At 62.6% G+C, this 67,841-nt stretch overlaps 3 protein-coding genes across 6 annotated transcripts; 1 reads left to right on the top strand and 2 right to left on the bottom strand.

Moving 5' to 3' along the window:
- The first annotated feature begins 22,520 nt into the window (after positions 1-22,520).
- On the top strand, positions 22,521-43,333 carry LOC102460570 (E3 SUMO-protein ligase ZBED1-like). 4 transcript variants are annotated; one of them, XM_075919710.1, is made up of 5 exons: positions 22,521-22,594; positions 26,702-26,774; positions 31,253-31,354; positions 31,546-31,647; positions 33,717-35,897. In XM_075919710.1, the coding sequence occupies exons 2-5, from the start codon at positions 26,723-26,725 to the stop codon at positions 35,486-35,488; spliced, it is 2,028 nt and encodes a 675-aa protein (XP_075775825.1). In that variant the 5' UTR covers positions 22,521-22,594; positions 26,702-26,722; the 3' UTR covers positions 35,489-35,897. The 4 variants fall into 4 exon arrangements, with proteins under 4 accessions (XP_075775825.1, XP_075775823.1, XP_075775824.1 ...); XM_075919708.1 differs by lacking the exon at positions 22,521-22,594 and adding an exon at positions 25,358-25,573; XM_075919709.1 differs by lacking the exons at positions 22,521-22,594; positions 33,717-35,897 and adding exons at positions 25,580-25,803; positions 36,796-43,333.
- Positions 43,334-45,946: 2,613 nt separating this feature from the next.
- Positions 45,947-46,909, bottom strand: LOC106731657 (olfactory receptor 52B2-like). Its single transcript, XM_014571148.3, has one exon. It carries the CDS (start codon positions 46,895-46,897, stop codon positions 45,947-45,949), a length of 951 nt encoding a protein of 316 aa, XP_014426634.2. The 5' UTR covers positions 46,898-46,909.
- A 12,270-nt stretch (positions 46,910-59,179) lies between these two features.
- On the bottom strand, positions 59,180-60,127 carry LOC102444266 (olfactory receptor 52B2-like). Its single transcript, XM_075933485.1, has one exon. It carries the CDS (start codon positions 60,125-60,127, stop codon positions 59,180-59,182), a length of 948 nt encoding a protein of 315 aa, XP_075789600.1.
- Between the last annotated feature and the right edge of the window lie 7,714 nt (positions 60,128-67,841).

Raw genomic sequence — 67,841 nt, 5'->3', positions numbered from 1 at the left:
AGCTCCCCTCCCCTCCCCCAGCGCTAACCACTAGCCCCCCCTGCCCTGCACCGCTGGAGTCCCAGCTCCCCTCCCCTCCCCCAGCGCTAAACCACTAGCCCCCCTGCCCTGCACCGCTGGAGTCCCAGCTCCCCTCCCCTCCCCCAGCGCTAACCACTAGCCCCCCTGCCCTGCGCAGGCGGAGTCCCAGCTCCCCTCCCTTCCCCCAGCGCTAACCACTAGCCCCCCCTGCCCTGCACCGCTGGAGTCCCCAGCTCCCCTCCCCTCCCCTCCAGCGCTAACCACTAGCCCCCCCTGCCCTGCACCGCTGGAGTCCCAGCTCCCTTCCCCTCCCCCAGCGCTAACCACTAGCCCCCCTGCCCTGCACCGCTGGAGTCCCAGCTCCCCTCCCCTCCCCCAGCGCTAACCACTAGCCCCCCCTGCCCTGCACCGCTGGAGTCCCAGCTCCCCTCCCCTCCCCCAGCGCTAACCACTAGCCCCCCCTGCCCTGCACCGCTGGAGTCCCAGCTCCCCTCCCCTCCCCCAGCGCTAACCACTAGCCCCCCTGCCCTGCACCGCTGGAGTCCCCAGCTCCCCTCCCCTCCCCAGCGCTAACCACTAGCCCCCCCTGCCCTGCACCGCTGGAGTCCCCAGCTCCCCTCCCCTCCCCCAGCGCTAACCACTAGCCCCCCCTGCCCTGCACCGCTGGAGTCCCAGCTCCCTCCCCTCCCCCAGCGCTAACCACTAGCCCCCCCTGCCCTGCACCGCTGGAGTCCCAGCTCCCCTCCCCTCCGCCCAGCGCTAACCACTAGCCCCCCCTGCCCTGCACCGCTGGAGTCCCCAGCTCCCCTCCCCTCCGCCAGCGCTAACCACTAGCCCCCCCTGCCCTGCACCGCTGGAGCCCCAGCTCCCCTCCCCTCCGCCAGCGCTAACCACTAGCCCCCCCTGCCCTGCACCGCTGGAGCCCCAGCTCCCCTCCCCTCCGCCAGCGCTAACCACTAGCCCCCCCTGCCCTGCACCGCTGGAGCCCCAGCTCCCCTCCCCTCCGCCCAGCGCTAACCACTAGCCCCCCCTGCCCTGCACCGCTGGAGCCCCAGCTCCCCTCCCCTCCGCCAGCGCTAACCACTAGCCCCCCCTGCCCTGCACCGCTGGAGCCCCAGCTCCCCTCCCCTCCCCAGCGCTAACCACTAGCCCCCCCTGCCCTGCACCGCTGGAGCCCCAGCTCCCCTCCCCTCCGCCCAGCGCTAACCACTAGCCCCCCCTGCCCTGCACCGCTGGAGCCCAGCTCCCCTTCCCCTCCCCCAGCGCTAACCACTAGCCCCCCCTGCCCTGCACCGCTGGAGTCCCAGCTCCCCTCCCCTCCGCCAGCGCTAACCACTAGCCCCCCCTGCCCTGCACCGCTGGAGTCCCAGCTCCCCTCCCCTCCCCCAGCGCTAACCACTAGCCCCCCCTGCCCTGCACCGCTGGAGTCCCAGCTCCCCTCCCCTCCCCCAGCGCTAACCACTAGCCCCCCCTGCCCTGCACCGCTGGAGTCCCAGCTCCCCTCCCCTCCCCCAGCGCTAACCACTAGCCCCCCCTGCCCTGCACCGCTGGAGTCCCAGCTCCCCTTCCCCTCCCCCAGCGCTAACCACTAGCCCCCCCTGCCCTGCACCGCTGGAGTCCCAGCTCCCCTCCCCTCCCCCCAGCGCTAACCACTAGCCCCCCCTGCCCTGCACCGCTGGAGTCCCAGCTCCCCTCCCCTCCCCCAGCGCTAACCACTAGCCCCCCCTGCCCTGCACCGCTGGAGTCCCAGCTCCCCTCCCCTCCCCCAGCGCTAACCACTAGCCCCCCTGCCCTGCACCGCTGGAGTCCCAGCTCCCTTCCCCTCCCCCAGCGCTAACCACTAGCCCCCCCTGCCCTGCACCGCTGGAGTCCCAGCTCCCCTCCCCTCCCCCAGCGCTAACCACTAGCCCCCCCTGCCCTGCACCGCTGGAGTCCCAGCTCCCTTCCCCTCCCCCAGCGCTAACCACTAGCCCCCCCTGCCCTGCACCGCTGGAGTCCCAGCTCCCCTCCCCTCCCCCAGCGCTAACCACTAGCCCCCCCTGCCCTGCACCGCTGGAGTCCCAGCTCCCCTCCCCTCCCCCAGCGCTAACCACTAGCCCCCCCTGCCCTGCACCGCTGGAGTCCCCAGCTCCCCTCCCCTCCCCCAGCGCTAACCACTAGCCCCCCCTGCCCTGCACCGCTGGAGTCCCAGCTCCCTTCCCCTCCCCCAGCGCTAACCACTAGCCCCCCCTGCCCTGCACCGCTGGAGTCCCCAGCTCCCCTCCCCTCCCCCAGCGCTAACCACTAGCCCCCCCTGCCCTGCACCGCTGGAGTCCCAGCTCCCCTCCCCTCCCCCAGCGCTAACCACTAGCCCCCCTGCCCTGCACCGCTGGAGTCCCAGCTCCCCTCCCCTCCCCCAGCGCTAACCACTAGCCCCCCCTGCCCTGCACCGCTGGAGTCCCAGCTCCCCTCCCCTCCCCCAGCGCTAACCACTAGCCCCCCTGCCCTGCACCGCTGGAGTCCCAGCTCCCCTCCCCTCCCCCAGCGCTAACCACTAGCCCCCCCTGCCCTGCACCGCTGGAGTCCCAGCTCCCTTCCCCTCCCCCAGCGCTAACCACTAGCCCCCCCCTGCCCTGCACCGCTGGAGTCCCAGCTCCCTTCCCCTCCCCCAGCGCTAACCACTAGCCCCCCTGCCCTGCACCGCTGGAGTCCCAGCTCCCCTCCCCTCCCCCAGCGCTAACCACTAGCCCCCCTGCCCTGCACCGCTGGAGTCCCAGCTCCCCTCCCCTCCCCCAGCGCTAACCACTAGCCTCCCTGCCCTGCACCGCTGGAGTCCCAGCTCCCCTCCCCTCCCCCAGCGCTAACCACTAGCCCCCCCTGCCCTGCACCGCTGGAGTCCCAGCTCCCTCCCCTCCCCCAGCGCTAACCACTAGCCCCCCCTGCCCTGCACCGCTGGAGTCCCAGCTCCCTTCCCCTCCCCCAGCGCTAACCACTAGCCCCCCCTGCCTGCACCGCTGGAGTCCCAGCTCCCTTCCCCTCCCCCAGCGCTAACCACTAGCCCCCCCTGCCCTGCACCGCTGGAGTCCCAGCTCCCCTCCCCTCCCCCAGCGCTAACCACTAGCCCCCCCTGCCCTGCACCGCTGGAGTCCCAGCTCCCCTCCCCTCCCCCAGCGCTAACCACTAGCCCCCCCTGCCCTGCACCGCTGGAGTCCCAGCTCCCTTCCCCTCCCCCAGCGCTAACCACTAGCCCCCCCTGCCCTGCACCGCTGGAGTCCCAGCTCCCCTCCCCTCCCCCAGCGCTAACCACTAGCCCCCCTGCCCTGCACCGCTGGAGTCCCAGCTCCCTCCCCTCCCCAGCGCTAACCACTAGCCCCCCCTGCCCTGCACCGCTGGAGTCCCCAGCTCCCCTCCCCTCCCCAGCGCTAACCACTAGCCCCCCTGCCCTGCACCGCTGGAGTCCCAGCTCCCCTCCCCTCCCCCAGCGCTAACCACTAGCCCCCCCTGCCCTGCACCGCTGGAGTCCCAGCTCCCTTCCCCTCCCCCAGCGCTAACCACTAGCCCCCCCTGCCCTGCACCGCTGGAGTCCCAGCTCCCCTCCCCTCCGCCAGCGCTAACCACTAGCCCCCCGTGCCCTGCACCGCTGGAGTCCCAGCTCCCCTCCCCTCCGCCAGCGCTAACCACTAGCCCCCCTGCCCTGCACCGCTGGAGTCCCCAGCTCCCCTCCCCTCCGCCCAGCGCTAACCACTAGCCCCCCCTGCCCTGCACCGCTGGAGTCCCCAGCTCCCCTCCCCTCCGCCAGCGCTAACCACTAGCCCCCCCCTGCCCTGCACCGCTGGAGTCCCCAGCTCCCCTCCCCTCCCCCAGCGCTAACCACTAGCCCCCCCTGCCCTGCACCGCTGGAGCCCCAGCTCCCCTCCCCTCCCCCAGCGCTAACCACTAGCCCCCCCTGCCCTGCACCGCTGGAGCCCCAGCTCTCCTCCCCTCCGCCAGCGCTAACCACTAGCCCCCCCTGCCCTGCACCGCTGGAGCCCCAGCTCCCCTCCCCTCCGCCAGCGCTAACCACTAGCCCCCCCTGCCCTGCACCGCTGGAGCCCCAGCTCCCCTCCCCTCCGCCAGCGCTAACCACTAGCCCCCCCTGCCCTGCACCGCTGGAGTCCCAGCTCCCTTCCCCTCCCCCAGCGCTAACCACTAGCCCCCCCTGCCCTGCACCGCTGGAGTCCCAGCTCCCCTCCCCTCCGCCAGCGCTAACCACTAGCCCCCCCTGCCCTGCACCGCTGGAGTCCCAGCTCCCCTCCCCTCCCCCAGCGCTAACCACTAGCCCCCCCTGCCCTGCACCGCTGGAGTCCCAGCTCCCCTCCCCTCCCCCAGCGCTAACCACTAGCCCCCCTGCCCTGCACCGCTGGAGTCCCAGCTCCCTTCCCCTCCCCCAGCGCTAACCACTAGCCCCCCCTGCCCTGCACCGCTGGAGTCCCAGCTCCCCTCCCCTCCGCCAGCGCTAACCACTAGCCCCCCCTGCCCTGCACCGCTGGAGTCCCAGCTCCCCTCCCCTCCCCCAGCGCTAACCACTAGCCCCCCCGCCCTGCACCGCTGGAGTCCCAGCTCCCTTCCCCTCCCCAGCGCTAACCACTAGCCCCCCTGCCCTGCACCGCTGGAGCCCAGCTCCCCTCCCCTCCCCCAGCGCTAACCACTAGCCCCCCCCGCCCTGCACCGCTGGAGTCCCAGCTCCCTTCCCCTCCCCCAGCGCTAACCACTAGCCCCCCCTGCCCTGCACCGCTGGAGTCCCAGCTCCCTTCCCCTCCCCCAGCGCTAACCACTAGCCCCCCCTGCCCTGCACCGCTGGAGTCCCAGCTCCCCTCCCCTCCCCCAGCGCTAACCACTAGCCCCCCTGCCCTGCACCGCTGGAGTCCCAGCTCCCTTCCCCTCCCCCAGCGCTAACCACTAGCCCCCCCTGCCCTGCACCGCTGGAGTCCCAGCTCCCTTCCCCTCCCCCAGCGCTAACCACTAGCCCCCCCTGCCCTGCACCGCTGGAGTCCCAGCTCCCCTCCCCTCCGCCAGCGCTAACCACTAGCCCCCCTGCCCTGCGCCGCTGGAGTCCCAGCTCCCCTCCCCTCCGCCAGCGCTAACCACTAGCCCCCCCTGCCCTGCACCGCTGGAGCCCCAGCTCCCCTCCCCTCCCCCAGCGCTAACCACTAGCCCCCCCTGCCCTGCACCGCTGGAGTCCCAGCTCCCTTCCCCTCCGCCAGCGCTAACCACTAGCCCCCCGTGCCCTGCACCGCTGGAGTCCCAGCTCCCCTCCCCTCGCCAGCGCTAACCACTAGCCCCCCGTGCCCTGCACCGCTGGAGTCCCAGCTCCCTTCCCCTCCGCCAGCGCTAACCACTAGCCCCCCGTGCCCTGCACCGCTGGAGTCCCAGCTCCCTTCCCCTCCGCCAGCGCTAACCACTAGCCCCCCCTGCCCTGCACCGCTGGAGTCCCAGCTCCCCTCCCCTCCGCCAGCGCTAACCACTAGCCCCCCGTGCCCTGCACCGCTGGAGTCCCAGCTCCCCTCCCCTCCGCCAGCGCTAACCACTAGCCCCCCTGCCCTGCACCGCTGGAGCCCCAGCTCCCCTCCCCTCCGCCAGCGCTAACCACTAGCCCCCCCTGCCCTGCACCGCTGGAGCCCCAGCTCCCCTCCCCTCCGCCAGCGCTAACCACTAGCCCCCCCTGCCCTGCACCGCTGGAGCCCCAGCTCCCCTCCCCTCCCCCAGCGCTAACCACTAGCCCCCCCTGCCCTGCACCGCTGGAGCCCCAGCTCCCCTCCCCTCCCCCAGCACTAACCACTAGCCCCTCCTGCCCTGCACCGCTGGAGTCCCAGCTCCCCTCCCCTCCCCCAGCGCTAACCACTAGCCCCCCTGCCCTGCGCAGGCGGAGCCCCAGCTCCCCTCCCTTCCCCCAGCGCTAACCACTAGCCCCCCCCGCCCTGCACCGCTGGAGTCCCAGCTCCCTTCCCCTCCCCCAGCGCTAACCACTAGCCCCCCCCGCCCTGCACCGCTGGAGTCCCAGCTCCCTTCCCCTCCCCCAGCGCTAACCACTAGCCCCTCCTGCCCTGCACCGCTGGAGTCCCAGCTCCCTTCCCCTCCCCCAGCGCTAACCACTAGCCCCCCTGCCCTGCGCCGCTGGAGTCCCAGCTCCCCTCCCCTCCCCCAACGCTAACCACTAGCCCCCCTGCCCTGCGCCGCTGGAGTCCCAGCTCCCCTCCCCTCCCCCAGCGCTAACCACTAGCCCCCCTGCCCTGCACCGCTGGAGTCCCAGCTCCCCTCCCCTCCCCCAGCGCTAACCACTAGCCCCCCCTGCCCTGCACCGCTGGAGTCCCAGCTCCCCTCCCCTCCGCCAGCGCTAACCACTAGCCCCCCCTGCCCTGCACCGCTGGAGTCCCAGCTCCCCTCCCCTTCCCCAGCGCTAACCACTAGCCCCCCCTGCCCTGCACCGCTGGAGTCCCAGCTCCCCTCCCCTTCCCCAGCGCTAACCACTAGCCCCCCCTGCCCTGCACCGCTGGAGTCCCAGCTCCCCTCCCCTCCCCCAGCGCTAACCACTAGCCCCCCTGCCCTGCACCGCTGGAGTCCCAGCTCCCTTCCCCTCCCCCAGCGCTAACCACTAGCCCCCCCTGCCCTGCACCGCTGGAGTCCCAGCTCCCTTCCCCTCCCCCAGCGCTAACCACTAGCCCCCCCTGCCCTGCACCGCTGGAGTCCCAGCTCCCTTCCCCTCCCCCAGCGCTAACCACTAGCCCCCCTTGCCCTGCACCGCTGGAGTCCCAGCTCCCTTCCCCTCCCCCAGCGCTAACCACTAGCCCCCCCTGCCCTGCACCGCTGGAGTCCCAGCTCCCTTCCCCTCCCCCAGCGCTAACCACTAGCCCCCCCTGCCCTGCACCGCTGGAGTCCCAGCTCCCCTCCCCTCCCCCAGCGCTAACCACTAGCCCCCCTGCCCTGCACCGCTGGAGTCCCAGCTCCCTTCCCCTCCCCCAGCGCTAACCACTAGCCCCCCCTGCCCTGCACCGCTGGAGTCCCAGCTCCCCTCCCCTCCCCCAGCGCTAACCACTAGCCCCCCCCGCCCTGCACCGCTGGAGTCCCAGCTCCCTTCCCCTCCCCAAGCGCTAACCACTAGCCCCCCCTGCCCTGCACCGCTGGAGTCCCAGCTCCCTTCCCCTCCCCCAGCGCTAACCACTAGCCCCCCCTGCCCTGCACCGCTGGAGTCCCAGCTCCCCTCCCCTCCCCCAGCGCTAACCACTAGCCCCCCCTGCCCTGCACCGCTGGAGTCCCAGCTCCCCTCCCCTCCCCCAGCGCTAACCACTAGCCCCCCCTGCCCTGCACCGCTGGAGTCCCAGCTCCCTTCCCCTCCCCCAGCGCTAACCACTAGCCCCTCCTGCCCTGCACCGCTGGAGTCCCAGCTCCCTTCCCCTCCCCCCAGCGCTAACCACTAGCCCCCCCTGCCCTGCACCGCTGGAGTCCCAGCTCCCCTCCCCTCCCCCAGCGCTAACCACTAGCCCCCCCTGCCCTGCACCGCTGGAGTCCCAGCTCCCCTCCCCTCCCCCAGCGCTAACCACTAGCCCCCCTGCCCTGCACCGCTGGAGTCCCAGCTCCCTTCCCCTCCCCCAGCGCTAACCACTAGCCCCCCCTGCCCTGCACCGCTGGAGTCCCAGCTCCCCTCCCCTCCCCCAGCGCTAACCACTAGCCCCCCCCGCCCTGCACCGCTGGAGTCCCAGCTCCCTTCCCCTCCCCAAGCGCTAACCACTAGCCCCCCCTGCCCTGCACCGCTGGAGTCCCAGCTCCCTTCCCCTCCCCCAGCGCTAACCACTAGCCCCCCCTGCCCTGCACCGCTGGAGTCCCAGCTCCCTCCCCTCCCCCAGCGCTAACCACTAGCCCCCCCTGCCCTGCACCGCTGGAGTCCCAGCTCCCCTCCCCTCCCCCAGCGCTAACCACTAGCCCCCCCTGCCCTGCACCGCTGGAGTCCCAGCTCCCTTCCCCTCCCCCAGCGCTAACCACTAGCCCCTCCTGCCCTGCACCGCTGGAGTCCCAGCTCCCTTCCCCTCCCCCCAGCGCTAACCACTAGCCCCCCCTGCCCTGCACCGCTGGAGTCCCAGCTCCCCTCCCCTCCCCCAGCGCTAACCACTAGCCCCCCCTGCCCTGCACCGCTGGAGTCCCAGCTCCCTTCCCCTCCCCCAGCGCTAACCACTAGCCCCCCCTGCCCTGCACCGCTGGAGTCCCAGCTCCCCTCCCCTCCCCCAGCGCTAACCACTAGCCCCCCCTGCCCTGCACCGCTGGAGTCCCAGCTCCCTTCCCCTCCCCCAGCGCTAACCACTAGCCCCCCTGCCCTGCACCGCTGGAGTCCCAGCTCCCTTCCCCTCCCCCAGCGCTAACCACTAGCCCCCCCTGCCCTGCACCGCTGGAGTCCCAGCTCCCCTCCCCTCCCCCAGCGCTAACCACTAGCCCCCCTGCCCTGCGCAGGCGGAGCCCCAGCTCCCCTCCCTTCCCCCAGCGCTAACCACTAGCCCCCCCTGCCCTGCACCGCTGGAGTCCCAGCTCCCTTCCCCTCCCCCAGCGCTAACCACTAGCCCCCCCTGCCCTGCACCGCTGGAGTCCCAGCTCCCTTCCCCTCCCCCAGCGCTAACCACTAGCCCCCCCTGCCCTGCACCGCTGGAGTCCCAGCTCCCCTCCCCTCCCCCAGCGCTAACCACTAGCCCCCCCTGCCCTGCACCGCTGGAGCCCCAGCTCCCCTCCCCTCCCCCAGCGCTAACCACTAGCCCCCCCTGCCCTGGACCGCTGGAGTCCCAGCTCCCTTCCCCTCCCCCAGCGCTAACCACTAGCCCCCCCTGCCCTGCACCGCTGGAGCCCCAGCTCCCCTCCCCTCCCCCAGCGCTAACCACTAGCCTCCCTGCCCTGCACCGCTGGAGTCCCAGCTCCCCTCCCCTCCCCCAGCGCTAACCACTAGCCCCCCCTGCCCTGCACCGCTGGAGTCCCAGCTCCCCTCCCCTCCCCGAGCGCTAACCACTAGCCCCCCCTGCCCTGCACCGCTGGAGTCCCAGCTCCCCTCCCCTCCCCCAGCGCTAACCACTAGCCCCCCTGCCCTGCACCGCTGGAGTCCCAGCTCCCTTCCCCTCCCCCAGCGCTAACCACTAGCCCCCCCTGCCCTGCACCGCTGGAGTCCCAGCTCCCCTCCCCTCCCCCAGCGCTAACCACTAGCCCCCCTGCCCTGCACCGCTGGAGTCCCAGCTCCCTTCCCCTCCCCCAGCGCTAACCACTAGCCCCCCCTGCCCTGCACCGCTGGAGCCCCAGCTCCCTTCCCCTCCCCCAGCGCTAACCACTAGCCCCCCTGCCCTGCACCGCTGGAGTCCCAGCTCCCTTCCCCTCCCCCAGCGCTAACCACTAGCCTCCCTGCCCTGCACCGCTGGAGTCCCAGCTCCCTTCCCCTCCCCCAGCGCTAACCACTAGCCCCCCCTGCCCTGCACCGCTGGAGTCCCAGCTCCCTTCCCCTCCCCCAGCGCTAACCACTAGCCCCCCCTGCCCTGCGCCGCTGGAGTCCCAGCTCCCCTCCCCTCCCCCAGCGCTAACCACTAGCCCCCCCTGCCCTGCACCGCTGGAGTCCCAGCTCCCTTCCCCTCCCCCAGCGCTAACCACTAGCCTCCCTGCCCTGCACCGCTGGAGTCCCAGCTCCCCTCCCCTCCCCCAGCGCTAACCACTAGCCCCCCCTGCCCTGCACCGCTGGAGTCCCAGCTCCCCTCCCCTCCCCCAGCGCTAACCACTAGCCCCCCCTGCCCTGCACCGCTGGAGTCCCAGCTCCCTTCCCCTCCCCCAGCGCTAACCACTAGCCCCCCCTGCCCTGCACCGCTGGAGTCCCAGCTCCCGTCCCCTCCCCCAGCGCTAACCACTAGCCCCCCCTGCCCTGCACCGCTGGAGTCCCAGCTCCCTTCCCCTCCCCCAGCGCTAACCACTAGCCCCCCCTGCCCTGCACCGCTGGAGTCCCAGCTCCCTTCCCTCCCCCAGCGCTAACCACTAGCCCCCCCTGCCCTGCACCGCTGGAGTCCCAGCTCCCTTCCCCTCCCCCAGCGCTAACCACTAGCCCCCCCTGCCCTGCACCGCTGGAGTCCCAGCTCCCCTCCCCTCCCCCAGCGCTAACCACTAGCCCCCCTGCCCTGCACCGCTGGAGTCCCAGCTCCCCTCCCCTCCCCCAGCGCTAACCACTAGCCCCCCCTGCCCTGCACCGCTGGAGCCCCAGCTCCCCTCCCCTCCCCCAGCGCTAACCACTAGCCCCCCCTGCCCTGCACCGCTGGAGTCCCAGCTCCCTTCCCCTCCGCCAGCGCTAACCACTAGCCCCCCTGCCCTGCACCGCTGGAGCCCCAGCTCCCCTCCCCTCCGCCAGCGCTAACCACTAGCCCCCCCTGCCCTGCACCGCTGGAGTCCCAGCTCCCCTCCCCTCCCCCAGCGCTAACCACTAGCCCCCCCTGCCCTGCACCGCTGGAGTCCCAGCTCCCCTCCCCTCCGCCAGCGCTAACCACTAGCCCCCCTGCCCTGCACCGCTGGAGCCCCAGCTCCCCTCCCCTCCGCCAGCGCTAACCACTAGCCCCCCCTGCCCTGCACCGCTGGAGCCCCAGCTCCCCTCCCCTCCGCCAGCGCTAACCACTAGCCCCCCCTGCCCTGCACCGCTGGAGCCCCAGCTCCCCTCCCCTCCCCAGCGCTAACCACTAGCCCCCCCTGCCCTGCACCGCTGGAGCCCCAGCTCCCCTCCCCTCCCCCAGCGCTAACCACTAGCCCCCCCTGCCCTGCACCGCTGGAGCCCCAGCTCCCCTCCCCTCCGCCAGCGCTAACCACTAGCCCCCCCTGCCCTGCACCGCTGGAGCCCCAGCTCCCCTCCCCTCCGCCAGCGCTAACCACTAGCCCCCCCTGCCCTGCACCGCTGGAGCCCCAGCTCCCCTCCCCTCCCCCAGCGCTAACCACTAGCCCCCCCTGCCCTGCACCGCTGGAGTCCCAGCTCCCCTCCCCTCCCCCAGCGCTAACCACTAGCCCCCCTGCCCTGCACCGCTGGAGTCCCAGCTCCCTTCCCCTCCCCCAGCGCTAACCACTAGCCCCCCCTGCCCTGCACCGCTGGAGTCCCAGCTCCCCTCCCCTCCGCCAGCGCTAACCACTAGCCCCCCCTGCCCTGCACCGCTGGAGTCCCAGCTCCCCTCCCCTCCCCCAGCGCTAACCACTAGCCCCCCCCGCCCTGCACCGCTGGAGTCCCAGCTCCCTTCCCCTCCCCAGCGCTAACCACTAGCCCCCCTGCCCTGCACCGCTGGAGCCCCAGCTCCCCTCCCCTCCCCCAGCGCTAACCACTAGCCCCCCCCGCCCTGCACCGCTGGAGTCCCAGCTCCCTTCCCCTCCCCCAGCGCTAACCACTAGCCCCCCCTGCCCTGCACCGCTGGAGTCCCAGCTCCCTTCCCCTCCCCCAGCGCTAACCACTAGCCCCCCCTGCCCTGCACCGCTGGAGTCCCAGCTCCCCTCCCCTCCCCCAGCGCTAACCACTAGCCCCCCTGCCCTGCACCGCTGGAGTCCCAGCTCCCTTCCCCTCCCCCAGCGCTAACCACTAGCCCCCCCTGCCCTGCACCGCTGGAGTCCCAGCTCCCTTCCCCTCCCCCAGCGCTAACCACTAGCCCCCCTGCCCTGCACCGCTGGAGTCCCAGCTCCCCTCCCCTCCGCCAGCGCTAACCACTAGCCCCCCTTAGCCCCACCTGCCCTGCGCCGCTGGAGTCCCAGCTCCCTCCCCTCCCGCCAGCGGCTAACCACTAGCCCCCCCTGCCCCTGCACCGCTGGAGTCCCAGCTCCCCTCCCCTCCGCCAGCGCTAACCACTAGCCCCCCCTGCCCTGCACGCTGGAGTCCCAGCTCCCTTCCCCTCCCGCAGCGCTAACCACTAGCCCCCCGTGCCCTGCACCGCTGGAGTCCCAGCTCCCTTCCCCTCCGCCCAGCGCTAACCACTAGCCCCCCGTGCCCTGCACCGCTGGAGTCCCAGCTCCCTTCCCCCTCGCCCAGCGCTAACCACTAGCCCCCCGTGCCCTGCACCGCTGGAGTCCCAGCTCCCTTCCCTCCGCCAGCGCTAACCACTAGCCCCCCTGCCCTGCACCGCTGGAGTCCCAGCTCCCCTCCCTCCGCCAGCGCTAACCACTAGCCCCCCGTGCCCTGCACCGCTGGAGTCCCAGCTCCCCTCCCCTCCGCCAGCGCTAACCACTAGCCCCCCTGCCCTGCACCGCTGGAGCCCCAGCTCCCCTCCCCTCCGCCAGCGCTAACCACTAGCCCCCCCTGCCCTGCACCGCTGGAGCCCAGCTCCCCTCCCCTCCGCCAGCGCTAACCACTAGCCCCCCCTGCCCTGCACCGCTGGAGCCCCAGCTCCCCTCCCCTCCCCAGCGCTAACCACTAGCCCCCCCTGCCCTGCACCGCTGGAGCCCCAGCTCCCCTCCCCTCCCCAGCCTAACACTAGCCCCTCCTGCCCTGCACCGCTGGAGTCCCAGCTCCCCTCCCCTCCCCCAGCGCTAACCACTAGCCCCCCTGCCCTGCGCAGCGGAGCCCCAGCTCCCCTCCCTTCCCCCAGCGCTAACCACTAGCCCCCCCGCCCTGCACCGCTGGAGTCCCAGCTCCCTTCCCCTCCCCAGCGCTAACCACTAGCCCCCCTGCCCTGCACCGCTGGAGTCCCAGCTCCCTCCCCTCCCCCAGCGCTAACCACTAGCCCCCCCCTGCCCTGCACCGCTGGAGTCCCAGCTCCCTTCCCCTCCCCCAGCGCTAACCACTAGCCCCCCTGCCCTGCACCGCTGGAGTCCCAGCTCCCTCCCCTCCCCCAGCGCTAACCACTAGCCCCCCTGCCCTGCGCCGCTGGAGTCCCCAGCTCCCCTCCCCTCCCCAGCGCTAACCACTAGCCCCCCTGCCCTGCACCGCTGGAGTCCCAGCTCCCTCCCCTCCCCCAGCGCTAACCACTAGCCCCCCTGCCCTGCACCGCTGGAGTCCCAGCTCCCCTCCCCTCCGCCCAGCGCTAACCACTAGCCCCCCCTGCCCTGCACCGCTGGAGTCCCAGCTCCCCTCCCCTCCGCCAGCGCTAACCACTAGCCCCCCCTGCCCTGCACCGCTGGAGTCCCAGCTCCCCTCCCCTTCCCCAGCGCTAACCACTAGCCCCCCTGCCCTGCACCGCTGGAGTCCCAGCTCCCCTCCCCTCCCCAGCGCTAACCACTAGCCCCCCTGCCCTGCACCGCTGGAGTCCCAGCTCCCCTCCCCTCCCCCAGCGCTAACACTAGCCCCCCTGCCCTGCACCGCTGGAGTCCCAGCTCCCTTCCCCTCCCCCAGCGCTAACCACTAGCCCCCCCTGCCCTGCACCGCTGGAGTCCCAGCTCCCTTCCCCTCCCCAGCGCTAACCACTAGCCCCCCTTGCCCTGCACCGCTGGAGTCCCAGCTCCCTTCCCCTCCCCCAGCGCTAACCACTAGCCCCCCTGCCCTGCACCGCTGGAGTCCCAGCTCCCTTCCCCTCCCCCAGCGCTAACCACTAGCCCCCCCTGCCCTGCACCGCTGGAGTCCCAGCTCCCCTTCCCTCCCCCAGCGCTAACCACTAGCCCCCCTGCCCTGCACCGCTGGAGTCCCCAGCTCCCTTCCCTCCCCAGCGCTAACCACTAGCCCCCCCTGCCCTGCACCGCTGGAGTCCCAGCTCCCCTCCCCTCCCCCAGCGCTAACCACTAGCCCCCCTGCCCTGCACCGCTGGAGTCCCAGCTCCCTTCCCCTCCCCAGCGCTAACCACTAGCCCCCCCTGCCCTGCACCGCTGGAGTCCCAGCTCCCCTCCCCTCCCCCAGCGCTAACCACTAGCCCCCCCTGCCCTGCACCGCTGGAGTCCCAGCTCCCTCCCCTCCCCAGCGCTAACCACTAGCCCCCCCTGCCCTGCACCGCTGGAGTCACCCCTCCCCTGGTCCCCTCCCCCCCCCAGCGCTAACCACTAGCCCCCCCTGCCCCTGCACCGCTGGAGTCCCCAGCTCCCTTCCCCTCCCCCAGCGCTAACCACTAGCCCCTCCTGCCCTGCACCGCTGGAGTCCCAGCTCCCCTTCCCCTCCCCCCAGCGCTAACCACTAGCCCCCCCTGCCCTGCACCGCTGGAGTCCCAGCTCCCCTCCCCTCCCCCAGCGCTAACCACTAGCCCCCCCTGCCCTGCACCGCTGGAGTCCCAGCTCCCCTCCCCTCCCCCAGCGCTAACCACTAGCCCCCCTGCCCTGCACCGCTGGAGTCCCAGCTCCCTTCCCCTCCCCCAGCGCTAACCACTAGCCCCCCCTGCCCTGCACCGCTGGAGTCCCAGCTCCCCTCCCCTCCCCCAGCGCTAACCACTAGCCCCCCCGCCCTGCACCGCTGGAGTCCCAGCTCCCTTCCCCTCCCCAAGCGCTAACCACTAGCCCCCCCTGCCCTGCACCGCTGGAGTCCCAGCTCCCTTCCCCTCCCCCAGCGCTAACCACTAGCCCCCCCTGCCCTGCACCGCTGGAGTCCCAGCTCCCTCCCCTCCCCAGCGCTAACCACTAGCCCCCCCTGCCCTGCACCGCTGGAGTCCCAGCTCCCCTCCCCTCCCCCAGCGCTAACCACTAGCCCCCCCTGCCCTGCACCGCTGGAGTCCCAGCTCCCCTTCCCCTCCCCCAGCGCTAACCACTAGCCCCTCCTGCCCTGCACCGCTGGAGTCCCAGCTCCCTTCCCCTCCCCCAGCGCTAACCACTAGCCCCCCCTGCCCTGCACCGCTGGAGTCCCAGCTCCCCTCCCCTCCCCCAGCGCTAACCACTAGCCCCCCCTGCCCTGCACCGCTGGAGTCCCAGCTCCCTTCCCCTCCCCCAGCGCTAACCACTAGCCCCCCCTGCCCTGCACCGCTGGAGTCCCAGCTCCCCTCCCCTCCCCCAGCGCTAACCACTAGCCCCCCCTGCCCTGCACCGCTGGAGTCCCAGCTCCCTTCCCCTCCCCCAGCGCTAACCACTAGCCCCCCTGCCCTGCACCGCTGGAGTCCCAGCTCCCTTCCCCTCCCCCAGCGCTAACCACTAGCCCCCCCTGCCCTGCACCGCTGGAGTCCCAGCTCCCCTCCCCTCCCCCAGCGCTAACCACTAGCCCCCCTGCCCTGCGCAGGCGGAGCCCCAGCTCCCCTCCCTTCCCCCAGCGCTAACCACTAGCCCCCCCTGCCCTGCACCGCTGGAGTCCCAGCTCCCTTCCCCTCCCCCAGCGCTAACCACTAGCCCCCCCTGCCCTGCACCGCTGGAGTCCCAGCTCCCTTCCCCTCCCCCAGCGCTAACCACTAGCCCCCCCTGCCCTGCACCGCTGGAGTCCCAGCTCCCCTCCCCTCCCCCAGCGCTAACCACTAGCCCCCCCTGCCCTGCACCGCTGGAGCCCCAGCTCCCCTCCCCTCCCCCAGCGCTAACCACTAGCCCCCCCTGCCCTGGACCGCTGGAGTCCCAGCTCCCTTCCCCTCCCCCAGCGCTAACCACTAGCCCCCCCTGCCCTGCACCGCTGGAGCCCCAGCTCCCCTCCCCTCCCCCAGCGCTAACCACTAGCCTCCCTGCCCTGCACCGCTGGAGTCCCAGCTCCCCTCCCCTCCCCCAGCGCTAACCACTAGCCCCCCTGCCCTGCACCGCTGGAGTCCCAGCTCCCCTCCCCTCCCCGAGCGCTAACCACTAGCCCCCCCTGCCCTGCACCGCTGGAGTCCCAGCTCCCCTCCCCTCCCCCAGCGCTAACCACTAGCCCCCCTGCCCTGCACCGCTGGAGTCCCAGCTCCCTTCCCCTCCCCCAGCGCTAACCACTAGCCCCCCTGCCCTGCACCGCTGGAGTCCCAGCTCCCCTCCCCTCCCCCAGCGCTAACCACTAGCCCCCCTGCCCTGCACCGCTGGAGTCCCAGCTCCCTTCCCCTCCCCCAGCGCTAACCACTAGCCCCCCCTGCCCTGCACCGCTGGAGCCCCAGCTCCCTTCCCCTCCCCCAGCGCTAACCACTAGCCCCCCTGCCCTGCACCGCTGGAGTCCCAGCTCCCTTCCCCTCCCCCAGCGCTAACCACTAGCCTCCCTGCCCTGCACCGCTGGAGTCCCAGCTCCCTTCCCCTCCCCCAGCGCTAACCACTAGCCCCCCCTGCCCTGCACCGCTGGAGTCCCAGCTCCCTTCCCCTCCCCCAGCGCTAACCACTAGCCCCCCCTGCCCTGCGCCGCTGGAGTCCCAGCTCCCCTCCCCTCCCCCAGCGCTAACCACTAGCCCCCCTGCCCTGCACCGCTGGAGTCCCAGCTCCCTTCCCCTCCCCCAGCGCTAACCACTAGCCTCCCTGCCCTGCACCGCTGGAGTCCCAGCTCCCCTCCCCTCCCCCAGCGCTAACCACTAGCCCCCCCTGCCCTGCACCGCTGGAGTCCCAGCTCCCCTCCCCTCCCCCAGCGCTAACCACTAGCCCCCCCTGCCCTGCACCGCTGGAGTCCCAGCTCCCTTCCCCTCCCCCAGCGCTAACCACTAGCCCCCCCTGCCCTGCACCGCTGGAGTCCCAGCTCCCGTCCCCTCCCCCAGCGCTAACCACTAGCCCCCCCTGCCCTGCACCGCTGGAGTCCCAGCTCCCTTCCCCTCCCCCAGCGCTAACCACTAGCCCCCCCTGCCCTGCACCGCTGGAGTCCCAGCTCCCTTCCCCTCCCCCAGCGCTAACCACTAGCCCCCCTGCCCTGCACCGCTGGAGTCCCAGCTCCCTTCCCCTCCCCCAGCGCTAACCACTAGCCCCCCCTGCCCTGCACCGCTGGAGTCCCAGCTCCCCTCCCCTCCCCCAGCGCTAACCACTAGCCCCCCTGCCCTGCACCGCTGGAGTCCCAGCTCCCCTCCCCTCCCCCAGCGCTAACCACTAGCCCCCCCTGCCCTGCACCGCTGGAGCCCCAGCTCCCCTCCCCTCCCCCAGCGCTAACCACTAGCCCCCCCTGCCCTGCACCGCTGGAGTCCCAGCTCCCTTCCCCTCCGCCAGCGCTAACCACTAGCCCCCCTGCCCTGCACCGCTGGAGCCCCAGCTCCCCTCCCCTCCGCCAGCGCTAACCACTAGCCCCCCCTGCCCTGCACCGCTGGAGTCCCAGCTCCCCTCCCCTCCCCCAGCGCTAACCACTAGCCCCCCCTGCCCTGCACCGCTGGAGTCCCAGCTCCCCTCCCCTCCGCCAGCGCTAACCACTAGCCCCCCCTGCCCTGCACCGCTGGAGCCCCAGCTCCCCTCCCCTCCGCCAGCGCTAACCACTAGCCCCCCCTGCCCTGCACCGCTGGAGCCCCAGCTCCCCTCCCCTCCGCCAGCGCTAACCACTAGCCCCCCCTGCCCTGCACCGCTGGAGCCCCAGCTCCCCTCCCCTCCCCCAGCGCTAACCACTAGCCCCCCCTGCCCTGCACCGCTGGAGCCCCAGCTCCCCTCCCCTCCCCCAGCGCTAACCACTAGCCCCCCCTGCCCTGCACCGCTGGAGCCCCAGCTCCCCTCCCCTCCGCCAGCGCTAACCACTAGCCCCCCCTGCCCTGCACCGCTGGAGCCCCAGCTCCCCTCCCCTCCGCCAGCGCTAACCACTAGCCCCCCCTGCCCTGCACCGCTGGAGCCCCAGCTCCCCTCCCCTCCCCCAGCGCTAACCACTAGCCCCCCCTGCCCTGCACCGCTGGAGTCCCAGCTCCCTTCCCCTCCCCCAGCGCTAACCACTAGCCCCCCCTGCCCTGCACCGCTGGAGTCCCAGCTCCCCTCCCCTCCGCCAGCGCTAACCACTAGCCCCCCCTGCCCTGCACCGCTGGAGTCCCAGCTCCCCTCCCCTCCCCCAGCGCTAACCACTAGCCCCCCCTGCCCTGCACCGCTGGAGTCCCAGCTCCCCTCCCCTCCCCCAGCGCTAACCACTAGCCCCCCCTGCCCTGCACCGCTGGAGTCCCAGCTCCCCTCCCCTCCCCCAGCGCTAACCACTAGCCCCCCTGCCCTGCACCGCTGGAGTCCCAGCTCCCTTCCCCTCCCCCAGCGCTAACCACTAGCCCCCCCTGCCCTGCACCGCTGGAGTCCCAGCTCCCCTCCCCTCCGCCAGCGCTAACCACTAGCCCCCCCTGCCCTGCACCGCTGGAGTCCCAGCTCCCCTCCCCTCCCCCAGCGCTAACCACTAGCCCCCCCTGCCCTGCACCGCTGGAGTCCCAGCTCCCTTCCCCTCCCCCAGCGCTAACCACTAGCCCCCCTGCCCTGCACCGCTGGAGTCCCAGCTCCCTTCCCCTCCCCCAGCGCTAACCACTAGCCCCTCCTGCCCTGCACCGCTGGAGTCCCAGCTCCCTTCCCCTCCCCCAGCGCTAACCACTAGCCCCCCTGCCCTGCACCGCTGGAGTCCCAGCTCCCCTCCCCTCCCCCAGCGCTAACCACTAGCCCCCCTGCCCTGCACCGCTGGAGTCCCAGCTCCCCTCCCCTCCCCCAGCGCTAACCACTAGCCCCCCCTGCCCTGCACCGCTGGAGTCCCAGCTCCCCTCCCCTCCCCCAGCGCTAACCACTAGCCCCCCCTGCCCTGCACCGCTGGAGTCCCAGCTCCCCTCCCCTCCCCAGCGCTAACCACTAGCCCCCCCTGCCCTGCACCGCTGGAGTCCCAGCTCCCCTTCCCCTCCCCCAGCGCTAACCACTAGCCCCCCCTGCCCTGCACCGCTGGAGTCCCAGCTCCCCTCCCCTCCCCCAGCGCTAACCACTAGCCCCTCCTGCCCTGCACCGCTGGAGTCCCAGCTCCCCTCCCCTCCGCCAGCGCTAACCACTAGCCCCCCCTGCCCTGCACCGCTGGAGTCCCAGCTCCCTTCCCCTCCCCCAGCGCTAACCACTAGCCCCCCCCTGCCCTGCACCGCTGGAGTCCCAGCTCCCCTCCCCTCCCCCAGCGCTAACCACTAGCCCCCCTGCCCTGCACCGCTGGAGTCCCAGCTCCCCTCCCCTCCCCCAGCGCTAACCACTAGCCTCCCTGCCCTGCACCGCTGGAGTCCCAGCTCCCCTCCCCTCCCCCAGCGCTAACCACTAGCCCCCCTGCCCTGCACCGCTGGAGTCCCCGCTCCCCTCCCCTCCCCAGCGCTAACCACTAGCCCCCCTGCCCTGCACCGCTGGAGTCCCAGCTCCCCTCCCCTCCCCCAGCGCTAACCACTAGCCCCCCCTGCCCTGCACCGCTGGAGTCCCAGCTCCCCTCCCCTCCCCCAGCGCTAACCACTAGCCCCCTCCTGCCCTGCACCGCTGGAGTCCCAGCTCCCTTCCCTCCCCCAGCGCTAACCACTAGCCCCCCTGCCCTGCACCCGCTGGAGTCCCAGCTCCCCTCCCCTCCCCCAGCGCTAACCACTAGCCCCCCCTGCCCTGCACCGCTGGAGTCCCAGCTCCCCTCCCCTCCCCCAGCGCTAACCACTAGCCCCCCCTGCCCTGCACCGCTGGAGTCCCAGCTCCCTTCCCCTCCCCAGCGCTAACCACTAGCCCCCCCTGCCCTGCACCGCTGGAGTCCCAGCTCCCCTCCCCTCCCCAGCGCTAACCACTAGCCCCCCTGCCCTGCACCGCTGGAGTCCCAGCTCCCCTCCCCTCCCCCAGCGCTAACCACTAGCCCCCCTGCCCTGCACCGCTGGAGCCCCAGCTCCCCTCCCCTCCGCCAGCGCTAACCACTAGCCCCCCTGCCCTGCACCGCTGGAGCCCCAGCTCCCCTCCCCCTCCGCCAGCGCTAACCACTAGCCCCCCTGCCCTGCACCGCTGGAGCCCCAGCTCCCCTCCCCTCCGCCAGCGCTAACCACTAGCCCCCCCTGCCCTGCACCGCTGGAGCCCCAGCTCCCCTCCCCTCCCCCAGCGCTAACCACTAGCCCCCCCTGCCCTGCACCGCTGGAGCCCCAGCTCCCCTCCCCTCCGCCAGCGCTAACCACTAGCCCCCCCTGCCCTGCACCGCTGGAGCCCCAGCTCCCCTCCCCTCCGCCAGCGCTAACCACTAGCCCCCCCTGCCCTGCACCGCTGGAGCCCCAGCTCCCCTCCCCTCCGCCAGCGCTAACCACTAGCCCCCCCTGCCCTGCACCGCTGGAGCCCCAGCTCCCCTCCCCTCCCCCAGCGCTAACCACTAGCCCCCCCTGCCCTGCACCGCTGGAGTCCCAGCTCCCTTCCCCTCCCCCAGCGCTAACCACTAGCCCCCCCTGCCCTGCACCGCTGGAGTCCCAGCTCCCCTCCCCTCCGCCAGCGCTAACCACTAGCCCCCCCTGCCCTGCACCGCTGGAGTCCCAGCTCCCCTCCCCTCCCCCAGCGCTAACCACTAGCCCCCCCTGCCCTGCACCGCTGGAGTCCCAGCTCCCCTCCCCTCCCCCAGCGCTAACCACTAGCCCCCCCTGCCCTGCACCGCTGGAGTCCCAGCTCCCCTCCCCTCCCCAGCGCTAACCACTAGCCCCCCTGCCCTGCACCGCTGGAGTCCCAGCTCCCTTCCCCTCCCCCAGCGCTAACCACTAGCCCCCCCTGCCCTGCACCGCTGGAGCTCCCAGCTCCCCTCCCCTCCGCCAGCGCTAACCACTAGCCCCCCCTGCCCTGCACCGCTGGAGTCCCAGCTCCCCTCCCCTCCCCCAGCGCTAACCACTAGCCCCCCCCGCCCTGCACCGCTGGAGTCCCAGCTCCCTTCCCCTCCCCCAGCGCTAACCACTAGCCCCCCTGCCCTGCACCGCTGGAGTCCCAGGTCCCTTCCCCTCCCCCAGCGCTAACCACTAGCCCCTCCTGCCCTGCACCGCTGGAGTCCCAGCTCCCTTCCCCTCCCCCAGCGCTAACCACTAGCCCCCCTGCCCTGCGCCGCTGGAGTCCCAGCTCCCCTCCCCTCCCCCAGCGCTAACCACTAGCCCCCCCTGCCCTGCACCGCTGGAGTCCCAGCTCCCCTCCCCTCCCCCAGCGCTAACCACTAGCCCCCCCTGCCCTGCACCGCTGGAGTCCCAGCTCCCCTCCCCTCCCCCAGCGCTAACCACTAGCCCCCCCTGCCCTGCACCGCTGGAGTCCCAGCTCCCCTCCCCTCCGCCAGCGCTAACCACTAGCCCCCCCTGCCCTGCACCGCTGGAGTCCCAGCTCCCTTCCCCTCCCCCAGCGCTAACCACTAGCCCCTCCTGCCCTGCACCGCTGGAGTCCCAGCTCCCCTCCCCTCCCCCAGCGCTAACCACTAGCCCCCCCTGCCCTGCACCGCTGGAGTCCCAGCTCCCCTCCCCTCCGCCAGCGCTAACCACTAGCCCCCCCTGCCCTGCACCGCTGGAGTCCCAGCTCCCTTCCCCTCCCCCAGCGCTAACCACTAGCCCCCCCTGCCCTGCACCGCTGGAGTCCCAGCTCCCCTCCCCTCCCCCAGCGCTAACCACTAGCCCCCCTGCCCTGCACCGCTGGAGTCCCAGCTCCCCTCCCCTCCCCCAGCGCTAACCACTAGCCTCCCTGCCCTGCACCGCTGGAGTCCCAGCTCCCCTCCCCTCCCCCAGCGCTAACCACTAGCCCCCCTGCCCTGCACCGCTGGAGTCCCCGCTCCCCTCCCCTCCCCCAGCGCTAACCACTAGCCCCCCTGCCCTGCACCGCTGGAGTCCCAGCTCCCCTCCCCTCCCCCAGCGCTAACCACTAGCCCCCCCTGCCCTGAACCCCTGGAGTCCCAGCTCCCCTCCCCTCCCCCAGCGCTAACCACTAGCCCCTCCTGCCCTGCACCGCTGGAGTCCCAGCTCCCTTCCCCTCCCCCAGCGCTAACCACTAGCCCCCCTGCCCTGCACCGCTGGAGTCCCAGCTCCCCTCCCCTCCCCCAGCGCTAACCACTAGCCCCCCCTGCCCTGCACCGCTGGAGTCCCAGCTCCCCTCCCCTCCCCCAGCGCTAACCACTAGCCCCCCCTGCCCTGCACCGCTGGAGTCCCAGCTCCCCTTCCCCTCCCCCAGCGCTAACCACTAGCCCCCCCTGCCCTGCACCGCTGGAGTCCCAGCTCCCCTCCCCTCCCCCAGCGCTAACCACTAGCCCCCCTGCCCTGCACCGCTGGAGTCCCAGCTCCCCTCCCCTCCCCCAGCGCTAACCACTAGCCCCCCCTGCCCTGCACCGCTGGAGTCCCAGCTCCCCTCCCCTCCCCCAGCGCTAACCACTAGCCCCCCCTGCCCTGCACCGCTGGAGTCCCAGCTCCCCTCCCCTCCGCCAGCGCTAACCACTAGCCCCCCCTGCCCTGCACCGCTGGAGTCCCAGCTCCCCTCCCCTCCCCCAGCGCTAACCACTAGCCCCCCCTGCCCTGCACCGCTGGAGTCCCAGCTCCCCTCCCCTCCGCCAGCGCTAACCACTAGCCCCCCCTGCCCTGCACCGCTGGAGTCCCAGCTCCCCTCCCCTCCCCCAGCGCTAACCACTAGCCCCCCTGCCCTGCACCGCTGGAGTCCCAGCTCCCCTCCCCTCCCCCAGCGCTAACCACTACCCCCCCCCGCCCTGCGCAGGCGGAGCCCCAGCTCCCCTCCCCTCCCCCAGCGCTAACCACTACCCCCCCCCGCCCTGCGCAGGCGGAGCCCCCCGGGTGCAGGGAGCCAGGCCCGGGCCGGGGGCGGTGCTGCGCGGCCGCTCGCTCCAATCCGGGCGCTGCTGCCTGAGCCCGCCCGGCCCCGCGTCCCCCTCGCCCGCCGCCGCCCGCAGGTACCGCGCCGCCGGGGGGGGGGGGGTTCCCGGCTGCCCCCCCCCAAGCGCCGCCCGGCTGCGGCCCCCGGGAGCGGGGCGGGGCCCGGCCAGAGAGACCCGGGGCGGGGCGGGGCCAGCTGGGTCCTGCCGGGCCCGGGGCCTGCATGGAGCGCTCATGGCTGCAGCCCCCCCCCCCCGCCGTGCTGGCCCCCCCCCCGCTGCACGCCTGTGCTGGGGTCTGCCCCCCCCCGCTGCACGCCTGTGCTGGGGTCTGTCCCCCCCCCCCGCTGCACGCCTGTGCTGGGGTCTGTCCCCCCCCCGCTGCACGCCTGTGCTGGGGTCTGTCCCCCCCCCCCGCTGCACGCCTGTGCTGGGGTCTGTCCCCCCCCCGCTGCACGCCTGTGCTGGGGTCTGTCCCCCCCCCCCCGCTGCACGCCTGTGCTGGGGTCTGTCCCCCCCCCGCTGCACGCCTGTGCTGGGGTCTGTCCCCCCCCCCCCGCTGCACGCCTGTGCTGGGGTCTGTCCCCCCCCCCCCGCTGCACGCCTGTGCTGGGGTCTGTCCCCCCCCCGCTGCACGCCTGTGCTGGGGTCTGTCCCCCCCCCCCGCTGCACGCCTGTGCTGGGGTCTGGCCCCCCCCCCGCTGCACGCCTGTGCTGGGGTCTGTCCCCCCCCCCCGCTGCACGCCTGTGCTGGGGTCTGTCCCCCCCCCCCCCGCTGCACGCCTGTGCTGGGGTCTGGCCCCCCCCCCGCTGCACGCCTGTGCTGGGGTCTGGCCCCCCCCCCCCGCTGCACGCCTGTGCTGGGGTCTGTCCCCCCCCCGCTGCACGCCTGTGCTGGGGTCTGCCCCCCCCCCCGCTGCACGCCTGTGCTGGGGTCTGTCCCCCCCCCCGCTGCACGCCTGTGCTGGGGTCTGCCCCCCCCCCCGCTGCACGCCTGTGCTGGGGTCTGTCCCCCCCCCCGCTGCACGCCTGTGCTGGGGTCTGCCCCCCCCCGCTGCACGCCTGTGCTGGGGTCTGTCCCCCCCCCCCCCGCTGCACGCCTGTGCTGGGGTCTGTCCCCCCCCCCGCTGCACGCCTGTGCTGGGGTCTGCCCCCCCCCCCCGCTGCACGCCTGTGCTGGGGTCTGCCCCCCCCCCCGCTGCACGCCTGTGCTGGGGTCTGTCCCCCCCCCCGCTGCACGCCTGTGCTGGGGTCTGTCCCCCCCCCCCCGCTGCACGCCTGTGCTGGGGTCTGCCCCCCCCCCCCCCGCTGCACGCCTGTGCTGGGGTCTGGCCCCCCCCCCGCTGCACGCCTGTGCTGGGGTCTGTCCCCCCCCCCCGCTGCACGTCTGTGCTGGGGTCTGGCCCCCCCCCCCGCTGCACGCCTGTGCTGGGGTCTGTCCCCCCCCCCGCTGCACGCCTGTGCTGGGGTCTGTCCCCCCCCCCGCTGCACGCCTGTGCTGGGGTCTGTCCCCCCCCCCGCTGCACGTCTGTGCTGGGGTCTGGCCCCCCCCCCCGCTGCACGCCTGTGCTGGGGTCTGTCCCCCCCCCCCGCTGCATGCCTGTGCTGGGGTCTGCCCCCCCCCCGCTGCACGCCTGTGCTGGGGTCTGTCCCCCCCCCCGCTGCACGTCTGTGCTGGGGTCTGGCCCCCCCCCCCCGCTGCACGCCTGTGCTGGGGTCTGTCCCCCCCCCCCCGCTGCATGCCTGTGCTGGGGTCTGTCCCCCCCCCCCGCTGCACGTCTGTGCTGGGGTCTGGCCCCCCCCCCCCGCTGCACGCCTGTGCTGGGGTCTGGCCCCCCCCCCCCGCTGCACGCCTGTGCTGGGGTCTGTCCCCCCCCCCCCCGCTGCACGCCTGTGCTGGGGTCTGGCCCCCCCCCGCTGCACGCCTGTGCTGGGGTCTGGCCCCCCCCTCCGCTGTACGCCTGTGCTGGGGTCCGTTCCCCCCCCCCCGCTGCACGCCTGTGCTGGGGTCTGCCCCCCCCCCGCTGCACGCCTGTGCTGGGGTCTGGCCCCCCCCGCTGCACGCCTGTGCTGGGGTCTGTCCCCCCCCCCCCCGCTGCACGCCTGTGCTGGGGTCTGCCCCCCCCCCGCTGCACGCCTGTGCTGGGGTCTGTCCCCCCCCCCCCCCGCTGCACGCCTGTGCTGGGGTCTGCCCCCCCCCGCTGCACGCCTGTGCTGGGGTCTGGCCCCCCCCCGCTGCACGTCTGTGCTGGGGTCTGCCCCCCCCCGCTGCACGCCTGTGCTGGGGTCTGGCCCCCCCCCCGCTGCACGTCTGTGCTGGGGTCTGGCCCCCCCCCGCTGCACGTCTGTGCTGGGGTCTGGCCCCCCCCCGCTGCATGCCTGTGCTGGGGTCTGGCCCCCCCCCCGCTGCACGTCTGTGCTGGGGTCTGGCCCCCCCCCCCCCCCGCTGCACGCCTGTGCTGGGGTCTGGCCCCCCCCCCCCCACTGCACGCCTGTGCTGGGGTCTGCCCCCCCCCCCGCTGCACGCCTGTGCTGGGGTCTGGCCCCGCCCCGCTGCACGCCTGTGCTGGGGTCTGGCCCCCCCCTCGCTGCATGCCTGTGCTGGGGTCTGGCCCCCCCCCCGCTGCACGCCTGTGCTGGGGTCTGTCCCCCCCCCCCCCGCTGCACGCCTGTGCTGGGGTCTGTCCCCCCCCCCGCTGCACGCCTGTGCTGGGGTCTGTCCCCCCCCCGCTGCACGCCTGTGCTGGGGTCTGGCCCCCCCCCCGCTGCACGCCTGTGCTGGGGTCTGTCCCCCCCCCCGCTGCACGCCTGTGCTGGGGTCTGTCCCCCCCCCGCCGCACCTCGGTGCTGGGGTCTGTCCCCTCAGCATGGCCGTACAGGGGTCCTCCCCGCCCTGCTGGGTCTGTCCCCCCGCTCCCCGCGCTGCAGCCCGTCTCCCTAGGCAGTGCAGCGCCCGGTCCGTCCTCTGGAGGCCGGGGCTGCGGTTGCTGCTGCTTGAGATGGTTTTCATCCTATACAAGGGACACGGTGTCTGGCTGCCAGCTGCCCCCCACGCAGGTCGTCCCAGCAGCCTGATGGCATCCTGTGCCCCCCCATCCATGCTGTGTCCCACAGCCCTTGTCCCCACCCCCACGTCCCCTCTTGTCTCGCCCGCGCCGGGCACCCGCACCCGTGTCCCCGTCCTGCCCTATGTAGCTCGGTGGGTGGAACCCCCCCGGCAGAGACCCGCCCCCAGTCAGAGCGGCTCTTTCCGTGTCGTCCTGGGTGCACCGCTGGATCCCTGCTGGGTGGGTCCCAGAATTTTAGAGACCGGGCGGGAGAAGTGTGGATCTGCCGGACAGTAACACCGGCAACCTGGGCAGAGCCCCTGCATGGGTGGCGGATTGCAACAGTGTGTAACCCCCCCGGGGGCCCTAGGACCACGGGGTTACTACCGGGCCCCTTACTGACAGCATGTGCTGACTGCTCAGTGCGGCGCGCCGGGCACGAGGCGGGCATGCTGGCCGCCCTGCAGCAGAACTCTGGGTGGCTGCAAGCCGCTCTCCCCCCCCTACAGACGTGGGTCCAATAAACGTTATTCCCTCCTCCACCTGGCAGGGCTGGGAAGACGTGGCCCAGGGGCCGGATCCGGCCTGCCTGACCCTTTGATCCAGCCCACGGACGGCATCCGGCCGCTTTCTATTTACATCCCGCTGCCCGCGCCACCGAAGTTCCAGGCGGGGGCTCAGGCAGCAGGATCCTATTGAAATGGCTCCCAGCTCCTGGGCGCGGCGCTGACCAGGCTGAGGCCGGAGCTGCAGCGCCCCGGGCGGCTGCCAGGTGACGCGGTAGAGCCAGGAGCCTTCTGCTGCGTTTTTAATTCAACGCCTCCCAGGGGAGGCTAATCGCCAGCCCCTCCCCTTCCTCCGAAGACCCCTTCCCTTCCGGGGTGGAGTCGGCCTGTGGCCACATCCCACAATTGATTAAGTGGCCCCCTTGTGAAAATTATTGCCAACCCCTGTGGAGTCTCAGCCGCCGGCTGCTGGGCTGCTGGCCGGGGAGCGGCTGGTCAGCGGGGGGTGCGGAAGGAACTAGCAGGTCTCAGCCCATGACAGCGTCTCAGGGGGTAGCTTCTGCAGGCGTCAGCCTGATCCCTCCGCTGCGCCGAGGCGTTGCACCGCTTCTAATCCCTGCCTCCTTCCCCAGGGCAGAGGTGGAGAGGGGCTCATGGATTCTCCGGCCGCGGGAGGGGGAGATGCTGCAGCCAGCGCCCGCCCAGGTGAGCAATGGGAAGCCAGACGGCAGGGGGAGGAGGTGGCGGGGGCGGTCCGGTCGTGCTGACTCTCGGGGTTGCGGGACGCCGTTATTAGGTTGCCTTCTCGCTCTGGACTCTACCCCGGCTCCTCGGTGCACTCGCCCATCCCTGGATGCCATGGGCCAAAGGGGCCTGTCCAGTTTCTCCGTAGATTCATCCCTGTGCTTTCTCCAACGGACGTTCCTGCTCACATGAGCCACCAGCTCATGAATAACCTGCTCCCACCCAGAGACAATTCCTCTGCTCTAGTGACCGGAAAAGCAGCCAGGACTCCTGGCTTCTGTTCTTCGGCCTGCCTCGCAGTGTAACGAGCCAAGGGAAGTGAGCTAATATCTTTTATTGGACCACCTCGTCTTGCTCTTCTCCTGGCACCAAAATCGCTAAAACAGCATCGCAGTGCGACGAGTGTCGGCCGTGTCTCCCGGGCCTCGGTTTCTCCATTCCAGTGATCATAGGGCCATGGTGCAGTTTAACGACTATTTGTAATCAGAGGGTTGTCGAAATGTCGGGCTGGGACTCCAAGAGGTCGTCAGGTCCCGCCCCCTGCACAGAGGCAGCACCGAGTTACCCCGGGACCTTCCCTGATGGATGTTTGTCCAACTTAAGTTTCAGGGTTTCCAGTGGCAGAGGCACCACACCCCCTGTTCCAATGTTAATCGCACCGAGAGTCAAAACCACGTTTCCTCATATCGAACCGAAATCTGCCCGGCTGCAGGCTCAGCCCGTTGCTTCTTGTCCTGCTTCCTGTGGACGTGGAGAAGAGTTGATCCCCACCCCCCTAGAACGGCCCTCACAGTGCCGAATAGATCCCGTATCCCGCATACTACCTGGAATCGTACTGCAGGTTGGACCTCCCTGGTCCGGCAACTGACCAGTCCTGAACGAGGGGATTTGCCAGACCACGGGCGGTTCCTTCCCTCCTGGCTTCTGCTAAACCGCTGCTCCCCCGCTGTGCCCCCAGCTAGGCTCCAGCCCTCCCCGGGGCTGCCTGCTCACTGCCAGGGCCGGAGCTGCCTGTCATTTGCAGGAGCTCCCTAGCTGCTGCCGGAGCAATGCAGTCGGGGCTGGAGCTTCCTGGCTGCCACTGGAGCCAGAGATGCACGGCCACAGCCAGCCCCCTGCTACTGCCCAGCTCTTGGGGCCAGATTTCCCTGCTGTGCCGCCTGCCCTCCCACACGTGGGGCCCTGCGGCCAGGCCTCCCTACACGGGGGCTACGTCTACACCGGCATGATTTTCCGAAAATGCTTTTAACGGAAAACTTTTCCGTCAAAAGCATTTTCGGAAAAGCACGTCTAGATTGGCAGGATGCTTTTCCGCAAAAGCACTTTTTACGGAAAAGCGTCCGTGGCCAATCTAGACGTGGTTTTCCGCAAAAAAGCCCCGATCGCCATTTACGCGATCGGGGCTCTCTTTGCGGAAAACAAATCTCTGCTGTCTACACTGGCCCTTTTGTGCAAAAGTCTTTCGGAAAAAGACTTTTGCCCGAACGGGAGCAGCATAGTATTTCCGGAAAAGCACTGATGACTTTACATGAGATCGTCAGTGCTTTTCCGGAAATTCAAGCGGCCAGTGTAGACAGCTGGCAAGTTTTTCCGCAAAATCATCTGCTTTTGCGGAAAAACTTGCCAGTCTAGACACAGCCCTGGACTCTGTAGTCCCTGGAACCTCTGTGGTCCTGCTGGATTGGATGTTGCTGGACCCGGGTAAGGGAGGTCCAACCTGGAGCCTTTCTGCAGCTGCATAATGTTGCCGACTCCCGTTCAACTTGTGGTTCGCGAAAGCCCCCAGATCTCTTTCGGCAGAGGCACCGCCTGCTCTCTTGTTCGTCCTCAGTGAAGCACCTTGGGCTGGTCTTTGTAGAATTTTGTTTTATGGAATTCAGACCCATTCTCCAGTTGGTCAGAACCGTTCTGAAGTTTAAACCCGTGTGACGTAGTGGGGGTACCTGGCTGGTTTCTATGCTGCTGGCTCTGGGGTAACTCCCACTGGCTGCCGTGGGTACCACGACCCAGCAAAACAGGATGAGTCACTATGCAAACGAGTATGGCCAGCCACCCCCCATGGAGAGGAACAAAGGGAGGTGGAATGCTGCCCTGGCTGGGGGGCAGGGCTGGAAGAGGGTTAGTGAGTTCCTGTCTGGAAAGCAGGGGAGAAGGAGCTGGGGAGGGGGGCTGGGACTCCCCTATCTCAAGGGGGGCACTGAGGCCTCTTAGCCCCAGTTCCTGTAACCAGATTACATCTGTGCTGCGCTGTGCTGGAGGAGTAATAAACCACCCTCAATTCCACTGGCTGGTGGAGTCTGTTTGTGCCATTTCGGGGTGCAGGAGACGGGGGACCCCCAACGCGCCATCACAACCCGGCTGTGACAGAGCTCCGCCTCCCCGTCATGCTTTATGAAATGGACGCAGGGACATGACTATACACAGCTCAAAGGTGCTCTGAGGGAATGATTTCATGAAACCCATCAACCCTCTCATCACGATCCGCTGGGTCTGTTTCTCTTACTTTGATGTGCGTATCGTTTGGGTGTGTAAAATTAGACACGTGGAGAGGGGAATACTTTGTGGGTTTCAAATGTGTGAAACATCTGGAGTATTGTGTCCAGTTCTGGGCCCCCTACTACAAAAAGGATGTGGACGCATTGGAGAGGGTCCAGTGGAGGGCAACCAAAATGATTAGGGGGCTGAAGCACATGACCTATGAGGAGAGGCTGAGGGAGTTGGGTCTGTTTAGTCTGCAGAAGAGAAGAGTGAGGGGGGATTTGAGAGCAGCCTTCAACTTCCTGAAGGGAGGTTCCAAAAAGGATGGAGAGAGGCTGTTCTCAGTAGTGACGGATGGCAGAACAAGGAGCAATGGGCTCAAGTTGCAGTGGAAGAGGTCCAAGTTGGATATTAGGAAAAACTCTTTCCCTAGGAGAGTGGTGAAGCACTGGGATGGCTTCCCTAGGGAAGTAGTGGTCTCTCCATCCCTAGAGATTTTTAAGTCTCGGCTTGACAAAGCCCTGGCTGGGTTGATTTAGTTGGGATTGGTCCTGCCTAGAGCAGAGGGCTTGACTCGATGACCTTCTGAGGTCTCTTCCAGCTCTATGGTTCTATGATTCTATGAATGAGAGACATGGAGGTTGTTACCCTTGACTGATTTTAGTGAGCTGGATGCGCACGTATCATGGGTGTGACCAAGTTTCCTGTGGTCCCGTAAAGTGTGTTTACAGCCACCAGTTCTGGCTCTCAGTGGTCTGTGCTGTTATTTAGCTCTAATTTACTCCAAGGCTGTGTCTAGACTGGCAAGTTTTTCCGCAAAAGTGACTGCTTTTGCGGAAAATCTTGCCAGCTGTCTACACTGGCCGCTTGATTTTGCGCAAAAGCACTGACTTTCTACTGTCTGAAATCAGTGCTTCTTGCGGAAATACTATGCTGCTCCCGTTCGGGCAAAAGCCCTCTTGCGCAAATGCTTTTGCGCAAGAGGGCCAGTGTAGACAACGCAGTATTGTTTTGCGCAAAAAAGCCCCGATCGCGAAAATGGCAATCGGGGCTTTTTTGCGCAAAACCGCGTCTAGATTGGCACTGATGCTTTTCCGCAAAAAGTGCTTTTGCGGAAAAGTGTCCATGCCAATCTAGATGCTCTTTTCCACAAATGCTTTTAATGGAAAACTTTTCCGTTAAAAGCATTTGCGGAAAATCATGGCAGTCTAGACGTAGCCCAAGTGTCTTCTCAGAGCCCAGTAAACAGCATAAGTGTTGGTGATCCTCCTAGACAATATTGATCTCCTGTGGTCTGGCAAATTCTCTGATTCTGCCACCATCCAGTTCTGAGGGTGCCGGACTAGAGAAGTTCAACCTGCATTTCCCAGGTCCTCTGATCCCCCGTTTTCAAGCTAGGTACTGTTGGCTGTTCTCTAATCTTCTGGGACCTCCCCCATCCCCTACGGCAGGAGTGGCCAACCCATTCTGGACAAAGAGCCAAAATAGCAGTGGATACAGTGTGAAAAGTCAAGGCAAAGTTGTTGAGCAAAAAAGGAAGCCCCCTGGAGTTATTGAGCCAAAAAAAAAAAAAAAAAGAAGGGGAACTCCCCCTTTAAAGGCTTTTTGGCCACATCAGGCTCCCGCCATCCGGATGGCTCCCCTGTCCCGGAGAGCACTGGGAGCCGGGAGGCAGAGCCCATTTTCAGGGGCACAGGGGCGGTTTCACGAGACATGGGGGAGGCTTCGCGAGCTGCACTTTCGAAGGGGAATGAGCCACTTGCTGCTCATGAGCCGCGGGTTGGCCACCCCTGCTCTATGGGCTCTCAGAGATCGTTGTCAGTGGTCCAAGAGTATCAGAAGGCCTCAGTGACCTGTTGCCATAGTTACTCTGTGCTCTGACAGTATGGAAGTGGCAGCTTGGAGAGGTCAGAGAAAAGATGGACCGAGGGCCATAACTTCTTCTGCTCTCCCTTCCTCAGGGCCCCCTGCTCCCCGAGTAGACATCTCAGTCAAGGTGGAACGGGAGGATGAGCCCCAGTGCACGGATTCCCCAGACTTCGTGGTGGCGGTGAGGCCCCAGGGTGAGTAAGTGAAACCGCATCCCTCATCAAGGCCCCGGCAGCTCGCTGGCAAACCTCCCTCGCTTTACGCGTTGCTCTAGTGATTTCCAATCACACGCAAGTGCTTACTGCTGGTGGGCAGAGGCAGGATCCGTTATCCTGGCCCACAGGAGGGATTTTCTTAGTGACAATTATTTCTCCTCTGCCTGCAGGGTATCCTGGCGTCCCACGTGGCTTAGTCAAGACCGAAGCATGTGACCAGGTAGATGTCCTGGACTCTGCAGAGAGACCAGCGACCCACGGACACTCCACAGGTGAGGAAACAGTGTCCCATTTCTGGGCCACACCCATCGTGCGTCAGAGGCTCTGGCCACATGGATTGCGTTGCCTGGATGCAACTGCTTCTGGGGTGGAACGTAGCTGCTGCAGAGCTCTGCCTAGGTGGCAGGAATGTAGGGCCCAAAGAGACCTCCTGGGTCATGGACTGCAGCCCCTGTGTTGTAGACAGTGTCCCCCTCTTCCCAGCTCCGCAGGGAAGCGCCTTATGGCTGTTTGCCTAGAGGGCCTGTTCTGTCCTGAACAGCTCAGGATACAAGCTCATGTTGGGGCCCACACAAAGCCTAGTCATCCCTTAAGCTCTGATGTTACATGGGAGGTGAGTGGGGCAGAGAGATTCTTGTCCATCGGGAATACCCCGTCTCCCTTTTTATTTAACCCACATCCATCGCCTCGTGGCGACAGGTGTCTGTTGTGAACGTCCTCTCCAGTGGGGGATCCTCCCTTCAGCAGCCTGGCTCAGAGTCTGCCTCGGGCTGTCAATTAGTGGGCGTTAATGCCTGCGATGAGCGCAGGGCAGAATTAATGCAGTAAAACAATTAATGCACTTTAATCGCAGAGGGCGGCAAACCAGCCTGAGCTTCTCTGGAGACTCTCTGGTAAGGCACAGTAATGCAAACCGCCACCAGAGGGCACATGGAAAAAAAGAAGCCACGAGAAAGGGAAAAAACCAGGGTTGTCAAGCGATTACAAAATTTCATTGCAATTCATCGCGTGCGCCTCTCCTGTGAAACACCGCAGCGGTGTTTCAACGGGGCAGCGCTGCATGGAGCCCCGGATCAGCTGGAATCCCCAGCTGACCCTAGGCTCCATGCAACGCTGCCCCTTTGAAACGCTGTGGCAGCGTTTCCAAGAGGCAGCGCTTTAGGAGCCTGGGATCAGCTGGGGACTCCAGCTGATCCCCGGCTCCACGTTGCAAAGCCCCTTTGAAATGCCACTCCGGTGCTTCACAGGCACTTTGCAACAGCAGAGCTGGGGACTCCAGCTGATCCCAGGCTCCTGATGCGCTGCCCCTTTGAAATGCCACTCCGGCGCTTCACAGGCACTTTGCAACAGCAGAGCTGGGGACTCCAGCTGATCCCCAGCTCCACGTTGCAAAGCCCCTTTGAAATGCCACTCCGGTGCTTCACAGGCACTTTGCAACAGCAGAGCTGCGGACTCCAGCTGATCCCTGGCTCCACGTTGCAAAGCCCCTTTGAAATGCCACTCCGGCGCTTCACAGGCACTTTGCAACAGCAGAGCTGGGGACTCCAGCTGATCCCTGGCTCCACGTTGCAAAGCCCCTTTGAAATGCCACTCCGGTGCTTCACAGGCATTTTGCAACAGCAGAGCTGGGGGCTTCAGCTGATCCCAGGCTCCTGATGCGCTGCCCCTCTGAAACGTGGAAGCGGCACTTCAAAGGAGCAGCACAGCATTAGTGCCTGCGATTAACGCATTAAAAGGATTAACACGTTAATCCTGTCCTGCATTAATCGCAAGCGTTAACACAGGTCAATTGACAACCCTAAAAGAATCTTGCAGATATCCCAACTCCAAGGGAGAAGTAAACAAGAAGTAAAGGACAACCATCCCTCTCCCCTCCCAGGTGACCATATTTTTAAAAATAAAACAGCCGGGGTGGGCGGGGGAGGGGTGGGCTTGTGCTCACCCCCGCCCCCCCACAGGGCTTACCCAAGCCACTCTCTTTTTGCCTCCTGGGGCTGGGACTGACCCTCCCCCACATCTGATTCAGGGGCTGAGTCCCCCCTCCTGAACTCTGCGTTGCCCATGGTAGGGGTCTACCCCTCCAGCCTAGGGGCTGACACCTCCCCTGAGATTAGGGGCTGGCTCCCACCCCTGTGCCACCTGCAGTTGAGGGCTGAGCCCCCCCTGAACTCTGCTTTGCCCATGGCAGAGTCTACCTCCCTCTGTCCCTGTGCCTCCCACAGCTGGGAACTGAGCTAAAAAAGGACACGTAAATAGGACAGAAATATATCGATTCTATGGACGAATGTATTGAATTATTCCAGACATTGACACAGTTCTGCTGTGTTTTCATGATCTATAGGGATAACACATCAGACAAAGTTAATGGCGCAAAGCAGCAACAGTTCAGGTCTTTTGAATGGGAAGTTTACGTTTAAAATACTTCCGGATGGTTCTCTGTCTAAACGGACGGTTCTCTGTAGCTATTGCAAGGCTGAGTTCCAATACCATAGAAGCACTGCGAGTCTGAAGTACCACCTACGTGCTAAGCATGCTTTTGCCTCTGGATTGTCTGCTACGGATAACCCACCTCCACGACAGAGCACAGTTACTAAGTTTCAGGATCGCGACAAGCCCCTGGATCAAACAAAATACAACACCTTAACCAATGCTATTGCCAGGTGGATAGCTATAGACTGCAGACCACTCGACATTGTCAATGACAGAGGGCTAAGAGAGATTATTCAAATAGCATCTTCCGATCAGTCCTACACCTTGCCCTCCCGAGGAACCATTGCATCACGAATAAATGACCTGTATGACAATGAGAAGACTGCCAAATTGGAGCTTCTGAGAAATGCACCGGCTGTTGCTTTGACTGGTGATCACTGGTCATCCTCGAGCAATCAGAGCTATCTTGGTGTCACGGCACACCTGATTGATACTGCATGGACACTACAGTCGTTTGCCGTGACGGTAATTCCTATTGAAGAGAGACATTATGCCGAAGCATGTGCAGAACGTTTCATGGATGTTGCGGAAGAATGGAATATCCAAGAAAAGGTGACGACAGTTAGTACCGACAGTGCGTGTAATACGGTAGCAGCGACCAGTCGCTTGTCGTTTGAACACATGGCGTGTGTTGCTCACAGTCTGCAGCGATCCATTACCGTAGCCCTGACTGATGGTGGTTTTGAAAACGTGCTGGTAAAATGCAGAAAACTTGTAGGCCATTTCACGCACAGCCCAGCTAACGGTGCAGAGCTAGGAGTACAGCAAGCGGCAAATGGTCAGAAACAAGAACCTCTGGTACGAGATATGTCACCCAGATGGAATTCCACATTGGCTATGATTCAGAGCCTGCTTTGCAATAAAGCCGCTGTCACATCCGCGTTAGCTCTTCAGAAGCACCGTCTATCCATGCCAACAGATGAAGAGTTTGAAAAACTGCAAAAGCTAGAAACGTTACTTGAGCCCTGCAGGTTTGTGACTGAACTTCTTGGGGGGGAACTGTATGTTTCTTGCTCCGTGGTTTTACCCGCATTCTGCCATATAGTCCAAGTTATGGCAGTCTCTGATGATGACCCAGCATATGTTGTTAGATTTAAGACCACTTTCACAACAGATTTTACCAAACGCAAAGAAGGTACCAATCTGAGGTTCCTAAAAATAGCCACAGCACTAGACCCCAGGTTTAAGAATCTGAAGTGCCTTCCAAAATCTGAGCGGGACGAGGTGTGGAACATTTTGTCAGAAGTCTTAGAAGAGCAATCCCCCGATGCAGAAACTAGAGAAACCGAACCACCACCCAAAAAATTAAACCTGCTGCTGCTGGCATCTGATTCAGATGATGAAAATGAACATGGTTCAATCCGCACTGTTTTGGATCGTTATCGGGCAGAACCCGCCATCAGCACGAACGCGTGTCCTCTGGAATGGTGGTCGAAGCGTGAAGGGGCATACGAATCTTTAGCGCCTCTGGCACGTAAATATCTTGCTACGCCGGCTACAGCAGTTCCATGCGAACGTCTGTTTTCACTATCAGGTGACGTTGTAAACAAGAAGCGTGCAGCATTATCTCCCACAAATGTAAACAAGCTTGTTTGTCTTAGTGATTGGCTGAAAAATAAGTAGGACTGAGTGGTCTTGTGGGGTCTAACGTTTTACATGGTTTTATTGTTAAGTGGAGTTCTTCTTGTTTGTCTTAGTGATTGGCTGAAAAATAAGTAGGACTGAGTGGCCTTGTGGGGTTTAACGTTTTACATTGTTTTATTGTTAAGTGGAGTTCTTCTTGTTTGTCTTAGTGATTGGCTGAAAAATAAGTAGGACTGAGTGGACTTGTGGGGTCTAGCATTTTGCATTGTTTTATTAAGTGGAGTTATTCTTGTTTATATAATTCTACATTTGTAAGTTCAGCTTTCATGATAGAATTCGCACTATAATACTTCCGTGAGGTGAACTGACTTTTTTTTTTTTTACAGTGGAAATGTTTTGTAATAAAAAATAAATGTAAAGTGAGCACTATACACTTCGTAGTCGGTTGTAATTGAAATCAATATATTAGATGTAGAAAACAAGCAAAAATATTTAAATAGATCATATTCTTCTTATTTTTTTACAGTGCGATTAATTGCACGATTAATTTTTTTTAATCGCTTGACAGCCCTAATTCTACCCTGACTGACTCCTTTGTTGCCCTGCTGAAGTCAGAGAGTTCATGGAGGACAAGTCCATCGATGGCTTTTGGCCAAGGTGGTCATTGGACACAACCCCTTTTGCTCTTGAGTGCCATCCCTCCCCCCTTCGCACCCCAAAGGCTGGGCGACAGGACGGTTGGGGATTCCTTGTGCTCGTTCCTTTTGGGGCACCTTGCATTAGCCCTTGTCAGAGGACCAGAGGCTGAGTGAGGGGGACCCTGGCTGTGACCCGGTATAGGCTGGTCTCACGGTCTTGGGACTAGGAGGGTTCTGGAGGCTTGTGCCCGCCTGGGTGCCCTCACTGCTTTTGGCGGAGCTGCCCAGCTGCTGCTCAGGGTCGTAACTGCCGCCCCGAGTAAGCCCTATACTAGCATCTCTGTGGGAAGAGGCTCGCTGCCTGGTTCTGGTTTCTCCCTCCTGTGGCTCCGTTAGCTTTCCTGGGCTTCCTTCTGGTGCCGGGTGATGAGAATTGGGCCGGAATTTCTTCAGCCCCTGTGCCGACTCCGAGGGGCAGCCTCTTGCAGAGATGCCCTGGCTGTGGCCAGGAGAACTGAGCCCGGGGTCTCTGCACCAGGTAACAGGGAAAGCCAGAAAACGGCACCCTGGGCGAGCCGTGTGAGGAGACGGCTGTTCACACGGACACTCAGGGGCCGCTCCAGAGGGAAACGGCTCGGCCTGGTGGTGTTGCCGGCCTTAGCAGCCTCTAACTGTGTCCCTGGCTTCTCTTTCCCATGTCCCGCACAGGTACCTGGGCAGCGAAAGCCATTAAGGAACAAGGACCAGGAGAGGGTCACGCCAAGTCTGGGCCGACAGCGATGGCAGGGAAGTCCTACAGGAGTCCTCTGGTTCCGGGGAGCCAGCCAGGGAGCGGGCAGGAGACTCCCGCCGAGTGTCCTGGAGCCCTCGGGAAGCGCCATGCCAGCCCCCCCCAGCTAAGGAGCCCTCCAGGGGAACTGGCGCTGGCCTGCGCCGACTGCGGGTGGCGGTTCGGCGACGCGGCGTCCCTGGGCGCGCACGAGCGGAGCCATGCGGCGGAGCGCACCTTCATCTGCACCGACTGCGGCAAGAGCTTCGGGCGGCACGCCACCCTGGTGGAGCACCAGCGCAGCCACACGGCGGAGCGCGTCTTCGTCTGCCCCGACTGCGGCAAGAGCTTCACCCACAAGGCGGCGCTCACCGTGCACCAGCGCACCCACGGCCGCCTGCGCCCCGCCCGCCCTGCCCCGGGCGACGGCGCCTATAGCTCCCGCCCCACGCTGGCCGCCCAGCAGCAGGCCCACGCCATGGAGGAAGGGGCGGAGCCGGAGCCGGCCCCGCCCCGGCGGGCCCCCGAGGCCGAGAAGCCCTTCCCCTGTGTCGACTGCGGGGAGAGCTTCCGCTCGCACCCCGCCCTGCTGAGCCACCAGCGCATCCACGCCGAGGAGCGGCCCTACAAGTGCGCCAAGTGCGGCAAGAGCTTCTGCTTCCATGCCGAGCTGGCCTCGCACCAGCTGTGCCACCCCAAGGAGCGCTGGTTCCCCTGCGCCACCTGCCAGCGGCGCTTCAGCTCCCAGACCGACCTCATCCTGCACGAGCGCACCCACCCCGAGTCCCAGTGGTGCCTGTGCGCGGACTGCGGCAAGATCTTCGCCTGCCAGGCCGACCTCAGCCAGCACCAGGCCGGCCACGTTGCCAAGCTGCACGCCTGCCCCCAGTGTGGCAAGGCCTTCAGCTCCCTGACCGACCTCATCATGCACCAGCGCTCGCACGCCGAGAGGCTGGTCTCGTGCAACCAGTGTGGCAAGAGCTTCGGCTCCCGCACCGACCTCCTGGTTCACCAGCGCGTGCACGGCGAGAGCCAGTCCTTCACCTGCACCCAGTGCGGCAAGGCCTTCGGTTCCCGCACCGACCTCATCACGCACCAGCGCTCGCACGTCGAGCGGCTCGTGTACTGCAACAAGTGCGGCAAGAGCTTTGGCTCCCGCACCGACCTCCTGGTTCACCAGCGCATGCACGGCGAGAGCCGGTCCTTCACCTGCACCCAATGTAGCAAGGCCTTCGGCTCCCGCACCGACCTCATCATGCACCAGCGCAGCCACCGCGACCGCCATTCCTACTCGTGCGCCGAGTGCGGCCGCGTCTACAGCAACCAGTCCTACCTGGTGGCCCACCAGCGCATCCACACCGGGGAGAAGCCGTATAAGTGTGCCGAATGTGGGCGCAGCTTCAGCCACAAATACCACCTGGGCAGGCACCAGCGGACACACGCCGGGGGCACCCCACCCGTGTACTGAGCCTGGGGCCTGTGCCACCTCACCCGGGAGCAGGCGGGGAGGACGGAGTGTCTGAAATGCACAAGAATCCACGTTGCACCAGTGGCAGATGAAACCTCTGTTAAAATGGTGACTTCTCAGACCTGAAACTGGGGACTACCACGGCAGCCCCCACCCATCCAGTGCTTCCGGAAATGTCCTTGCAGAGAGGGAAGTCTCACCCACGAGGAAACCTGCTTTCTAAGACCTAGAAGAACTCGGAGGCTCCCAGTCATAGACACATAGCGCTGGAAGAGACCCCACAAGTTAATCAAGTCCAGCCCCTTAACCAAGGCAGGACCAATCCCAACTCAATCATCCCAGCCAGGGCTTTGTCAAGCCGGGACTTAACCTCCAGGGATGGAGAATCCACCCCCTCCTTAGGGAACCCATCCCAGCGCTTCCCCACCCGCCTAGTGAAATAGTTTTTCCTAATATCCAATCTAGACCGCCCCCACTGTAACTTGAGACCATTGCTCCTTGTTCTGCCATCTGTCACCCCTGTGAACAGCCTCTCTCCAGCCTCTTTGGAACCTCCCTTCAGGAAGTAGGACGCTGCCATCAAATCCCCCCTCACTCTTCTCTTCTGCAGATTAAACAAACCCAAATCGCTCAGTCTCTCCTCATAGGTCATGCGCTGGACCCTCTCCAATGCGTCTACATCCTTTCTATGGATGCAATACTCCAGATGTGGCCTCCCCAGAGCCGAATAAAGGGGAAATGCCTGTACCAACTTCATGGACGGGTGTGGCTAATCCCACACCCGGAACTGTGTGACTGTTAAATCAAGCGCTGCCTTCCAGTGAAGGGCAGAAAAACCCGTAAACGTGGCACCCAGGCCGCAGGTTCGAGGCCCTTCCAATACTGACGGAACAATGATCTGCGTTAGCTACGGCCCATGGGGCACATCCTCCCTTGGTGTAAATGGTATGGCTAGGCTGAAGCCAGGAGTGCAGGGCCAGCGTCTGTCAGCCGAGGGGCTGGCCCCAAGTGAAGGGGGAATGTGGTACATTCCAGAGTCTAAGGGAAAGCCAATGTAGCGCCATATGGGAGCCATCCTTCATGGCCTCCTCTGTCCTCTTAGCCAGGGCCTGTTTCGATCCCTTGTCTGTGTCCTAAGTGTGCACAACTGAACGTGCCTGGAGAGAAGAGTCCATCTGAAGGGGCTGAGGGTGGTACTCCCTCCCTCTGCACTGTGGGAGGCTGAGGACATGCGCTGTACCATAAATGTGTGGTCATGCTGTGACATAGTGTGGGGGGGAGTGTTAGCCACTCTTGTGGCCCTGAATTCACTCTGGTTTTCCTTCACCGGTTGCTGTGTTGTGCTGAGCGACCCCTACTGGTCTGCAGAGACTGTGTGTGTCTGTGGCACGTAGACAATGGCTCACACCTACCATGGGGAAGGTGCTGGCGGGGGGTGGAATGGTCTGGGGTTTGAACCCATCCCACTGCACCTCCCAGGCAATTGCCCTATCCCCTGTGTGGGATTGAACCTACCCCTCTACTCCTAGCAGGCAGATGCCCTTAACCCACCACACCATTGGGACGTCTCTTATCCTGCCTTCCTCGTGCCTGAGTCAGGTCCATCCCAGGGGTGACCGGTGCTGGCAGGGGGGCACGGAATTCGACTCTCCCACCCTTGAACCAAGGAAGGGGTGTGGCTGCCTGGCGGGAGCGAGTGACCGGTGCCTAGAAGAAGGAGCATTCTTGTCTAGGGGAAGCATGAAGAAAGCAGACTAAGTCCAGGACTGGCATTCAGAGGTCTGTAAACCCCTTCCCCCCAAGAGGACTAAGGTTGTCGGCCCCTAGCTCCTGCATCAACAGTGAGCCTGTGCTGGGCTGTATTTTGGAGAAGCAATAAACCCTGCTCTTCTACGGGCTGGCAGAGTCACGTCTGGCTGCGGATGAGGGTGCAGGGTCGGGGGTTCCCCGACATGTCGTGTCACTTGCCAGCAGCCTCTAGGAACCAGCCAACACAAGCAAAGTGAGATTGCCAGCCTCCAGCCTATGCCAGGGCTCCCCTTATCTCTGCCTCCCACGGGGTCCCTGGAAGCAAGTGAGCCCAGTTAAGAACAGAAGAACGGCCATACTGGGTCAGACCAAAGGTCCTTCTAGCCCAGTATCCTGTCTGCCGACAGTGGCCAGCACCAGGTGCCCCAGAGAGGGTGGACCGAAGACAATGATCAAGCGATTTGTCTCCTGCCATCTCTCTCCAGCCTCTGACAAACAGAGGCCAAAGACACCATTTATCCCCTGGCTAATAGCCTGTTATGGACCTAACCTCCATGAATTTATCCAGCTTCTCTTTAAACTCTATTATAGTCCTAGCCTTCACAGCCTCCTCTGGCAAGGAGTTCCACAGGTTGACTACACGCTGTGTGAAGAAGAACTTTCTTTTATTAGTTTTAAACCTGCTACCCAGTTCTGCTTGTTGGGAGTCCAAAGGGTTGCAGGCTGGGGCCTGTCTCCCCTCTGTTGGCATGACGAGGCTGGTTGTGGGCTGCACTGTAGAACTCTAGTTACACCCCCTCTCCCTCACCATTGAAATCTGGTGGGCTGAGGTGGAGGGAAATGCACCTTCATTGGGCACGTTGGGAAGGAATCACAAAGACGCTCAGCATGAGGCGAGAGAACCCAGCAGAGTTTGGCTCATGGAGTTGCCACTTCCACATAGGAGAAGGCAAATCTGCAGTGGGGCCAGGGGAACCCTCTCTTGTATCCTAGGGGAAAGACCCGGCTGTTAGTTGATTCTACACATGAGAACCCCCGAGGAGGCCTGTTCAGTGAAGCCTCGCACTTGCACCCGCTCCACGCACTTGGATTGCCTTCCCTCACTTCAGCCTGCCGAGGGCGTCAGCCTGTCACTGAGCTGTTGTGGACACCCCAAACCAGGCATTTGGGAGGGAAATTGCCTTGTTTGTTTGTGACTAGCAGAGAATTCCAGCTCTTCTAGGTCTGAAGCCCTTTGGACTGGCTGTGGCACCTGACACGCAGGTGGCGCTCGCTCTTGTTTGATTTCTGTACGTATTTCCTGTGCCAGCAACTGTCTTCCCGCCTTAGCTCAGAGACTAGCTCGGGCGTTGTTCCTTTGGGCTGGAGATCTCCCTGGGGATGGTGTAGCTGTGGGAGACTGCGGATTAAGACCGGGGAGATGCAAATTGTTTCATTCACAGGCATTTTTACAAAATGAAGTCTAATCTCCGGCTGTTCGCGCGTACGTACGATTGTGTGCCTAATACATCCTGTAAGAACGATCTGTGTCCGTGTGCCAGGGAAGGTCAAGTGGGGGGAGTTTATGTAACCCACACACCTGGGCTATGTCTACACGCATGGCTTCTTACATAAGAACATAAGAACGGCCGTACTGGGTCAGACCAAAGGTCCTTCTAGCCCAGTATCCTGTCTACCGAGAGTGGCCAGCACCAGGTGCCCCAGAGAGGGTGGACCGAAGACAATGATCAAGCGATTTGTCTCCTGCCATCCCTCTCCAGCCTCTGACAAACAGAGGCCAAGGACACCATTTTATCCCCTGGCTAATAGCCTTTTATGGACCTAACCTCCATGAAATTATCTAGCTTCTCTTTCAACTCTATTATAGTCCTAGCCTTCACAGCCTCCTCTGGCAAGGAGTTCCACAGGTTGACTACACGCTGTGTGAAGAAGAACTTCCTTTTATTAGTTTTAAACCTGCTCCCCATTAATTTCATTTGGTGTCCTCTAGTTCTTCTATTTAGGGAACTAATAAATAACTTTTCTTTATCGGCCCTCTCCACACCACTCATGATTTTAGAGACCTCTATCATATCCCCCCTCAGTGTCCTCTTCTCTAAACTGAAAAGTCCCAGTCTCTTTAGCCTCTCCTCATATGGGACCCGTTCCAAACCCCTAATCATTTCAGTTGCCCTTTTCTGAACCCTTTCCAAGGCCAAGAACATCTTGGGTTCTTGTGCGAGAAGTCTTGCGCAAGAAAACATCCACACTGCCATGTGCGCGCTGTGCTTTTGCGCAAGAGCTCCCATGGCAGTGTGGACGCTCTCTTGTGCCAAAAAAGTTCTGATGGCCATTTTAGCCATAGGGATTTCTTGTGCAAGAAATCCCTGCTGAGCGCCCACACTGCCCTCTTGCGCAAGAGCACCCGCGCAAGAGCACTTACACCTGATAAAGAACATAACTCTTGTGCAAAGCGCCCTCTCTTACCACGCCGTACTGTAAATTTCCTTGCGCAGGAGCGGGTGGGCAGTGTGGATGCTCTGCAGATTCTTGCGCAAGAAACTGCAAGTGTAGACATAGCCCTAGTGTGGTTCACTGTCCCAGGCAGTGGTATCTAGTCCACAGCAACAATTAAGACCAAGAGACCTCTACAGCATAGGCTGGGAACCAACTGGCTTTTAGCTCAGAGGGTAGAGGCTCCTATACTCTTCTCCAGAGGTCCCCGGTTCAAATCTGCCTGGTGGTGGTTACATTCTGCTGAAAGCCACCGTTTTGTGACTGTCGAGCACGACTTGGTGTCTCGTGACCCAGTTCAAAGGTGTCTTGGTGTTCACACTTCCATGCTCTGTTTTAATCCCAGCGATCACCCAGGGGCAGGAAGCACTACAGCAGAGGTCCCCAGACTGTGGAGTGTACCCCTAGGAGGGCCCGGAAGAATAAGGCAGGGCCTGGGCCACCCCTACTGAGGGCAGAAAGGGAGTACCACCCAGCTCTGCTCCACCCCCAGTTTTGCTCTGGCCCTGCCCCCATCTGGGACCCCGCCCCCAGCTCCGCTTCTGGACCTGCTCCCTAGCCTCAGCTCCATCTGGGCTCCCTCTTACCCCCAGGAGTCACACCCCGTCCCCTGGTTCCCGACTGTGACTCCCGGGGTGGAGGGACGGCCAGCACAAGGTAAGGTGTGGGCGTGACATGACGAGTTTGGGGACCCCTGCACTATGGGCTTTGCCTCCTACCTGTGCGTTTCTCTCCCTTAGGATGTTCAATAAAGTTGGTCCGTCTGATCCCACATTGCACGTGCGGTTTGTTCTCGCTGCACTCCCAGTCTGGCTGAGCGGTGGGGCAAAACCTGTTTTCTACGCTATGTATCTATCGCCGTGGCAGCCAGCGCTCCATGGCCCGTTCTGTTCGGCCCTGTACAGATGCTGCCCTTGCTAGGGAACTCCCAGCTCCTGTAGTTTGAGGGTCACGTCGTGCCGGTGAACAGGGTGGAGCTGGCAGGCCTGTAGAATGAGGGGGGTGGCGCTGCACGGTTTCTCCGGACAGGGCCCCTCACTCCCTGTACTGCGGGGGCGTGACGGATGGGAGGAGGGCTGTCCTTTTCTGGGCATCCCAGCATTTGGTGACTAACGGGTTAAACTCAGGCAGGTAGGAGATGTTGACAGGGAGCCAGGAGCTGGGAGAACACAAGTGTATGAGTAGATAGGGAATGTCCATGTAGACACAATCCGGTTATTTTCTTTGTTTTGTTGTTTAATGTGCCACCCTCCGAACACTGTAACTGCATCCTAGGGATGAAATTCTGTGTGTCTTAATTAGTTCTTTGTGTCACGTGCCGTGGTGGGAACCCCCTGCCGCCGCTGAGACCCTCCTGAGTGGCCCCCTCACCCAGCGAAGGCAGGGCCCTTTCCCTCTTCCTCACCGGACACTGAACATACACGTGTGTTCTCCTGTGTGAACACGCTGTTTGAAAGGAGCACGGGGGGGGGGGGGGGGTCACAGCCCTGCCCCCTCTGCTTGGGCCAGCTGCCCCCCTCCCTCCCATTTCCATCTGCCCAGGGACAGTGGGGCCAAACCGGAGCGGTGCTGGGCCCCCGTGCGCCAGGCGGCCTTGCCTCCCGCCTTAGCTGTGTGGGCTGGGGAAAGGTTTGCTGCTCCGGGGTGGGGCTGCAGGGACCAACATTTAGGCCTCAATTTTCAAACTTCGGTGCCTACAGTTGGGCCCCCAAAATCAAGGCAGCCTCTAATAGGGACCAGAGCTACTGGCCTGAGGCCACCTGGGGCGTCTGAGAGAGTCAGGCCCAGAGTCCCGAATTCCTCCCCCCTCCTGCACCCGGCCCAGCCCAGCCGGGGATGAGGAATCTCCGCCTGCGATCCGGCTGAGGGGCAGCAGGTGGGGGAATATGAATGTCGGACCAGGAGACCCAGGGGCCTGGCTGGGTGCCAGGCGTGAGGGGCACTGGGCTGTGTTATTAACAACCACAGGGAGCATGGAGCGCTGGGGGAAAATGTTTCAGGCCCCCGGAGGTGGGTCCATTTCTCGCTCACCCCCCAGAGTGTTCTGGGCCTTGTCGAATGTCGTGGAACCTTCCAGACTTTCTGAGAATTACGTTTTCCATCAGCCTCCTGGGACCGTGTCTGCCAGGCCCCCGGGGGTCCACGTGGGGCGGGGGATCGCCCGTCCCTCAGTGGGATGTGAGAGCAAAGTGATGTGGGGGCCCAGCAGCCATGTTGTGAACTTGGTTTTATTGTGCGACTGTGCTGGTCTGCGGATGCTGGGGGCCTGCAGGGTTGGCAGGAGCTACTGATAAAGCAGGTGCCACTTCACAGCTTGGCAATGCCTGGGGCCAGGCTTTGGGTCGGACGCTCTGCACCAGTGCGCACGGGCACAGGCGAGAATTGAGACCTCTTGAAGTGCAAGACTAGGATCAGCCTTGTGCGGCTGGCCCTGCCGTAACACCCTCCCGCCGGCCCACCCCACGCTGGGCGCACTTCCCTGTGTGTGGAGGGACAATTCGGTCCTTCTTCAAGTGAAATAGTCGAGGAAACAGGGTTTTTATTTCCTACCCTATGACACAGATCAACACAGCTCTACGGCTCCTCGTGCAAATTCACTTTTTTAATGGTGCACGCGAGTGCATCCAAGCAGGAGACAGGCTACAGAGGCAATACAAAGAGGGAGTTCAAAAGGGGGCAAATAAGGGGGGGGGCACCAAAGATGCTGCTTGCCTGGGTGCTGTTTGGTCACAGGTTGGGTCTGGTCATATTGACCGGGGCGGAGACGCGGGGATGTTTATACCCCTGGCGTGGGCATCTCCAAATAGGGCAGGGCTCAGCCCCCAGGGAGCCCCAGCGACAGGCTCGACCGCTGTCTCACTCTGGCCCCAATGGCTCCAATAAACAGGCCCAGCCCACCCAGGAGGTCAGTACTCCGTGCTTCAGAGAGACATCAGGCTCAACCTCACCAGAGAAAATGAACAGGACAGGGAATCATCAAATGATCCATCCTCTGCCATCCATTCGCATCTTCTGGCAGAGGCTGGGGACACCGTTCGTGCCCATTCCGGTTAATGACCATTAATAGACCTAACCTCCATGCATGTATCATCCTCTAGCAAGGAGTTCCACAGATCAACATCCTCTTGGTAAGAACCTTTACAATATGAGGAGACTTTTATCAGCTTGCCCCCCTCCCACCCACCCCAGTCTTCTCTCAAGAAGGGCCCACATACTTACATGCACCTGGACATGCAAGAAAACATTCAAGGAGCTAAAAAAGTCTGTTTTGCAACTGTGAGTTAGAGTGTTAACATCCATGTGTCAATGACAAGGGGCCCTCTTCTTGCAATGTGGAAGAAGCCTGCTAGTGAGTGGCATTGGTCTATGCTCAGCACCATTTAACAACAATTCCCCTTCCGAGACAACACACAACTCACTTGTTCCTGCAGCTGCTTGGTTTTCATCCCGTAAACAATGGGGTTCAGTGTGGGGGGGACGAGCACGTAGAGATCGGCCAGCAGGATGTGAATGTGTTTAGGGATGTTCTGACCAAAGCGGTGGCTTAGGAGAGTGAAAAAGGCTGGGACATAAAATAAGAGGATGATACAGACGTGGGAGCCACAGGTGCCGAGTGTTTTGTGTCGGGCATCTTTGGTGGGCAGCTTGAAGACAGCCCTGAGGATCAGCACATAAGAGACAGCAATAAACACAACGTCTAGTACAACGGTTAAAATAGGCACTGCGAAGCCATACCAGATATTTGGGGTTATGTCTGCACAGGCCAGCCTGGCCACCCCGATGTGCTCACAGTAGGAGTGCAGGATGATATTGCTTGCGCAGAAGGGCAGCCGTTTGAGCAGAAAAACAATGGGGACAACAATACAAAAGCTTCTGAGGACAATGGCCGTAGCTATTTTCCCGATCTTCTCATTCGTGAGGACAGTCGTGTATTTCAGGGGGTTGCAGACGGCGACGTACCGATCGAACCCCATGGCCAGCAGGACACCGGACTCAACAACACTTGCAAAGTGCACAAAGAACACCTGGGTGATGCAGGAATTGAGAGAAATTTCCCTGACCCTGAACCAGAAGATGGCCAGCGTGTTGGGCACGGTGCAGGTGGATAACAGCAAGTCGGCCACTGCCAGCATGGAGAGGAAAACGAACATGGGCTCGTGCAGCCTGCGCTGGGTGGCGATGAGCAGGAGGAGACCACAGTTCCCCAGAACAGCCGCCGTGTACATCAGCGCGAAGGGGATGGAGATCCAGGGGTGCCAGGGCTCCAGGCCCGGGATGCCGACCAGGACGAAGCTGAGGTGACTGAACGTTGTGCTGTTGGGCGCGGCCATGGGGCGCCGAGGGCTCCGCTTGGGCGCCGGGCCCGGCTGGAAGCAGAGATAAGGTCAGTTCTTGCTACAGAAGGGTGGTTTGTATTTAAGAAAGAAAAAGCAAAATAGAGAAAACACATTTGATAGATCATTACTTGGTTGCTCGGCGTTGTGAAGCAACACGGAGAATTGTTTCCCAGTGGTTCAAGTAGGAAAATGATAATGAAAGGGGGTAGTTGCATGTGCTCAGCACAGAGAAGACCAAGAACTCCACAAATAAAGAAAATTACCTGATCTCGTCTGACTAAACATTCCCTGTTCTCCTCACATAGCTGTAGTTTCTGGACTCGGTCTTTCCCTAGGCCTGGATGTCACAGGATTCAACATGCCTGCTTCCCCAGCTTCTCACCAGTTCTTCCAGGGGCTGTTCTGCTACTCAACAAGAGGAGCAGGAACGGCTCCTACTTCCAGTTTGAAAGCTCATGCTGTGTTTTCATTGATTCTCCTAGCGCACTGCCATCCCACTTCCTGTTTTCTTAGAACTCTTGAGGACACTTTAGGGCTCACTGTCTATTCTTTTAACCATTATCGTTGAGGAAATCAAGTTAGTAAGAAGAGACTTGAGCTAACTGAATGACTGAAACATCCAGAAAATTGAGTTACTCCCCTCCCCACATTCACCACATGGTCAAGCAGCTCTTCCCTGCGGCCCCCAGCTCCGGTCCTTTTCTTTTCAGGTGATTTGAACTATTTCTTTGGATCGGGAGGCAGAGGAGACACAAACTGAGGACATTGATTGTTTTCTATCCCCACCTTATCTAGGTTTTCCATAAGCCCGGAATCCTTTTTTCAGGCCCCCACCTCCTCCTAGAAAATTTCTGCCACCCAAGAGGGATGATAGTGTCGGGTGATCAGGTCACCTGACCCAATAGTATCTCATTGTCTGGCTTTTCCATTGTGGTACTTGAAATGTTACAGGTGGGTGTCACCCAAAGGAGCACAGCAGAACTACTGTAACATGGTCAAAATTCCTAGCTTGAGATACAGAAGTGAGACATGCATGGAAATAGGACTGTCACATTCAGTAAATCATAACTCATGGGAGGGATCACTGGAAAAGTGATCTCACATTAAGCATCTCTCAGCTATGTCATAAACACACAATATGGAGGGTCACGTCACAGGGAGATGGCTGGGTGAGGTGACTGAACGTTGTGCTGTTGGGCACGGCCATGGGGTGCTGAGGGCTCCGCTTGGGCGCCGGGCACGGCTGGAAGCAGAGACAAGGTCAGTGCCTGCTGGGCTCCCACCCCCTCACACTCACTTCTCACTTCCCGCTCACGCCCTGCACCCCTGGCTGAGAGCTGCACTCAGAGCTGGGCAGAGCTGGAGCCGGAGCCGGTGGCAGGGACCTGTCAGGAGCTCAGAGCTCAGTGGTGACCACTCGACAAACCAGCCACAGAGCAGGCAGGGCCGGGTGGAGAGTCTCAGAGAGCCCAGACCGTGAAGCCGGCCTCCCTCAGCTCTAGGACACACCTGGAAACAACAGGGGAACGTTCAGCTACTCGAGCTCCCTGCTTTGCCACTGAGAGACGCTGAACCCCCCGAGGAGCTGCAGAGCCCACGAACACAGCGGCCACTCAGAGGTGCCTCAGTGCAGAAAGGGGCACTAATGGATTCGGAGCCTGGGGACACAGGACTGGGCCCAGGATCCCAGCGGTGGCCGGTCCGGCCCCAGACACGGCGGGGATAGAATCTCCCTGCACCTACGGACAGTCCCCGGCCATAGAGCCACCCAAGCGTCTTTGGCCCCAGCTATGTGCTGGAGGCTCCTGTTCAGCTATTTATTCACCCGAACCCGAGTCCTGGTCACATCCATTGCCCCTGGAGTATCCCACAGTGCTGCTTGGCCGGCAGAGAGGAGAGAAGAGGAGCAGCCCCCTCTCCTGGTATAGCTGGGAACCTGAACCCCTTCTCCCCAGCCCATCCCAGGGCCATGGCTCCAGTGACGCCTGGGCATGTTCATGGCATTTCCAATTCTCACATTGTGGTAGTGTCAGCCCCGAGCAACACCGGGTCTCCTAGCGCCAGAGGGAGGCCACTCAAGATAGAAAACCTCCCACTGCCCACTGCAGTCGGTGGCTGGAAAGGCCTGTTGGCGGGAGCCGCACGTTGCTCTTTGCTGTTTTATCTCGCTGCCCCAGGCCAGCAGCTGGTCAGTGAAGGCTCCGTGGGACCACAGCCAGGCCCAGCTCGGAGACGCCCGGGAGACTCTCCAGGAGCGGAAATGGCCGAGTGCCCCAGGCAGGGACGTTCCGTTGCAAACCCTGCCTGGGCACCAGGCGCCTCCCTGCCACTCACCCCAGCTCTTCTCACGGCTTCAGTTGAGTGTCCCTTTCAGCCTTTCCCCAGGATCCCCGGCAGCCCTGACGCAGGGTTTCGGAGTGGGGACGTCGACTGCTCCATGAGAATTGCACCTTCCCTCCCAGCACAGAGTAACTACAGAGCGTCCGTCTGTCCCTGCCTGTCTGTCCATGCACCCGCCCTCTCTGCCACCTCCAGCCCTGCCCCCGTGTCTGTGTCCCGGACGTCCATTCGCATTTCATAGCAGAGTCACTAGGAGCTCAGGGTAGGAAATGCTGGTGCCTCTGCCCGGCTCTGCCCTGGGCTCTCGGGCAGGGAAACCAAGACTTTTCTCCCCCGCTGGCTGGGAGAGGAAGTGACCACCCTGAGCAGAGCTGAGCAGGGCCTGGACTGGGGAGGTGCAGGGGGTTTATCCCTGCAGGATGGGGCCAGATAGACGCCAGGCCATAGAAGGGGACGGGGAATGTCTCGGTGCCCTTCCCGGACTCACTGCCCCCAGCAGCCATGGGGGAGGGGACCAGTGCAGCTCATTGCAGGCAGGACTCAGGCTCTGTGCCCCTGGCAGGCCGCTCTGTGCTTCCCCTGCCTTTCCTTCCCCTGCGGGCGCCATCCTGCTCCCCTCGACCTGCCCCCGCTCCCAGGGACACCAGGGGCTGTGAGGGGTTCCCCTGGACTGGGTCCTTGGCGAGCTCAGGTCCCACTGATGACACACGAGGGCACCTTTCTCAGCAGGGGGGCAGCCGTGTGGGAACCCCCCCCAACACTCACCGGGCTCCTGCCCCAGCCGGGGATGAGGAGTCTCTGCCTGGGATCCAGGTGGGGAGCTGCAGAGGCAGGAACCGCACTGGCCAGGGCTCGGAGGCAGGGACATTTATCCTGCCTGCCTGGGAGTCCCAGCGGGGTCGGAGCCAGCAGGGAGCCCTGGGCACAGAGCAGTTTCCAGCTCAGCCGCAGGTAGGGGCAGGCTGGGGTCAGGGGATTTGTTTGTTTACAGGAGTGATGTTCCTGTTGACTAGGAATGGAAACGCCGCTGGAAATTCCCCCTTCAGCTCCAGCAGAGATGAATCTGAGTCAAATGGGGCTTGAGTGGGCTCCTATAGCAGGTACCATAGAAACTGGCTGGGATGATAATAATGAACAGAGCATGGTGGTACCGAGGTACGAAAGGGGGTATTGTCTACACTAAAAAGTTAATTTGAACTAACGAACATTAGTTCGAATTAACTTTTATAGGCGCTACACTAGCGCTCCGCTAGTTCGAACTTAATTCGAACTAGCTGAGCGCTTAGTTCGAACTAGGAAAACCTCATTGTACGAGGACTAAGCCTAGTTTGAACTTACTAGTTCGAATTAAGGGCTGTGTAGCCCCTTAATTCGAACTAGTGGGAGACTAGCCCTCCCCAGGTTTCCCTGGTGGCCACTCTGGCCAACACCAGGGAAACTCTTCTGCCTCCCTCCCGGCCCCAGAGACCTTAAAGGGGCACGGGCTGGCTATGGTGCCCGTGCCAGGTGCAGGCCTGCCAGCACCCAGCCAGCAGACCCTGCACCTGGCACGGCTCGAGCCAGCCACCCGCTGCCACCCAGCCCTCCCCCTCTTCCCGGGACCAGGCTGGCGGCTCCCGGGAGCTTGCCCGGGACCGCAAGAGACGGGCACCCACCTGGGTTAGTGCAGACATCGTGGACCTCGTCCACAACCTCCGCACTAGGCACAGGAAAGTGGCCGTCTAGGGCACGAGAGCTGCGAGCGTGGCCACCCAGGAGCAAGTGTGCAAGAAAATCAAGGTGGTCCACTGAGACCCCCGACCCTGAGCCCTGAGCTTACAATGGCCGTCCTGGGTCAGACCAAAGGTCCATCTAGCCCAGTAGCCTGTCTGCCAACAGCGGCCAACCCTAGGGACCTTGGAGGGGATGGACCGAAGACAGTGACCAAGCCATTTGTCTCGTGCCATCCCTCTCCAGCCTTCCACAAACTTTGGGCAGGGACACCACTCCTACCCCCTGGCTAATACCACTCCATGGACCCAACCTCCATGACTTGATCTCACTTCCCTTTAAACTCTGTTCTAGTTCTAGCCTTCACAGCCTCCTGCAGCAAGGAGTTCCACAGATTGACTATTTGCTTTGTGAAGAACAACTTTCTGTTACTAGTTTGAAGCCTGCTACCCATTCCTTTCCTTTGGTTTCCCTAGTCCTTCTATTATGGGAACTAATGAAGAACTTTTCTTGATGCACCCTCTCTACACCACTCTTGCTTTTATAGACCTCTATCATATCCCCCCTCCGTCTCCTCTTTTCTAAACTGAAAAGTCCCAGTCTCTTTAGCCTCTCTTTATATGGGACCTGTTCCAAACCTCTGATCATTTTAGTTGCCCTCCCCTCTCCCACCCTCTCTCTTCCCCTCTCCCACCTCCTTTTCCCAGTCTCCCCCAGTTTTGTTCAATAAAGAGAGATTCTATTTTTGAACACACGTGTCCTTTATTTTGTACATCAGGAAGGGGGGCTAGCGAAGGGTAAGTGGAAGGAGGTGAGGGAGGACTGGGGTACGAGCCCCCGATGGGGAGGACTGGGCTGGCTCTGCGGGCTTCTGGGGGTGGAACCTCTCCTGCAGCCCCCCAATTGCCCCCTCTCCCCAGATGGCAGCCTGCGGCAAGTGCAGCTGGTCTGATGGCCAAGTGCTGTGATGTGCCCAGTGTGGGCACTCCGGGCACTCCAAGCCAGGACTGCTTTGCAAGTGGGGCACCCCTGAGAACTGTCTGTCCGGGGTGGGGGTCGGGTCCCTTTAAGCACAGCCCTCAGCTAGCCTGAGACAGCAGCTCCATGCTCTAAGTCCTCCTCTGATGCCCTGCCGGCACTGCTTCTGGCCAGCCTTAACCCCGGTTCAGGGTCCACTCTGTGTGGACATGCTAGTTCGAATTAGCAAAACGCTAATTCCAACTAGTTTTTTAGTCTGGATGAGTTAGTTCGAATTAGCTTAGTTCGAATTAACTAATTTGAACTAAGTTAGTTCAAATTAGCGCTGTAGTGTAGACATACCCACAGAGAGCAGTGGCAGAGGACGCCCTAGTGGCAGGGGAGTGGAACTAGAAAGGACAGAAAACTGGTGCCGAGGTAACATGTGTAGACCCCATTAATGGCTGCGTCTTGGAGCAGCGAGTCTTGGAATGGGAGCTCGGTAGTGGGAGAATAAACACTGGCAAGATGTGAATAAGGGGGGATATGTTGGAAATCTATCAAAGCCTGGGTCACCCACACACCTAGTGTGGGTCACTGTCCCATGCAGTGGCACTTAGCCCACTGACAATGAGAGATAAGAACAAGGGAGCTCTGCAGCCTAAACCAAGAGCCAGCTGGCTTTATAGCTCGAGCACTATAGCCTCTTAGGCTGTGTGTTAGCAGGCCCAGGTTTGAATCTGCTGGGTGGTGTTTACACAGGTATGGTCTGGAAAACATAAATAAGGAAATGTTATTTACCCCTTGTCCTTACACAAGAATGGGAATCACCCAGTGTTGTTAAGTAGCAGCAGGGTTAAAGCAAATGAATGGAAGTATTTCTTCATGCAACAAGTGGAACTCCTTGCCAATTGACGTTGTGAAGGTCAAGACAATAACAGTGTTCAAATATAAGTACTACATAGGCCCATCAACAGCTATTAGCGATTTGTAAGACACTCTGCGTGTCTGTAAACATCACACTCTGACAAGCTGGGCCTAGACCACAGGGGACAGATGTGTTGATGACTCCCCAATCTGTTCATTCCCTTTTCACCATGAGGCACCCGGCCCGGCCCCCATTAGAAGACAGGACACTGGGCTAGGTTCACCTTTGCTTTGACCCAGTGTGATTGCTCCTATGTCCCCCTTGTGTTTCCCTTAGTCTAAAGTAAAGTCCCTTGGTATGGAAAGTTTCTGCCTCATTTTGCGATTGGTAAAACTGATGAGTTTTCCATTGAGATCGGAATGGAGGAGGGGAGGGGAGGAGCCAGAGAGGCAGAGGGAAGGCACCTGAGAGGATGCCCAGGCCATCAGGGCCCAGAAGAACCCCCCCCCGGCCCCGCGTTTTCCCACTTGTCATGCTGCCTGCATTTTCCATGGGCTGTCTCAGGGTCAGCATCGGGAGAGGGGCCCGATCGGTCATTGCCAGCAGGGCTCTGTGCCATGAGTGAGGGGTGGGGCGGGCGCTGCCTCCTCCCCTACCAGGTGTTTCTCTCCCCTCCCCCAGACTGGTCCTGGCTTCCCAGAAAAAATCAGGCAAGCAAGTAATGAGTCTGCCAGCAGTCAGTCCATTGGATGTGTCATGTCCTGTCTCTCATCCTAGGTCGTTAGCTCTATGATGACCTTCCTCTGATGGGCTAGGCGGGGCCAGAGTAACCGTCATGTTTTGTGTTTGTGTGCCAGTTCCAGACTTGAAATTTAGAATAGGGGTGTGACGTAGTGGGGGGTCCCTTGCTGGTTGCTATGCTGGGCAGTGGGTTGTGAGTGACCCTCACTGGCTGCTGGCTGCAGCACGGCCCAGCAGGGCAGGGGATGAGTCATTATTCAAGGGGGCTTCGAACCTGTCTGACCAGGTATCTCCCAGGTAGCGGAACAATGGGAAGAAGGGGAGTGGAGCCCTGGCTGGGGGCAGGGCTGGAAGTGAGGGCGTTAGGTTTCTGGCTGCTTTGATGGAGGAAGCAGCGTAGGCAACGGGCTGGGATTTAGGGGCCCAGGCTCCCCCATCTCAAGGGGGGGCTGAGGCATCCTAGGCCTGCTCTGTAACCAGATGACATCTGTGCTGTGCTGTATCCTGGAGAAGCAATAAACTCCCTCTAGTCTACTGGCTGGCGGAGTCTGTTCATGCCACTACGGGGGTGCAGGAGATGGGAAAACCCCAACGCATCGTTACAAGGGGTTCTTAACAGAATATCATAGCCTGCCTCAGAAAGTTTTACCCTACAGTCCCTCCTCTCAACCTCAGGGTTCACGAACCCGACAGGTTCAATGCAATAGCGTTAGTGTTTTCAGTTTGATTCAGAAGTGCCAGTACAGCGCCAATACCAATAGGAGGGTCAGGAGAGACACTCCCCATGGGACTTGGCAGAGTATTACCCACACCCGTCCCCATGGTATTCTGTCACCAGTAAAGGCGCTGCCCATAATCATTGTCTTGACTTCTACTGCCTGGCTGAGTGCCTCAGAGTTTTGGTTTTTGCTTGGTCCACAGTTCCCCCTATCTGTGTGTACCTCATAGGGCCAAGTCTGGTGTGTGGTTGGCCTCTGCCACCATCTCCTCGATTTTTGTCTGCAGGGCCACTAGACCCTCCTCTAGGTACTTACTTCCACCGTGCCATGCAGGATCCCAAGTCAGATTACCCGTCATTGCGGGAGTACGGTGGAGCCGCGTTCCGTCAAGGGTCAGGGTTGCTCTGGGAGGGACCATCGGGCACACGGATGGGTATGTGGAGGGGCAGGGCTTTCAGTGTTCCCATCTGGTTCTGTAACGTCTGGTACCTGACCCCAGCGAACGACCGGGCATTCGGCGGCTATGGAAATGGTGATGTTACTGGCTTCCCGGTCATCATGTTGTCTCGGCTCACAGGTCGTGCCCACAGCTGGCCCGTCGGCTCCTGGGCAAAAGCCCCCTCTCCAGTGTGGCAGCCCATTTTCGGGGATCCCACTCTTCTCCAGCGGCAGTGAGACAGCCCTTTCTCCGGGAGCCCATCCCAGCGCAGCCACCCTCTCTCAGGGTGCCCATTCTCATCGGGAGGGCCGTCCCTCTGCCTCCAGGATGGTGCCTCTCAGGGCCTTCAGAACTCTTGTCTCTGCCATGAGCCCCCTCGGGGGCGGGGGGTCCACTCCCTCTGGACCCCTAGAGCCTCCACTCCCAGAAGGAATGGTGCCCCCCGTTCTCCAGACCAGAGCAACTATCAGCCAGCACAGAACAGGAGGGTTTATTGAACTTTGAACACAGCAAAGGATCCCTCAGGTCAGTTGGCCTGGGCCCTCAGCCCTCACGCAGCCCGCTGAGTCCTGCCTGTTCTGCTGTCAGTCCCCCAAAAAACAGCCCCCAGTCTCCCAGCACAGCCTCCAATATCTCCAGCAACAGCCCCTCCCCAGTCCATTGTCTTCTCCCCAGGTAAAAGGGCTGCCTGGCCCCTCTCTTCTGCGCCTCCTCTCTTCCGTCCAACGTTCTCTCCTCACTGAGATCAGCTGGGGCAGTTGCCGGAGTCCCACTCTGCAGCCCATTCTCTGTCGTCTGGCCAGAACCGGCCGTGTGCTCTGAGCAGGGCCAGGGTCACCAGGGTCCTAGACACCACGGCTCCAACTCTGGGCTGTTCTCCGAAACAACAAACTCTCCACTTTGTCACATTAAACCAGTAACATCCGGGCACTGCAACATCTCCCTTCGAGCCCCCAAAACTCTCCACTTCCTCACACTTGCAGTTTTAGGGAACAAACCATGAAGATGGGAGATTTAGATCTCTGCCACCCTCCAACCAAATTCTGCTAAAAGAATCTCTCTCTTTCTTGCTTTGGCCTACACAGGCTTCATTCTTGTCTTCATCACAGACTCCCTGAGTGAGCTCAGGTGGGCCCCCAACGGTACATCCACACTGCAGCTGGAGGTGTAAGCTACAGCTCTAGGAGAGATACACACACCACCTTCCCCTGAGGGTAGGTCTGCACTACAGTTAAAAACTCGTGCCAGACCTTCCAGCCGTGCACACCCCTGCTGGCAGCACGAAGGGGAGCGGAAGATGCACCCGAGTGTCTGAGTGTAACACCGAGCTGGTTGACATTTTCTTTTAGGGCGGAGGAAGGGACTCTCTTCTGAAACAAAAGTCTCTCATCCCAAAGGGTGGACACGGTCAGAACGGTTCCTCCTGCAGCTCCCTTTAGTAGCTACTTGACAACGCCCGCCAAGCAGCTGGACTCTTGGCATGGGGAGGACCAGGGGAAGGGGAAGGGGCGGGATCAATCTCCGACCTGCGTGCCAATGAAAATCGGCTCACGTGCAATAGGTTGTCAACCCCTGGGCTGCACTGCACCCAAAGACTGGCTGGGCACAGATGTGTGTGTGTGGGGGGGGTCAGGTCGGACCTATCCCATCCCGTAGAGGGCCATGACACACGTCACACGTTACTGCGGCCTATTCCCTGCCCGGCTCCCCCCACTGTCACACTTCCCTCCTCCCAGCACGGCAGAGGGTACAAGCGACCAGCGGGTGTACAAAGCTCAGGCACTTTCGTCAGGGGGACCAGGGACCGTTGGGAACATCTGCCGGGCCAGAGAATTTCTGCATCTAGCCTAGAGCTGCTGAGTGCCAGCAGGTCTCTCCGCGAGACAGCCCGTCTGGAGAGAAACCCCTCAGCTGAGGGGAAATCCAGTGACCCTCTTGGTAAATAGTCTAGACACAGCCTGGGTGGAGGCTTTCAGAGAACGCTCCACAGTGACTCCAATGTGCATTACGTTGCATTGATCCACATTCCATTCCATGTGTGGGATAATGCGCCTGGAGGAAAGGGGGGTGGGGAGCCGGATGGGCGACTCCTCCGTGCCAGGGACACCGACCGGGGGAACGTTCCCCTGGGGTCTGCGATGGGCAGCGGCCACGGGGGCCTTTGGTCTGTTCAGTGTCCGGTGAGGAAGAGGGAAAGGACCCTGCCTTCGCCGGGTGAGGGGGCCACTCAGGAGGGTCTCAGCGGCGGCAGGGGGTTCCCACCACGGCGCGTGACACAGCGTGGGGATCGGTGTCGGTCTCTGCGGTGCCACAGGGCTCTGGGGGTTCTGGGAAAGTCGTTTTTGAAAGGGAAAAGCAGCCCTGGGGAGGGGGGATGAGGGGGATTCACAGCGCGCCGGGGGAGGAATTCCTGGCACTAGCGACGTCACTAGCAGCTTTGCCGGTCACCTCGGCAGAGCCAGGATCCCCTGCCCAGAGCGCGGGTCACAGCACCCTGCCCTTGCCCCGCCCGTCCCCGGAGGGGGCAGCATCCTAGGGGTCAGCGGTAGCTATGGAGACACACGTGTGTTCTCCTGTGTGAACACGCTGTTTGAAAGGAGCACGTGGGGGGGGGGGTCACAGCCCTGCCCCCCTCTGCTTGGGCCAGCTGCTCCTCTGTCTCCATCTGCCTAGGGACTGTGGGGCCAAACCGGAGCGGTGCTGGGCCCCCGTGCGCCAGGCGGCCTTGCCTCCCGCCTTAGCTGTTGGGACCAGTGGAAGGTTTGCTGCTCTGGGGTGGGTCAGCAGGGACCAACGTTTAGGCCCCGATTTTCAGACTTCGGTGCCTACAGTTGGGCCCCCCAAAATGAAGGCAGCCCCTAGTAGGGATTAAGAGCTCCTGGCCCGAGGCCACCTGGTGAGTCTGAGGAAGTCAAACGTTGCGGAATCTCCCAGAGTGTTCTGGGCCTTTGTCGAATGTTGCGGAACCTTCCAGACTGCGAGAACCACGATTTCCTAGAACCTCCTGCAAACTGAGACCTCTTGAAGTGCAAGTTTAGGATCAGCCTTGTGCGGCTGGCCCTGCCGTAACACTCTCCTGCCGGCCCACCCCGCGCTGGGCCACTTCCCTGAGTCTGATGGGACAGTTTGTTCCTTCATGAATTGAAATAGTTTCTAGAAGCATAGAGGAAACAGGGTTTTTATTTGCGGATACAGATCGACACAGCTCTACGGCTCCCCGTGCAAAGGCGCACTTTTAGTGGTGAATGCAAGTGCATCCAAGCACGAGACAGGCTACAGGGGCAATACAAAGAAGGGATTCAAAAGGGGAGCAAAGGAAGGGGGTGGGCACCGAAGATGCTACTTGCCCGGGTGCCATTTGGTCAGGGGTTGGGCCTGGTCACATTGACCGGGGTGGCGATGTGGGGATGTTTATACCCCTGGCGTGGGCATCCCCGATGGGGGAGGGGCTCAGCCCACGGGGAGCCCCAGCGACAGGCTCGGACGCTGTCTCACCCTGCCCCCAATGGCTTCACTGGCCAGGTTAAAACAAATCCAACACGGAGGCCTGGCCTTTGAGCTGTGAGGGAAGGCGAGCGCAGGAGAGGGCCTGGGTGGGGCACGGCCTAGGGACAAGCAAGGAGAAGGGATTCCTTTCCGTGGCGAGGGGCAAGAAACAGGCCCGGCCCCCTCAGCAGGTCAGTGCTCAGCGCTGCAGAGAGACGTCAGGCTCCAGGGGCCTCGCCGGGTCGTATCGTCCAGCCCCGGCGCTGAGGCAGGGCCAGTGAAACCGATCCCGTCAGCCCTGAGCCCAGCCCGGTCTCACATCTCTCCAGTGACGGGGGTTCCACAGCCTCCCTGGGCCCCGTATCGGTGTCAGCTACTCTGAGCGATGGAAAGGTTTTCCTAAGAGCTGCCCCTAGCTCCCTATCACAGTGCCCTGCTCTCAGTGGGCCAGGAGAACAATTGGAACATGCACAAGAACGGCCACGCAGGGTCAGAACAAAGGGCCACCTAGCCCGGTGTCCTCTAGTCTGACAGTGGCCAGTGTCAGCTACCCCAAAGGGAATGAACAGGACAGGGAATCATCAAATGATCCATCCCCTGCCACCCATTCGCATCTTCTGATAGAGGCTGGGGACACCGTTCCTGCCCAACCTGCCTAATAGCCATTGATGAACCTAACCCCCATGAATGTATCCAGCTCCTTTTTGAACCGTGTTGTATTCCTGGCCATCACAACGTCCTCTGCAAGGAGTTCCACAGATCAACATCCTCTTGGTAAGAACCTTTACAAATGTGGAAACTTTTATCAGCACTTCCTCGGTCCCTCGCCCACCCTCCCCAGCCTTCTCTCAAGAAAGGCCCATGTAGTTCCATGCACCTGGACATGCAACAAAACATCCAAGGAGCTGAAAAAGTCTGTTTTGCAACTGGGAGTTATGTCTCAGTGCCACAGGGACCTCTCCTTGCAGTGCGGAAGAAGCCTGCTGGTAAGTCACATGGCTGTGGACTCAGCACATTCACCAATTCCCCTTCCGAGAGAACACGCACCTCATTTGTTCTCGCAGCTGCTTGGTTTTCATCCCGTAAACAACGGGGTTTAGCATGGGGGGGATGAGCACGTAGAGATCGGCCAGCAGGATGTGAATGTGTTTAGGGATGTTATGGCCAAAGCGGTGGGTTAGGAGACTGAAAAATGCTGGGACATAAATTAAGATGATGATACAGACGTGGGAACCGCAGGTGCTGAGTGTTTTGCGCCGGGCATCTTTGGTGGGCAGCTTGAAGACAGCCCTGAGGATCAGCACGTAGGACACAGCAATAAACACAATGTCTAGTACAACGGTTAAAATAGGCACTGCAAAGCCGTACCAGATATTTGGGGTTATGTCTGAGCAGGCCAGCCTGGCCACCCCGATGTGCTCACAGAAAGAGTGTAGAATGACATTGCTTGCGCAGAAGGGCAGCCGTTTGAGGAGAAAAACAATGGGGACAACCATACAAAAGCTTCTGACGACAATGGCCGTGGCTATTTTCCCGATCTTCTCGTTGGTGAGGACAGTCGTGTACCTCAGAGGGTCGCAGATGGCGACGTACCGATCGAACCCCATGGCCAGCAGGATGCCTGACTCAGCAACTCCCACAAAGTGCACAAAGAACATCTGGGTGAGGCAGACACTGAAGGAAATGTCCTTGGGTCCAAACCAAAAGATGACCAGCGTGTTGGGCACGGTGCAGGTGGATAACAGTAAGTTGGCCACCACCAGCATGGAGAGGAAAATGAACATGGGCTCGTGCAGCCTGCGCTGGGTGGCGATGAGCAGGAGGAGACCACAGTTCCCCAGAACAGCCGCCGTGTACATCAGTGTGAAGGGGATGGAGATCCAGGGGTGCCAGGGCTCCAGGCCCGGGATACCGACCAGGACGAAGCTGAGGTGACTGAACGTTGTGCTGTTGGGTGCGTCCATGGGGCACCGAGGGCTCCGCTTGGGCGCCAGGCCCGGCTGGAAGCAGAGACAAGGTCAGTGCTTGCTGGGGTCAATGCTATTTCTCATTAACATCCCATATAGGGTGTGTCTAAACTACTTGGAGCCATGTAGATTAGGCTGATTGGCAAAGGGAAATGAAGGAATGATTTAAATAATTGCGGCTTCATTTAAATTTAAATGGCTGCTGGGCTGAGCTGACAAACAGCTGATCAGCTGTTTGTCGGCTCAGTGCGCTAGACTGGACACTCCTGCGCCGACCTGAAAGCCCTTTTTCGACCTCCCCGTTATGCCTCGTAGGATGAAGTTTACCGGGGCTGCCGACAAAGGGCTTTCATATCGGCAGGGGAGCGTCCAGACTAGTGCGCTGAGCCGACAAACAGCTCATCAGCTGTTTCTCGGCTCAGCGCGGCAGCCATTTAAATTTAAATGAAGCCGCGATTATTTTAATCACAGCTTCATTTCCCTTTGCAAACAAACAAATCTACATGGCTCCGTCAATGGAGCCATGTAGTTTAGACGTACCCTAACAGGCTAGAACAGGGGTCTCCACCCTTTTTAAGCACGAGATCACCTACTGAATTTAGTGCAATCCAGGACCTACCTCAGCCCCAAGCACCCATGTCCCATTTCCTTCCCAGTCCTTCTCCATCTGCCCCTGCTCACTGCATTCTCCCTCCTACCCCATCCTCACTTACATTGATCAGGCTGCGGGCAGAGGGCTGGAGTGCGGGGGAGGGGAATGCACACTGAAATTGGGCTAAAGGATTTGGAGTGTGGGAGGGGCTCTGATCTGAGCTTTGGGCAGGGAGTTGAGGTGCAGGGGCAGGTTTGGGGGCAGGCTCTGGAGGGTGTTTGGGTGCACAGGGACTCAGGGCGAGGGCCGGGGTTTGGGGTGCAGGAGGGTTTCAGGACTGGGGCCGGGGTTCAGAATGCAGGCTCCACCTGGGCACAGGTGGCTTCTGAGTGGTGGTGCAGGGAGCTAAGCCAGGCTCACCTTTCCCCCGGCCCTGCACCTCTCCCAAAAGCAACCAGCAAACTCCCTCCATCCCTGCCCCATCTCTGCTCTGTGGAGATGGGGTACAGGGTGAGGGGAGGGGCACCCTGACATCAGCACCCCCTCTTCTTATTATTCCCATGCCCTGCACAGCAAGCAGGACACTCCAAGGCAGAGGGCAGGAGCAGATGAATTGCCCCCTGGCCAAACCCATCAGGATCCCTTGTCAAAGGCTCCAAGATCTACCATTAGCTCCCCATCTCCTGGTAGGTGATCGCTGGACTAGAGCGTAATTCTGCCTCCTCCCCGCTCCTGTGCAGGGCCACAATGTCTCAAGGGGAAGGGGGATGGGCAGTGCTCTCCCGGCCTGTGCTCCGCACGGGGGGAATTCCATCCCGAACCAGGCACGTTTGAGGGGCTAATGGAAATAGCCAGAGACAGGGCCCTTGAAATGGGGTCTCTTTGCTGCACTGCCACCCTAAGTCCACGGGCTGCGTTTGTAGCTGTAAGCAACAGAACCGTACCCTGGGACAGTGGCCTGTCGGGGACCTGAGACGTGAACACCCGCAAACCCGGGAGAACAAACTAGAGCAAGAATGGCCAGGCAGATAACTCTCTAGGACTAGACCCAGAGAGACAGGTGGAGTTTAACTGTCCAGGCTCTGGAAGCCACGTTCCCTGAGCGCTGTTCCTTCTCGCTCCTTCCCCACGGAGTGATGCTGACCCCAACGGTAAGCAGCGGAGCAAGCAAATACACCGACCACTCCACATCTGGTCACATCAGAGAGGGTGACTCCCAGAGTCACAGATTCAAAAGCCAGAAATCACTCCTAGGACCATCACACCTCACTCCCTCCCTGCTCCGGCACTCTGAGTGCACAAGGCGAGGGTCCGCACAGCGCAAAAAGAAATGAAAAAACCACCCTTTGCCTCTCGAAGCACTGGTTACAAAAACTTCCCTCCAGAATCACAATCCAGGAACCACATTTGTAAGTGCGGAAGGGGCTGGACACCCCCGACTTACGTCCTCGGCCCGCATTTACGCTGGCGCATGGCGCTTACCGTAAATGTGCGTTTGAGTTACGATGCCCCCAACTTGCCACACTTCCACCAGAACGGATCCCGTCACAAGTCGGGGGCCTCCTGTCCACAGATTTACGGATATCACTGCCACCATCAAGTGATTGGGGGCTGGATTGATGACCTTCTGAGGTCTCTTCCAGCTCTATGGTTCTATGATTCTATGATTTGTATCCCTAAAAAATCAGGGGTGAACACTTAAACCCACCCCCATGGGTACCCCAAGCTCTTTGACCCTAAAAGAGCTTGCAAAAAGAAAAGAGGAAATCAAGCTGCAGTCTCTGGGGGTGTGTCTAGACTACATGCCTCCGTCGACGGAGGCATGTAGATTAGCCAGATCGGCAGAGGGAAATGAAGCCGCGATTAAAATAATCGCGGCTTCATTTAAATTTAAATGGCTGCCCCGCTCTGCCGATCAGCTGTTTGTCGGCAGATCGGGGCAGTCTGGACGCGACGCGCCGACAAAGAAGCCTTTCTTGATCGGCACAGGTATGCCTCGTGAAACCAGGTTTACCTGTGCCGATCAAGAAAGGCTTCTTTGTCGGCGCGTTGCGTCCAGACTGCCCCGATCTGGCTAATCTACATGCCTCCGTCGACGGAGGCATGTAGTCTAGACGTACCCCGGGAGCTCACTTCTCAGCTGCAGGCCTGCAGACACACACAGACAGACCTTCCAGAACACAAGAATCAAATCATCACCTTAAAAAAGTGATTTTTATTAGAAAACAAAAGATAAACTTGAGAAAGCAAACTTGGTTGCTAGGTGTTACAGAGCAACTAAGGCAAACGAATTAAAACACGGCGAAAAGTCTGGTCACAATGCTCAATGGTAAATGGGGAGGAGAGGCAGAGATTCACACAGAGCACTTCAAACCAAACCACAAAATAAAGAAAAATGACCCTGAACACGACTGGGTTCCCTTTTCATTTCACTTATTTCTAATTTTCTCTTTGTTCAGTCTATTCCCATGACCTGAATTCCTCGGAGGCCTGGCAGTCCTGTCTGGGTTTAAATCATTGTGTCTCTCAACCCCTGGTTTTTCACTCCCACACAAAGAAGTAGGCAGGGAACCTAGATCCAATTCACATTTCAACCCTCTATTTGGATTGGTTCTCCTGGTCCACTGGCCAACACCTTTGCTATCTACCTGAGTTTAACCCCTTAGTCACCAGATGCTGCTCAGCACTTCCCCTGTCCACTACACTGTACAATTCAGGCAGGAGGGCTTCTGTGAAATCAGCTTCTGTTTGAAGGGGGCAGCTCCTTATAAAACCCCTCCAATCTTGACGTAAAGATTGTCAAGGGTGGAGAATCCAGGCCAGCGTTTGGTCACTTGTCCTAAGGGCGAATCCCCCTCCTGGGTAAGAATTTGTGCCTTGTTTCTGAATGTCTTTGGCTTCCCCTTCCAACCGTTGAATTTAGTGAACAAGGCAGGCTAATGTAGGCGTTCAAAGTTGCAAATCAAGCCTGGGATTTAAATATCCCACACTTGATTTGCATCTTCCCGGCCGGACGCCATTTTTGAAATTTACAAGCCTGGACTAACTGCCCGCATCTACATGCAGCAGGGACCTGGTAGTTCGAATGGGTGACAGGGGAGGGATCATGTGACGATTACCTGTTGGGTTTCCTCCCTCTGGGGCTCCTGGTACTGGCCACTGTGGGCAGACAGGACACTGGGCTGGCTGACCTTTGGTCTGTCCCAGTCTGTCTGTTCCGTTCTTATATTCCCTGGAGCCCCTGGTGCTGCTCCCGGGCGCAGGGGACAGGCTGGTCAAACAGAACCCTGTTCTGACACAGGCTGGAAACGCCCGTTAGCGGGAGCTGCATTTTGCTGGTTGCTGCTTTTAATTTGCTGCCCCAGGCCAGCAGCTTGTCAGTAACACAGACCCGATCCCCAGGGGTGGAACCTGCCCGGCCCAGAAAGGCAGCAGAGCCAGGCAGGGGCCATGGGTGAGGCTCTGCCCTTTGCTCTCTGGGGGTCACCGACTGCCCTAGCGCAGGGAGGAAAACGCCGGAGCTGCGGCTGCCAAGCTGGGAGACTGTCTGGGGCCAGCGTGTGCTCCTCAGTCAGTGGGACACGGCACCCAGACAGCCCCACTGTGTGTCCCTGGGCAGCCTTTCCCCAGCCCCCCCAGGCCGGCCCAGCCCCCGGCAGCCCTGACGCAGGGTTTGGGAACAGAGACGTCGGCTGCTCCATGAGAATTGCACCTTCCCTCCCAGCACAGAGTAACTACAGAGCGTCCGTCTGTCCCTGCCCGTCTGTCCATGCACGCGCCCTCTCTGCCACCTCCAGCCCTGCCCCTGTGTCTGTGTCCCGGACGTTCATTCGCATTTCGTAGCGGAGTCACTGGGGGCTCAGGGTAGGAAATGCTGGTGCCTCTGCCCGGGCTGCTGCCTCTGCCCGGGCTGCTCTGGGCTCTCGGGCAGGGAAACCGAGACTTGTCTCCCCTCCTGGCTGGGAGAGGAGGGATCCGTAGTGACCGGCCTGGAGACGTGCAGCGGGTTTATCCCTGCAGGAGGGGGCCAGGGAGATGCCAGCCCATAAGAGGGGACGGGGAATGTCTCGGTGCCATTCTCGGACTCACTGCGCCCAGCAGCCATGGGGGAGGGGACCAGTGCGGCTCATTGCAGGCAGGACTCAGGCTCTGTGCCCCTGGCAGCCTCTCTGTGCTTCCCCTGCCTTTCCTTCCCCTGCGGGCGCCATCCTGCTCCCCCCGACCTGCCCCCGCTCCCAGGGACACCAGGGGCTGTGGAGGGTTCCCCTGGGCTGGGTCCTTGGTGAGCTCAGGTCTCACTGATGACACGCGAGGGCACCTTTCTCAGCAGGGGGGCAGCCATGCGGGAGCCCCCCCCCCCAAACACTCACCGGGCTCCTGCCCCAGCCGGGGATGAGGAGTCTCTGCCTGGGATCCAGGTGGGGAGCTGCAGGGGCAGGAACCGCACTGGCCGGGGCTCGGAGGCAGGGACATTTATCCTGCCTGCCTGGGAGTCCCAGCGGGGTCGGAGCCAGCAGGGAGCCCTGGGCACAGAGCAGTTTCCAGCTCAGCCACAGGTAGGGGTAGGCTGGGACCAGGGGATTTGTGTGTTTACAGGAGTGATGTTCCTGGTGTCTAGGAACAGAAACGCCGCTGGAAATTCCCCCTCCAGCTCCAGCAGAGATGAAGCTGAGTCAAATGGGGCCTGAGTGGGCTCCTATAGCAGGTACCATAGAAACTGGCTGGGACGATAATAATGAACAGAGCATGGTGGTACCGAGGTGTGAAACAGAGAGCAGTGGCAGAGGACGCCCTAGTGGCAGGGGAGTGGAACTAGAAAGGACAGAAAACAGGTGCCGAGCTAACACGTGTAGACCCCATTAATGGCTGCGTCTTGGAGCAGCGAGTCTTGGAATGGGAGCTCGGTAGTGGGAGAATAAACACTGGCAAGATGTGAATAATGGGGGATATGTTGGAAATCTATCAAAGCCTGGGTAACCCGCACACCTAGTGTGGGTCACTGTCCCATGGAGGGGCACTTAGCCCACTGACAATGAGAGATAAGAACAAGGGAGCTCTGCAGCCTAAGCCAAGAGCCAGCTGGCTTTATAGCTCAAGCACTATAGCCTCTTAGGCTGTGTGTTAGCAGGCCCAGGTTTGAATCTGCTGGGTGGTGTTTACACAGGTATGGTCTGGAAAAAATAAATAAGGAAATGTTATTTACCTCTTGTCCTTACACAAGGATGGGAATCACCCAGAGTACATCTACACTACAGCGCTAGTTCGAACTAAATTAGTTAATTCGAACTCACGCATCTAGAACTAAAAACTAGTTCAAATTAGCATTTTGCTAATTCGAACTAGCGCGTCCACACTGATTGGACGCAGGGGGGCATTTAAGGGCAGCTGAAACCGGTTCTGGCAGGGCATCAGGTCAGTAGTTGCGCTGTGTGGCTGCTGTCTGAGGCTATCTGAGGCTCGTGCTTAAAGGGACCCCCCCTGGACAGCCGGTTCTCAGCTTTTCCTGCTTGCTTGCCAACCTCGCCGAGGGACAGCAAAGCGTTGGTCTCTGTGCCCGTCTGTGTCAGTGCTTCCCTTCGGGGGGGACCGCCGCAGGTGGCAACATGGAGCCACAGCTCGCCCTGCACCTTCTGGTGCACTTTCTGGACTTGCTGCTGCAAGCCTGCCACCAATGGCTCGAGGCTGCCTGGCACCACCTGGGGAACATCAGCCCCCTGCCTCTCCGCCTGGCCGCCCTGGGGGCCGTGGAGGAGCCGCGGCGGCGCCCTGGCACCGGCGTGCCCCACCGCATCTGGCGTCTGGACACCAGCAGCGACTGGTGGGACCGCATCGTCCTGAAGCGCTGGGACGACCGACAGTGGACCCAGAACTTTAGGATGAGGAGGGACACCTTCCTGGAGCTCTGTGAGTGGCTCGCCCCTGCCCTGCGCAGAAGGGACACTCGCATGAGACCCGCCATCCCCCTCCAGAAGCGGGTGGCCATCGCCCTCTGGAAGCTCTCCACGCCGGACAGCTACCGATCCGTCGGGAACCAGTTCAGCGTGGGGAGATCCACCGTCGGAGCGGTGCTCATGCAGGTACGGCGCTCGTTGGCCACCGAGCCGGGGGGGAGGGGGGACTGCGAGGAGGGGATGGACCGCCCCAGGGACAAAGGGGGGGGGCGGGAGGAGGCGAAAGCGCCCCGCACCGGAGGGGTCGGGCTGTCCCGGCCGTACTACACGCCGCCAGGGGGGTTGCTTCCGGGAGTGGGGCGCGGGGCACTGCCAGGGCACGCACGCTCCCAGCCACCCGGGCGCCCCACTGATTGGCGCTTTGCTGTGTCTCTCTCCGCAGGTGGTCAAGGCCATCAACCGGGTGTGTGACCACCAGGGACAGTTCACGGACATTAATGTGGGCTGGTCCGGCAAAGCACACGACGCCCGGGTGTACCGCAACTCCTCCGTGTGCCAGCGGCTGCAGGACGGGACCTTCTTCCCCGACCGCCACATCAGGGTCGGGGACGTGGACATGCCCGTCTGCCTGGTGGGGGATGCCGCCTACCCACTGCAGCCGTGGCTCATGAAGCCCTACACGGGGCACCTCAATCCCTCCCGCCAGGCCTTCAATGCCAGGCTGACCAGGGCCCGCATCGTGGTGGAGGGGGCCTTCGGGCGACTGAAAGCCCGCTTTCGATGCCTCCTCACCCGTCTGGACCTGGCCGAGCACAACATCCCTCCCGTGGTGGCGGCATGTTGTGTGCTCCACAATTTGTGTGAGCGGAAGGGGGAGGCTTTCCTGCCAGCCTGGATGGCTGAGGCTGACCGCATGGCTGGACACTACGGTCAGCCCCGCACCGCCGCCGTCCGGGAAGCCCAGCGGGGGGCCGTCCGGATCCGGGAAGCCCTGCGGGAGAGCTTCCAGGTGGAGGAGGAGGAGGACTGACCTCTCCCTGCATGCCCCACCGGGGCCTTCTTCCACCCTACCCCCCCCTTCCCCTTTCCCTTCCCTACCTACTGTCAAATAAAGACACCTGTTTTTCCAACAAAAACGTCTGTTTATTTCACAGAACTGGGGTGGGGGGAGGGAGGAATGAAGGTGGGAGAAGGGAGGGGGAAACCTGGGACGAGGGAGCTGGAAGGG

The sequence above is a fragment of the Pelodiscus sinensis genome, chromosome 1, assembly GCF_049634645.1.
Source record: "Pelodiscus sinensis isolate JC-2024 chromosome 1, ASM4963464v1, whole genome shotgun sequence".
NCBI classification, from domain to species: Eukaryota; Metazoa; Chordata; order Testudines; family Trionychidae; genus Pelodiscus; species Pelodiscus sinensis.
The sequence above is the reverse complement of the archived record's forward strand: the minus strand, read 5'-3'. Positions and strand labels throughout refer to the sequence as shown.

Excerpts from the sequence above, each read along its gene's own strand:
- LOC102460570 (XM_075919707.1), top strand. The coding sequence starts at position 25,591 with ATGGCATCCTGTGCCCCCCCATCCATGCTGTGTCCCACAGCCCTTGTC. Across the intron at positions 25,804-26,701 it reads CACCGCTGGATCCCTGCTGG|GGCAGAGGTGGAGAGGGGCT; the intron begins GTGGGTCCCAGA and ends CTCCTTCCCCAG. Across the intron at positions 26,775-31,252 it reads TGCAGCCAGCGCCCGCCCAG|GGCCCCCTGCTCCCCGAGTA; the intron begins GTGAGCAATGGG and ends TCCCTTCCTCAG.
- LOC106731657 (XM_014571148.3), bottom strand. The coding sequence starts at position 46,897 with ATGGCCGCGCCCAACAGCACAACGTTCAGTCACCTCAGCTTCGTCCTG.
- LOC102444266 (XM_075933485.1), bottom strand. The coding sequence starts at position 60,127 with ATGGACGCACCCAACAGCACAACGTTCAGTCACCTCAGCTTCGTCCTG.